Raw genomic sequence first — 69191 nt, forward strand, 5'->3', positions numbered from 1 at the left:
TATTTATTTGGTGTACAGGATGACAGAAATAATAAATCAATTTTATTGGTGAAAGATATGTGTAACAGCTGTTTCAGACATCTTTTCTGTTTGGTCGGTTTAATATTCGTATAAACATTCATATAAACCTGAAAAGTAGAAAAAAAAAAGTCTTTTATCTATGCATAATGTTGCCACAATTTCAATCATAATGAATTCCATTGATCACGAATGCTCTATCTTCAAAGACAATTACAAAACATGAGTCTTTGACATCAGGTGTGTGATTGAACTAATTAATTAGTTGTTGTGTTAATGTCAAATAGGACTTACCAATCTTTTGGTTTTTGTACAGTTGTGCATTTTCTTTGATTTGTTTACATAATTTACAACAGTGCTTTCTGTAATCGTCACAAAACAACTCGGGTTGGTTCGTGTAAAGACATTTCTGCCTCCAAGAGCAGTGCTCGTATTGTCCAAAGTCATCACACTCCTCACCTTGACCTGAAATATATCCACAATGATATGTATTGGTAAGAAATCGTAAACACCAAATACAAATATGTAATAGGATGAAGAAATAAATTCAAGTATTTGTCCAGCAAAATATGTAAAGGTTAGTAAAAGATAAGAGACCATACTCAGTTAAACCCTGCAGTTATGCCCTACATGATACACATGTATGAACATGTCCATTAGGATGTGTGACAGACTAACTATAAGTGAAAATAGATACCAGACAAGAACATATATGCTATATGAGCTGCTATGTAACCGTATGAAAAGAGACACAAATATATCCAGCATATATGCCAAGGTTAGGAAAGATAGACACAAAACACAAATATGTTAGGCATGATATGTAATAGCTAGAGAAGGACACTAGACACAATCATGTCAAAAACGTGACGGTATGTAAGAATACACCTCAGAAAGATAAATATTCAACATGGCATGTAGATTTTGAAAAAAAATATATATATATACATACGAAAATATAATGGATTGATAAGAGAAATACCAGGCTAAAAATATACATGTATCAAGCCTATAATGTTTCTGTAAGAAGAAAATATATACCTTTAGTTACAAATTTATAGCTACATTAATTGTAAGGGTTATCAAAAATATACACCATACATTAAGATATCTGGCATAAAATGGTACGGTTAGTATAAATGAAAGCTAAAAAAATATTCTGTATAGCATGTCACATATACAAAATATAACAGTTGGTGAGGAAACGGTAGATTATGCAGCATAATCATTTAGTCTCTCGTGTTAAATCGTTCATCATTTCCAGTGCTTACATATTTTTTTCATTTTTATGCAGTCACAACAAATTGCAATAAATTAAACTAATTCGTCTTTAAAACTCTTATTGTCGAAAGTATTCTCTGCTAACTATGATTTTAAAAAATATTATGATTTAGAGCTTAACGAAAAATGTTGATGGGTACAAATTGATGGGGATTCTTATAACCATGTATGCCTTTCTTATATGTAGAATGTCTTTAATGTATGGCTCTATTGACTGTGTTTTTTGTGTATAAGTTTATGTATAGCTGTTTTATATTATCAGTATTTGAATTGTAAATTAAATGAATAAATAATTCAAAAAATTGTCTATGATGACCAAAGAGAGAGATTGAGAGAGAGAGAGAGAGAGAAAGATGATTATGATGATGATGGTGATGTTTTACATTAGCCTCTCTTAGATATTAGGTGAGAGAGAAAGAAAGAGAGAGATGGAGTGAGAAGGGGAAATGATGTTTGCATTAGCTTCTTTTAAACATTAGGAATATGAGAGAGAGAGAGAGAGAGAGAGAGAGAGAGAGAGAGAGAATATGAAAACTTCTACTCACCAGATATGATCGTCATAAAAAGTACACACATGATGACAGGAAAATACAGACGAGGCATTTTCCACACTTGTTGATTAGAAAGGATCAGAACAACTGTGAAATACTGTACAAAGGGATGGGATTATTCTTTGCCCTTGGACTCTTTATTTTGTTCACAGCTGGACGTTTTATATTATCTAAAAAATAAATAAATAACGTTTATTATTGTCGTGTTATCCATCACATACTAGAGCATAGCCATGTACCATATTACATTTCATAACATTCGAAAGATTTATGAATTTGTTTTGTTTGAAACACATGTACAGTATCTCAGTAACTTTATAGATATCAAACAAATGTAATGAAAAACTTAATTACCTGATCTCAGGTATCAGGGATCTCTGAGGACTCTGTTTACAGTTCTATTTTGATACTAGCATTTTGAACGTCTTAATTAGCGGTCGACTGAACATCGGTTTTCCTGTTTTAATAAGGTTCAGCATGGAACATCAAAAAATAAAATAAATTATTACATACATATGAATGATATATTTAAAAAAGAGAGATATAATTTCTTAAAAGATTTTCAAAATGATTAAAGCTGCTTAAATGAATTTGGGACTAAGGAGTAATTGTAGGTTAAGATAGGCCGTGTACATAAAAAATCTAACGTAAGATTCAGAACTGGTTACTCATCTCAATACATGTAGCCCATCATAATATTCATAATAAATAAATAAATAAATACAAATACAAAAATGGACGATTCTAAAGATCAAAATGTATATATGCATAAATATTTAAAACCATTAACATTCAAAAAATTCAAAAATATTTTTCAAACATTATGTTTAAGGCTCTTTTAGAAAATATTATATGAGGAACTGTAAAATTATGTGAAAAGTAATTGTATTCACCGTCAGCTATTTGACCAATGATTCATCATTTATTACTAGTTACGATTTTATTGTTGAAGCTTGTTTTCTTAATTCTTGTGAATGTACATTAAACATTGTTTACAGGATTTTTCACAAACGAATTCAAACTCTAGTACTAATGAAAGATGTATTTTGTGTATGGTAGGCACAATCTTTACAATGTGCAACCATCTCATTAGTATCGACAATACACACATCCTATAGCAACTCTTCCAAATGAGTTGTCTTGCTACTATTCCACTGGATGTAAATGGGCATCTTCAGAGATAGGTAAAATATGATTTTTTTAATGTTAATTTTGTTTAACTTAAAGATTGGGGAAAGACCTTCTGCACATTTAAAGTACATAGTTTTATGACTAAATATTCGTATCTTTTGAACAATTGTTTGAAGTTCAGTTTTTGAAGGGTTACATCACAACCAACTCGCTATAGGTTGCATACCTAACTGGTGAAAACTTTTGTTTCAGTGTCAATACTGATAGAAAGTTTATTATTTGAGTTCCATCTCTGAAAACTCATAAAATAATATTTCCTTTTTCACTATAGAAAAAAATGTTGATAGGATTCCTAAACTTCATAAAAATCCTTATAAACTAAGATACATAGCGGGGTTTAGTTTATGGTCCACTAAACCTCTTTCCTAATTCCTCACGAAAATATTAACGGTAGTGATGGAGAAACTTCAGGAGTAATGTACAACAACACATTCGAGAAGCTGTGTTAATCAGATATGGATATTTGAAAACTCCAAGGAACTTTTAGAAAATATCTAAAATCAAAATTTTTTTATCAAAATGAAAGCATCAAAAAGCACGACTTTTCAACACTTTATACAACTATTCCCCAAGACAAATTAAAGACCAGGCTTTTTGACATCATAGACTACTGCTTTGTCAATGAAATAGAGCTTGTAAATTTGCATATCCTGTCACTAAGCATCATCAAACTTACTTTGTTAAAAGAGTTGTGATTCTAGACACAAGTACATGTACTCAGAGAATGATATTAAAAGGATGCATAAGTTTCTCAATAACAATATCGTTGTAGTTTTGGGAGATCAGGTCTTCCCACAAACTGTTGTAAATCCCATGGGTATTAATTGTGCCTCTTTATTTGTAGACCTGTTTTTGTACTCATATATGCTCAATCCTCCATGGCACCGGATCCCACCTGTAAATTTTGAGGTCCGTGTTTGCTCTGCTCCAAATTTGTATCGTTTCATTGAACTTTCGAGATTGAATACTGTTCGTTATCTTCATATTTCATATGCAACAGAATTTATTTAAAAACTTCTACTTGAAAATAAGAAGTCTCTTGCTTTCGACTTCAATTCAACATTTACCGTTCAATGTAGCCTAGTGGTGAGGCGTTCGTTTGCTGATCGGGAGGCTCTGGATCGATTCCTGTTTTCCGCGCCGGGTCAAATCTAAGACAAAAACATATGTAGTGACTATTCCTTTGCCAAGCGCCCAGCATTAGAAATGAAAGTCAAGGGTCTTTCGGATGAGACCTTAAATTACAACTGGTCAAAGCATTTTAAGATACAACTTTCACACTAAAGCAGAGCCTTTACTATAGACAAAAGATCGTGAAAGAATAAAATACTCAGTAACAAAAGGGATTTCTGATGAAAACAGAAATCATTGAATAGTATTTCATTCAACTCCCATATTTCTCAGCTTTTAAAAAACAAATCTAAACCAAATTCAATACTTCTTGGGGGTTTAATTGAAGAACCATTTCTAGCAATGTATGACATGAAAAAATGCCATATGCAAACAATTAAAGTTCTTCAAGCATACAAATTAATGATGCTTTTCATATGTATCCTATTTTAAATGAACGAGAAGTTAACAATAGAAATTAAATAAGAAATTAAAAGGTAATTTTGTTTATATTTTAACAATTTAAACCATGTTTAGAATAATTTGTTCTACTTTATGCTTCGGTCAAGGTACGTTCTCAACGGGCACCTGTTGTGGTGAACCAAAGCACTATTTGATATAAAATCATCTCAACAGATGACAGTGTGTGAAAAGTTCTGGGCATAATTTGTCTCTCAGTTAGACATATTTATGTAAAGTTAAAAATGATTACAGACGGAGAAGGTTACACTGACAATTAGTATACAATACATATAATTAGATATGTTATTATTTATCATGCTTCTAACTTGCGCGTAAAAGTATTACTTCTATGAATGTCATTACATCTTGATAAGTTGTATGCTTGTCAAAATGTTTTATAAGTTTAATTTAATGTTAAGACTAAAAATTATTAGCTTTCCAACAAACCTTACATAATTCTATGCTTAGAACTGAGAATGATAAATCAAGCATCATAAAACTAAATCTGAAAGCCGAACTCCTTTTTTTTTATAATCATGTATTACTTTTTAAGCAAAGATATAGGCGATGCTTAAGATAATAATAACAACAGATGATAATCTTGACAAAGATTTATAAAGTGCGGCTAATTATCAAAGCAAAAATAAAATCATATGAACTTTTTATGAATAAGCTAACAACATTGCACATACTAGTAAACAAAGGAATGTACATTTACATTTCACTTCTAAAATTTTTACTATAGAGTATCAATAAACACCAATAATTTACTTGATAGATGTGGAATATGATTCTCAACACTGAGAAACGATGCACATTCATTATTTATTTTGATAATAATGTTCAACAAGTGCAGACCTGACCAGCTTCATCAGCTTCATTCCTGCTGGATCACCAATGGACATAAAAATATTTCATCGTTTAGTAACTCAAATATCCCACTAATAGTGATGCAACCTGAAATGGATAATGTGATAGGTATGGTATTAAGATAATTTTGTTTTTAGATTGGAGTTTTAGCACATTTTTCTCCTTTTATTGATAGTTATTGATAGTATGATATCTACAGACTGGGTTATCACAAAAACTTACAGTATGAACTAAATTAGCATTCAACAACCCTAGACTTAAGTTTGACCGACACTAGAGCCGTGGGTCTTGATAGTCACCTGAGCCTCATACATTTCTCAAGATAATAATACTGCTTTAGTCCCACCTGAAGTAGAACCCTGTCCACAAAAAATGTACTTTGCTGGAGACTCTATCTTCGCTATCATATTCGTGATGAAATGCAAGAGTAAAGACGATAAGCTATACTGTATAATAAAAGACCAACTAATTTCCAAACTAGGAATTTGATCCGTGGGCATGAATTTATATTTTATTAGCTAATTATAATCATGCAAACAATTTGCCTGCTACATGTCCATTTGTAATGAATATTTTCAAAAATATAATGTACTTTCAATATGCAATTCACCTTTGCCTCTCCCTAGTGTCTGAACCATTAGACAGAGGGTCAGAAATTTGACACTTATGGTACTAAAGAGTTATTTACCTTTTGGTAATAAAGTATTATTTACAATCATTTGTCTACTAGAAGTCAATGAGAATAGAAAAAATCCAAAGGATTAATGAATTTTAAATTCATAGCCAACTTAGCCTTCACCCCAACCCCTTCGAGCTTAAACTAAGGGCACATAATATTACACTTTAGATAAAAATGTTAGATAATCCTTGTAATCATATGATCAGTTTGCCCACACTATATTGTTATTAAAAAAATTCAAAGATGTATCTTCAATATATGACTAAATTAATCCCATCCTGATCACAGGAGTCCTGATTCTTAACTTTTTAAAATTTATTTATCTATTCTTTTATTTTATTATTTCTTTTTTAAAAAACAGTTTTAGTAAGCGGTAAAGTATTCACTGTGGTCGTCCTAACAGATTTTACTGCTAGATGCCCTTGAGTATTTTTTTTTTATAGATTTAATTATTTTCAATATAAAATGAACATATGCTGTTGTATTCAATATCATACATCCTGTAAAAAATACGACACATAAACAGGGGAAAACCCGTGAACCCTCTGTATGAATCAGCTAAATGAATATTCCTTACTCAAAATTCTTAATAAATGTAAAATGTAACGATAACTAGCAGTGTTCATTTTTCTAAAAATAGTAAAGAATGCGAATCATAATCAGGACAAAACGTGGACACCTGGAAACACCAGAGGTGGAATCAGGTTCCAAGGAGGAGTAAGTATCCTCAAAAGTCGACCCGTCTAACCGCTCTAAGTTCTGTGTATTGATTAAGTAGACACAGTATTTATCGTCAAAATTAGCTAAACAAATTATATAACACTTGGTTTTAAACATGTCAGACAAAGTACTACCCAACGAAAGTTTATATTTATTAACAAGACCATTATTAGGAACATGGAATTTGCTAAATCCTGCCTATAAACGAGGTTCTTGAAATCCTTGTACCATCAACTTATTATCAATAGCTTGTCTAGGCTTAAAATTGATTATATTAAGAGCAAACGCTTTCCTATCAGTTGGGAGACATTCACACCATATGCATGTTAAAATGGAATATTACTACATAAATAAGGGAAGTTGAGGATGGAAGTGCTTAATTCATCTTGTTTGTCATAAAATTTAGTAGTTATTATGCTATTACCGACTTTATTATTACATTTTCAACAGTGAAATACTGTGATTTATTTATTGAATAAAAGTGATATTCTCTCACAGTATGAAAGGATACCAAAATGATATTCTCTCACAGTGTGAAAGGATATCAAAGTAAGTAAAAAATAATTTCTGGCCTGTCATAAGATAGAGATAGTAACTAAGCATCTTGATAGAGCTAAATTTCTTCCCAAATATGTTGCTAAAATCCATGCTATGTAATGTTTTTAATCACACAACTGCTAAGCTATGACGATTCAACCGCTCAACTATGACGTCAAGCCTATGACACTGTGTTAAGAAAAGACAGAGGCAAAGGGAAAATCAAAGAAAATGTAATAAACAGAAAATTCAATGTTTTGTAGATGAATATGGAATTTATTTCACTCGTGAGACAGGATTTTTTGATATTTTCACTCGTGCTTTGCACTCGTGAAAATATCAAAAAATCCTGTCCCACTCGTGAAATAAATTCCATATTCATCTACAAAATATTGAATATCCTCTATATAGTCTGCGAAAAAATCAAAATATGAAACAGATGTAGAGCACTCTTTTATTTCAAGTTTACTGGGAGATGTTGGCCCCACATATAAATGAAAGAAACTGTTATAAATTGATAAAACGTCGTCAGTACATCTTAATGTCTAGTTGAAGGAAACGGCTAGAGCTGTCTTCTTATACAGAAGCAAAAACTTCATATGGAGTGATATTGACTAACTAAAACTAGCTGCAGTACTGTACCTTTCCGAAAAAAAATTTCGTAAAAGCACAAAAGCTCGATTTCACAAAATTCATACTTATAGACGGATTTCATAATAGAAATAAAGTTCTGTCGCCATTTCAATATCTAGGCACTATAAAGATTGTTTATAATTGAATATTTTGGATGCAATTGTTGAGGAATATCTGCAGGGATTGATTTAACATGTCAGACAAAATATGACCAAAAATATGTTGTATTTGCAAACAAGGTCATTATAATGATCATAGAATTTTTCGAATTGCTAACTTTAAACGAGACTGTAGAAAGTCATGTTACGTCGACTAATTTCTCAGCATCCTTCTTCAGTTTAAAAATTGGTCTAACTGTTCAATTTGGGGACATTTGAAAGACATGAATGAAAGTAACAATTGTTGATTGATATAACATCATTGATGTATCTAAATTGAATCGAATTGAAGAACATAGCATTTTCTCATTTAGAGGTTTCTAACAAATTCTGCGTCATAAAAGAGCAAAAATTAGTGTCCACCGGAATTCCAATAAATTGTTTGAATAAGTGGTCTCCAAGAACTACATAATTTATATCCTGTCAATGAGAAAGTCCAGCATCGTGTTGATATCAATTTCAGATTATTTGTGCGTAGAATCAGAATTTTTATCTAGTTGATTTTGTATGAAATATGAAGATAATGAACAGTAATCAAGCTCAAAAGTCCATTGAAACAATACAGATTTGGAGCAGAGCAAACAGGGACCTCTAAAAAACATCAGAGGTGGGATCAGGTGCCATGGAGGAGTACGCATCTCCTGTCGACAGGTCACATCCGACGTACGCTCCTTGACCTTTGATGAGATTCGAAAATTTCAGAGTTCTAATTTTATTGAAGAAGCCATTTGCCTTGGTCAATCGTCAAAAACTCTGGTTTTTAATTTATCTCGAGAATGGTTGAATAAAGTGTTTGAAAAGTGATATTTTATGCTTTTGATTTCGAAAAAAAATGTGATTTCAAATTTCTTAGCAACATTCAGAGACCTATACAAAGGGGCATTGGAATAATTTTGTAGAGGACTTAGAGTTTATTATAGTTAAGGAAACTGTTTGCCAGCTAAATACCCAAAGCAGATAAGATTTTGAAAGATGTATTCTCAATACATGTATATGAACAATTAAGCTTCACCCTAATGCTTTAACCAGTGGATGCTTACTCCTCGTCGGTACTTGAGTCCACCTCTGGAATTCCCGGGGGATTCGTATTTTATGCCCTGTTCACAAATTTGTATTGTTTGTAAATTTTTTGAGATCGATACCTATTTGTTATTTTCACCTTTTTCATTCAAGACGACATTTGTTACCCTTTACCTATATATGGGATATACCAAAACCAGTTGACATCGATTCGGCTGTTTCTGAGAAGTAATTAAGGTAAGGTTTGCGATCACAGGGAAATAACTTTTGAATCACTTAAGCGTTTGAAACCGGCTAAATTTAAACCAGCGATACTAAGCGTTCAATCGCTAATGAATTTCGTCTGTCAAACACCATGATGATGGGAACTAACAAACGACATTTCCAGTAGAAAATCGTATAGCAATTTAGCGGACGTATGTAAAACGTTTAGCGTGATGCACGATTGATGACCCAATAAAAGAGGACTATAGTAAGTTTATTTTCAATACGGAACTGCGCAAGTTAAGCAGTTATTCAAGTCAGCAGGAGCAAAGGTTCAGATGTATAGATAGTTTTCAGTTGGCCCAAATTATCAAGAGTTATTTCCCGTTGGCCGCCATATTGGAGGTCAACATGCTCATATTCCTTCATTATTCAACCAACTTTAACTTTTTATACTGGCCATTGTGGGGTAGGAAGCATTGTTTTTCTAAAAACTATACATTTGTTAAAGCCTCCATTTTTCATAATTTTTATTCCATAAAGATTTTCCTCCAAATATTTCTGCTACACCTTCTTAAATTTGGTAAGACAAAGAGGAAAAATTACCAGGTTGACCACTAAGATGGCGGCCAAGGGAAATAACTCGTAGAGAAAATATGTCGTATGAAAACTATCTATTGTAAAACATGCACTTCATCACTTCAATTAAACATGTTAAATGACATCACAAAGGAAAGAAAGAATAGATGTGGGAGCATCCTGTTACACTCTGCATGGTCTGTGTAGTATGCACTCCGAACAGGGAAGAGAAGCCATGGAGCATTTGACAGTTTGATATATTTGCACCACGCAGTCAGGTAATTATTTAACTGTTAATTTTAAGTATCTGTAGTTCATAATCGCGTATTACAACTACGAATTACGGAAAGTTGTCAATAACCTAAACGGACATATACAGATCAGGGTCCATGTTAATCCGAGATTCCTCTGACTCTAATCCCTGCTTTTATCTGTTTATATTCTGATATTATGAGATGTATGCAGGCGAATCTCGGATAAGGTGCATGTGACTAAAACCCCGCAATGCAGAAAAAGTTGTCATCCAACTTTTTTTTAAATCTCTCTCTCTCACACTTTTTATTACAATCCGGAAAGCATTTTCTTCATTTTTTTTTTTAATGAAATAGTTTGAATTATTGATTGACACTTATTCAGATCTAGGCCTAGTGTTATTTATTACTGAAAATTAGTTCTCACTGAAAAAAAGGTCTGGAGCCCAAATCCATTTAAAAAAAGGTTAAAAAGAGGGGGATTTAAAGTCATAAAATCTTGAACTCAGTTTTAAGACATTTTCAAAACTTTTCCTATAAATTTACTTATATGCACTGGCTAAATGTATTTAGTTCCAGCATTGATAAATAAGTTTTACTGATTGCTTAGCTCAGCTGATTGTCCTACTCTGACAGAGTTAAATTTTGGTTCTCTCAAAATAAATACATGTTTAGTTGGTACTTGCAAATATTAGTATTTTATTTTATTTTTTGGAAGTAACCTTTGATGGGGGCTTATTGAGACAGCTGGCACAGGTTGGAATTATGACACAATACAGGTGAGCTTTTCTAAAGTACAGTTTGTAATTATTTTTTCCTCACCAAGTGATACATTGAATCAGGCCCATAGGAAGTAATTTCAGGGGTTTTTTGTGGGGTGGGGTGGGTGGGTGGGTGGGTGGCACAACCAAACCCAAACATTTTCAGTTTAGGTGGGCACTACCAATAATTAAAAAAAATCCTTGACAAGCAAAAAAAAAAAAAAAAAGGTCATCAGACATTACCGAGGGGGAACAAGCATATAGTAGCTATGTTTTCTATAGTATTCTATATGTCGGCAAAATTATTGGTGGGGGGGGGGCACCCCCCCCCCTCTTACGGCCATGTGGATAGATTTAATTTAGATTGAAGATTGAATGGTTATAATAAGGGCCAGGGAGTACTTTCTGTGAATGAAGTTCTATTTTTTCATCATCTTATTTTTTAAATAAAAAGAGATCCAGATTATGCATGACTATTTATGAATATTCAGTCATCAAGCTTATATAATTGCTTTCATCTAATTCAATCTGTAGAAATGTATACATTTATTTTATAATAGTGCCATTATTAGTTATAAAGTGAGTATGTAGGGAATTCATTCAATTCTTCTGGGTTTTTTTCCATTCCTTTCATTATGTGAAAATGAACACACAATTTCAGATTATGGATCATTAATTGGAAATACTTCAGTACTTGCCTAGAAGATATGTGCCATCTATCATAGCAAAGACCATTCTATTCCAGCTCATGAATGTTCAAGAAAGTTGGATGGATCAAGCAAAGGTATGGAACCTAATATGTCAATACCAGTGGCCCAGGATTTGGAGGAGAATGGTTACCCATCACCCAATAAATGTATTTCATGGAAACAATGATTCCACAACATTCTATCTACAAGCTATTTTCCTTATACAGTGAATTTAGAAAAAATAAGAGTCTGAAATGATTACAGTACATTGCCTCTCCATCTTTAAACTTGTATTCAGTAAAATAAATGTATGCATCAGAGGTATTAATTGAAGGTGGCATATGTCTGCATAACAAGTTTCTATGTAGCATTCAAAAAATGTTTGTAATATTTCATGTAAATAGTAGTAGCAAAATATCCATAGATAATGGATAGAATATATATATATATCTGTGTCATTATGGCATTGTTATTTTATTTTCCTGTTCTTGTCCGATATTAATGTTCACGACAGTGTAATAACTTTGCAGAATTTTACAATTTGACTGAAATCGGAAGTACTTGCACTGTAAACTCATTAAAATATGAATTTGTAACTTGGAATCCAATGTTATTGTCTTCTTACATACAGCTGCATTTATCCAGAATCTGGAACTGATCAAAGTTGCCCTCATGGTGCAGTGGTTAGATCGTTTGCTCTAGAATCACGGAGTGGGGAATTGATCCTTGTGTTGCGGGTTCGAATTCCACTGGGGGACTTGGCCCCTGTTTCCATGGAAACGATGTTGGGGGCATACATATTTTTTTAGTTCATTGTGATGAAAAGGATCCAGTTAACAATTTCTTGGTTTTTCGTGGAATCGGTAGATATAGAAAATGGTGATTTTTACTTGTTTGTTGCCATGGCAACGGTTTCACTCTATTAAGGAAAATTGAAAAATCCTCTTTATTACCCAATTTTTTTACATTTTAAATAACAGAAATAAACATTTAAGATAAATTAAGCATAAAATATAATAATTCATGCCATTTTAATTATTTTAATATGATAGTTTATAAAATAAATATTTTTTTTCATTGAAAATAATTAAAATGTAAAATGTCAAAAACCTCATATTTTGGCATCTTTCACTCAAAAAACGGGACGGGCAATATCTGTTGAAATCGTGTTAAATGATAAGCTATTCTTCCAAAATAAATTGATATACGACATATGTACAATTTAAAAAAAAATAAAATTTGGAGGGGGTCGCAAACCTTACCTTAAACTGAAAATGTTCAAAAGTTTACGAAAAGCGGTAACAGACAAAAATAGATATCAAATGAAAAGGTGAAGATAAACCGTGATCAATCTCATAAATCCTGTACATAAATCTAAAGGGAAACAACATAAGTTGGATCAGGTGCCTAGGAGGAATAATCATCTCTTTTGGTGGATAAGTCACACCCTCTGTGGGCACTCTCAAATGATCAAGTAAACGGAACAAAAGAACAGCGGCATATATATATATATATATAGAGAGAGAGAGAGAGAGGACCTACAGGAGACGTAGAGTTTTGTAAATTAAACTTTGGAAGACATCTTCAAGACTACGTCCTGAGTATTGTCCAACCGACCAGAATTCCTTTGTTCCAGCCGAAATCCCGCCATGGTGACACCCAGAAATACTCACTAAGTAAATATACATTTTTATTCTTAGAATTTTAATCGCCGGTGATATAGATCTTAATCCCGGACCTATAAAATTCCCATGTATCATATGTTCTAAACAAACAAGGAAAAACCAAAAACACTTAGTATGCAGTTTGTGTAACGTAAAATGTCATGTAAAATGCATTGAGAAGGCTCAAACTGAAGCTGTTCATCCATCATGGGTTTGTCCTCCATAATCAAAGAAATTTTCATCTTTATCTCGATACTGATGACATCACAAATAGAGATACGGAGCCGATTGGTGTATTTAGCTGTACCAACCATGCTGATAACAGTTATTGCCCTTGCGATTGATCAACATCCGGTGTAAATACCAAGGCAGAGAAAAACGATGACATTTTTGAAGAGTTGTTTCAAGTAAGGAAAACACACCCAAATAAATTTATATGTGCTTATTTAAACATCAATAGCTTACGTTATAAATTCTGTTCAATCAAAAGTTTACTTGATCAAAACATTGTTGACCTGTTACAGTGTAGTTATTGCTGAAACCAAACTGGATGATTCATTCCCGGATGCACAATTCAAGGTAGACAATTATCATTTCTGGAGAAAAGACAGAAATAAGTTTGGAGGGGATTGGCAATGTACACATGTACGTAAGGTCAGATATTGCTGGTGACAGAAGGAGTGATCTTGAATTTGAAAATATTGAATCTTTATGTACTGAGCTTCTGATTGGAAATAGAAAATGGTTAATAGCAGGACTGTATCGACCACCCTCTATGTCTGACAGTGAATTTACTCATGATTTTGTTAGAAGTTATGATTAAATATCAATTAAATTTGACAACTTATTGTTCATTGGAGATTTGAATTATGACTTGTTATCTGATGATAAAAGTATACCATTAATTAATGTTTGTGACATATGTGACTTAGAAAATATGGTGACAGAAGCTACATGCTTCACTCAAGGTTCAAACCCCTCTCTTATTGATGTGATTCTTACAAATAGAAAGAATTTATTACAAAACACAAAAAACTTTAATTGTGGTTTAAGTGATGTACACAATATGGTTGCTATTCAGATCAAAGGCCACACTGCATCCATGCACAACCCTTATGTAACATACAGAAGTTTCAAGAATTTTAATCATGAAAATTTTGTAAATGACCTTGAACAAATTAACTTTGAACTTCTAATTGATCAAGAACAAGATATTAATGTAGCATATGAAAAATCTGAAACAGTTTATATGGAGGTTATTGATAAACATATACCAGTTAAACAAAGAAGAAAAATGCACAAACCAGCACCATTTATGAATAAGGAACTCAGGAAAGTCATCTATTTGAAAAAAATGTTTTTTAATAAATATAGTAAAAATGGGTCAAATGAAAATTGGGAAACGTTTAGAAGGCAAAGAAATCTAGTGAATAAGATTAAAAGGAATTCAGTTAGAAACTATTTTTTAGAGAGATGTGTAGGGGGACCCAAAGATAAAGACTTTTGGCCAACTATTAAGCCATTCCTGACAAATAAAGGTAGTCATTTTGAAAAAAATGTTATACTTAGTAAGGAAGGAGAAATTATAAATAATCAAACAGAGGTGGCAGAAACTTTTAATGATTTCTTTGTGAATGTTGCTAAAGACATAGGGGTAGGGAGTTGTACAGTTGATCAAAATCATCCTAGCATTAAAGCAATTTCTGAAAAAGTACATACAGAAAATCTAATGGAATTTAAACCTATACAGACTGCTTTTGTTGAACAGCAAATAAATGAAATTGGGATTAAAAAAGCAACAGGAAAGGACGGTATCTCTTTAAAGACACTTAAACTCTCAAGTCCAACCATAGCAAAACCAATCACCATGCTAATTAATAAATCATTTGAAAAGAGGCACAGGTTGTACCACTTCATAAGAAAAATAGTCAATTAGAAGTTGGTAACTATAGACCGGTAAGCATTCTACCAGCAATTTCAAAGACTTTTGAGAGGGCAATATACACACAGTTGGTGAATTTCTTTGAAAATATATTCCATCCCTATTTATCAGCTTTTAGGCCAGGTTATGGATGTAATACTGTTTTAATGAAAATCATTGAAAACTGGAAAACAATCCATTGATGATAACAAGTACACTGCTGCAGTGTTTATGGATCTCTCAAAGGCCTTTGATTGTTTACCACACAACCTGTTGCTGATGAAAATGAAAATGTATGGCCTCTCAGATTCTGCATTATCACTTATACAAAGTTATTTGTCAGATAGGAGACAATGTGTAAGAGTAGGGAATATTTTTAGCACTTTTAAAGATATATATATAAGGGTGTACCCCAAGGTTCTATATTAGGCCCTGTCCTTTTTAACATATTTTTAAATGATATTTTTAGCTTTGTTGATGAAGGGATGTTATATAACTATGCTGATGACAATTCATTGTCTCATTCAGACTCTGATTTAAGCAAAGTTATTAAAGTTTTAGAAGAAGAAAGCCTAAATCTAATAAATTGGTTCTCAAACAATCACATAAAAGCAAATCCAGAAAAATTTCAGGCACTTTCAATAAGAAATAAAACCTGTAAGGAAAACATCACTATCAATTTGGATGGTACTAATATAAAATGTGAGGAAGAGGTTAAGCTCCTGGGTGTGACAATTGATAGCCAATTGAAATTTAATAGCCATATTTCAAACATTTGCAAAAAAGCAGCAAGACAACTTAATGTATTAAAACAGATAGGTAAACACCTAACCAAACTGGGCAAATTAACTATCTATTATTCTTTTATTATGAGTAATTTTAATTATTGTCCTGTTGTATGGCATTTCTGTGGAGAAAATAACACAAGAAAAATCGAAAAAAATTCAAGAAAGGGCTCTCAGATTTATTTACGATGATGGAAACAGTACTTACGAAGAATTATTACTTAAGTCAGGTTTACCAACTTTAAAAATTAGAAGAATAAGAACAATGGCTACAGAGGTTTTTAAAATTTTAAAAAATGAAAGCCCAGCTTATCTGTCTGATCTATTCACTTTTAAAGAAATATCATATCATTTTAGGAAAAGTAATACAGTGCAGGTACCTAGGGTAAGAACTACTAAACATGGCCTACACTCTTTTAGATATGCAGGAGCCAAACTCTGGAATGAACTCCCAGAAGACATTAGAAATGCAGCTACAATAAATCAGTTTAAAAGTCTTATTAATAACTGGAATGGAGATTCCTGTAAATGTGGCTCCTGCAGATCTTAAATCTTTAGTTTTAATTTCAGTTCTTTTTTAGATTTTAAGTTTTCAATTTTCTGTTTCTTATGTTTAGTATGTTTATTCCTTTTAATGAGTTAATTTACTATAAAACTATGATATTATAAAGTTTAACTTTTAATCCAGCGAAAGTGCTATCTCATATTTTATATAAATATTAAATTATAGACTACCCTTTTTAGAGTATAAGTGCTACTTTGACCTTTCAATCATATTTATTTCTATTTATGTATCTTTCTATGTATTGTCCTATATGTAAATGCATGCTATATGTGTTGTTTTGTTGTTGTGTATTTGTGTGTGTCTTTGTGTGTGTAAATTATGTCTGTTGTGCTGCATGCCATTGAAACTTTAACTATGTTTATATGTGTATATTGTCATTTATGTATTTTATGTATATGTCTTACTAATCTTGTCGGTCAAAAGCTCTACAGAGCGTATGTTATTTGTTAAAAAAAATCCGACTTTATATAAAATTTCTGATTCTGATATATATATATATATATCTATACTACTATATTAAAATAATAGACTCGAATTTTTGGCCTTTAATACCGATAAATCGGAAGAGTACTGTCGTTTGTTTTATATATTTTAAACATCATTGGTATTTGAAGATTACCAATTTGTTTTTATTTTTTCTCTATTAAGCTTCGCTAATTAATAATCAACGAAAATTCCTCAAAAAATTCCGGAAATCATCTGGATTTTTTGGATTTTACAATCTTGCGCGTGCGTATTACATTCACGCTAAATTACGGTGTTCAAATCAGAGAAGACAAAAGTAATTTGTACTAAGTAGATATATATTTGTTATTTTATAATTTTCTCTAATAAGAAATCATAAATATATATGAACAAAATATATAGCAAATTTCCAATTAAAATTTACACGTATTTGTATTAATGTTTCTGAGTTTATCCATGCAAGTGTGATATTCTGGCCACGTGGGTACATGTAATCATTCGCCATCTCGGAGACACATTTATTATATGTTATTTATGTCTCTGGTAATCTCAACGGAGGCAAAAAGCTCATGATCGTAGGAGCAATATTAATGTAACTATACCCGATTTTATTTTATCCTTCCTTTCTTTTATGCTTTTTTTTTAGGGTAAATGGGGGGGGGGGGGTACAACTCCAGCTAGAATCACATCTTAGTGAAGTAGGCATTCTTTTTCCGCCAAAAATTACAATAACATTATTTTCATTTCTTAACTTTGAAATAAATCGAAATAATTAGATAACGTCAATACAACCGATATTTTCAATTTGAAATGTGTCTAAATGATTGCAACTTGAATTTGTTCGCCATGTTTACTATTACCTTCACTGCTGAGATTTATAACTTCACTTCCAAAAATTTCTTTAACTTTAAAAAAAAGAGGGTGAAATATGTAAATTATTGTTATTGAACTTCGGTACGTTATATAGAAGGGACAGCCTTCTAAATATGTAAAGGTTGTCGTGGTAACTACGCTTGATAGGTAGTCTGAAGTCAGCCCTTGCGGCCCGTACAGTTCATTCTATCAATGCTGCTAAAATATCGATTGTCTGTAAAATTTAATCCATGCATAGTAAATCTCAAAACTATGAGGTGGGACAAAATTAAGATCGTAAAAATATTTATTCAATGATGAAATGAATTATATTTAATCGTAGCAAACAAACTTATGTTTTATTAAATCGCCACAAGAAAAAATACACCAGAGTGAAAACACGTTGTCTTCTTCAGCAGCCATGACAGTTCTCATGTGATGTAATGACTTTTGATTGAAAATGTTTAATACTGCAGTAGATTAATTTATTTATTGTTATCACTAAACAGATATATAAATGTTCATGAGGTATTTATTTTATTTTTGCTGCATTATTTACGTATGAAGTAAGAAAAATACCCATATTCAGTTCAAGATCCGCTCCCAAATTCTCATTGGATGTCCCAAAATAAAATCGGTAAAGGTCAGTAAACTTTAAAGTTTGTGGTAAAGTCAGACTTTACTAAATATTTTGGAAAAATTTATGCTCTGAATAATAACATTAGAAACATTTATTTTAAAATGTTCCTGATTACATTGTATGATTTCAATTAAAAAATGAAAATGATATTGTATGATCCAAAAAGAGTTGTACCCCACCCCCAGGAAAAGGCTTCATTATTGCAGCAAGATGTACTTCAAATTCCTACTTAGGATACCCTTGCTTGGCTTATCTAAGATAATGATAATTCTTTTATACTTAGTATAAACAAGAGGCCCATGGGCCACACCGCTCACCTGAGCAACTATGGTCAATTACTCCAACCCAAACAGCTTTAACAAATCAGAAATATCTGTACAAATTTAGTTTTTTATATTAATTTTTTGATACATATTCTAACTTTGAGATTTTTCATCAAAGACTTTCATATGTAAAATTTACAGTAAATATTCTGTTCCCCCCTCTCCCATTGTGGTTGTACCCTATCATGACACCCTGTGATCGTCATCATCAAATTTGAATGTACATTTATATGAATTTACATTTCAGAAAACCTCTCTGGTCAAGTAGTTTTGGAAAAGAAAATTCATAAAAAAATTTCCTATAAATACTCCCATGGATACCCCTCCCCCATTGTGGCCCCACCGTACCCCCAGGGGTCATGAAAGGTCATGATAAGATTTAAAGGAAATTGAGAATGCTTCCACATAAGTTTCAACATTCCTGGCCAAAAGGTTCTTGAGAAGAAGATTTTTAAAGATTTTCCCTATATATAACTATATAAAATTTCAACCCCCCATTGAGGCCCCACCCTTTCCCTGGGGGTCATGATTTTAACAATATAGAATCTACGCTACCTGAGGATTCTTCCACATAAGTTTCAACTTCCCTGGTCAAATGGTTCTTGAGAGTAATATTTTTAAAGATTTACCAAAAAATTTCAATATTTCTTAATTATCTCCCCTTGGTAAAGGGCGTGGTCACTCATTTTAACAATTTTGAATCCTCTTCACATAAGGAATTGCTTTGTGCCAAGTTTGGTTGAAATTGGCTTAGTGGTTTTGGAGAAGAAGTCGAAAATGTGAAAAGTTTACAGACAGCTAGACAGACTGACGACAGACAAAATGTGATCAGAAAAGCTCACTTGAGCTTTCAGCTCAGGTGAGCTAAAAAGTAAAACATATTACATTTGTTGAATCATAAAAGATGAAAAAAACTTTCAAATAGGTTAATATTTATTTCGAATTTTCAATAACTATAACAGGTTTAAACAGAACTGAAGTAAACATTTTGTTTCCAAAAATCGAATCAAAAGTATTCAAAAACCGAGGTTTTTGTTTTAATCGAATCGATTCAATTAACAAAATATCTATTTTGTAAATGTCCGATATGCACATGGATGCATTCATAACAATGTCAACCCGTGTCTAGTATATATATATATATATATATATATATATATATATATATATATATATATATATATATATATATATATATATATTAAAGCAGAAGAAATTGCCCTTTAAATTCACTAGTACTGTTATTAATTTATTTCTTTAAGTACAAGTTTGATATTTTTAAATATTTTTTGTTGATTGCTTTTATTTTATTGTTCAGTAACAAACGTTTTATGTTTGGTTTTTTTTTCCGATTCCCGCTTGGCTTCCCAATTACTGCTTGCAAACACAAACAAAACACAGCTTGAATGTCTCTAGAATTGGTGTGTTCCCGTTTTGCACACATTTGATAATTAGGTATAGAACAATAGGCGTGAAATATGTTTTGATAGCAGTTATAGTTTGATCTCTATCTGGGATTTACCTGGAATTACTGTATTTTACCAATGCATTATAATATATATTTCAAAAGAATAAATTTTTTTAACCATTGTTTTTTTGTTCCATAAACATGTTTGTTTGTTTTTTTTTTTTTTGTTTTTTTTTTCTCCATAAACATATTTTTTCTACTTCTGAGATTGCTACTGAAAAAAATCAAAATGACAAACATTTATATCAGAATAAATAAATATCCCTTTAAAAAATGATTGGTCTTACTCTGCAAACCTTTTAATATCCCAGATTTTGTCCTTAGTAATCTCATGCGTAAAAAAAAAAAAAAATATAGAATTCCGTATTTGAAGAGTCGGAACTACATATCAAACATCGATTCACGATTACATACTCTAAATTAATCGGTACAAAATGGCATCTTTATAATCGTAATCAACTGGTCTTTTTTATTAGACTAGAATAGACGTGTTACTTTTAAGAAACTTGAATATTCGAAAATAAGAGATACACATGTACATGTACTATCATTTTAAAAAATAAATCATGTTTTATGTTTTAATGAAAAAAGGTGAAGTTAACAGTGATTGATTTCAAATTCTTAAAAACAATACAGTTTTGTGAACAGGGAATAAAAATTCAAGAGGGGTGATCAGGTGAAAAGGAGTGAGCGTCCCTTGTCCACAGGTCACATGCCCCGTGTGCCCGTAAATGTAGAATTTCGTAGTCTATTCAGTATGAAAAAAATGGCCTAACAATAGGTATGAAACATTTCAGACAAAATATGACCAGATGCAAGGTTGTATTTGCAATCAAGGTTATTATATCGACAATAGTATTTTCAATATGCTGACTTTTTTTGTTGAAATCCATGTAACATCAACTTATTTGTCAGTAGCCTGGTTTGGTTTAAAAATTGATCGTATTCAGAACATGCTCTCTTGTATCGAATAAGTGAGGAGACAAACACCATATGCAGGTGATAGCGAAATATTACTACATGAATAAGGAAATTTGATGAAAAGTTGGTCTCTTGTTTGGCATACAGTTTAGTTGTTAGTTGGCCATTACCGTCTAAAATCAGGGGAAAAAAATCAGAGAAAACAAAAACTTTCAAAATTTTTCATTTTATTTAATTTAAAGTTTTTGAAATTCTCCTAAAAAATTAAAAATATCTTAATTCAAATCTTTCTGTACATAGGACAGATAAAACAGAAATAAAAAACAATGGAATTAGCATACAATTGATATGATTTACAAAAACAGTACCCACAGTTTGTACATAGATAAATGTCATGTGATGTTATTTCAAATTATAAGGAGTTTATTACCATGCTTTTGTACATTTTGTTAAACTTTTAAAATATTTTACATTAGTGCATAAAGTCTATTCAAATAAAATATCATTCATAAAACTAGAACACATTCTGCAGACAGCAGCTAAATGGGGTATGGCTATTGTTTCAATATCTCTACTTTTCTCTAGAACGTTATCTACCTCTACTATTTACTTAAATTTCTGTCGAAGAATATTATTTAGAAGTTCAAAGCTTAGCGTCTAGAACTGCAGACGACCTATATATATATGTGTGTATACATATAGTAAAAGGAAATATCTCTCTCTATTAAATCTCTCTCCCTCTCTCACTCTTTCTCTCTCTCTCAATCTCTCGGATTTCTAGCACAATGGAATGCATCATGTCTGACACCGGTGATAAATCAAATTTGTACATATCTATATTTTACAAAATAGTCAGCTGTGAAAATGAGATTACATGGGTTCATACACCGCACACACTATCGGGGTTCACATCTCATCACGGGTCAGTTTGCTGCCGTTTGTCACACGCTATGTAACGGTCCTTTTGATTCGTCAATGTAATATCCTTCTACAATTAGGTTTGTTACAGGACATACTACATTTTTCGCCACCCGTGTGCCTTAGGTCCGAATTTAAAACAAAGTTTCTTCGGAAGTCCTCGGTCTTTTGGAATATCTGCAAAATATCCTTCTTTTCTGGAATATCTACAAACAAAAAGACAAAGTATGAAATCTACTAGAAATGTTGTCTGGGGTTTAAAGAGCAGGTAGTCAAAAGCTTCAAAGAATTATCTAAAAAGTAGGCAAATATAGGAGGGTTCAAAAACGACGCACAGAGTTACTTAAACTATTTCAATGCTTTCCTAACTTCACACCTAGAGAATACAGTCGTATTGGAGTAGCATGCTTCCTTAAATGTATGATTCATGCAAGTTTATGCTTCAAAATACTTCAAAACATTAAACTGGCCACTCATCAGCGGAAAATTCAGATCTGACAGTCAGATATATAGCATTTGTAAGTATGACATAATATCCCTTGATGCATTATCCATCAATCATGCAAGTTTTGTCCTGGTAGATTTTTCAGTTATTTGGAAATGATTTACTACAAATATTCAAACTAATTACTCATTTACAAAATATAGCTTAGATGCAACACCCCAAGCAAGACCGAAGTATCATTACATGTATATGCGCCATCGCTGCAAGTTTGGTCTAGTAAGAGCTTGTACTTAATCAGTAAATAGACCTGTTCTGAAAACTTCAACAAGGGAAACTGAAGCCCTGGGTATAGACTAAGTTCTCGACTTCGTCAAGGTCAGCGCAGTAAAGAGCATATCGAGTCTACTCGACATTGTTGAGTTCTATATTGCATTTTACTACTAGATATAAAGATTTTCAAAACACCTCGTCAAAACATGGAAACTTTCAAAACCGATCAGTGTAGCATTTCATTGAGCAATAAAGAATTAAAGCAAATCTAAAACTATCTGACAACTGATATATTTGTCAGAATCATAGACTTAAAATCGTTGTCTTTGTTGTTTGTTTTTATTATTCGCTAAAGAGTATCAATCCTAACAGTTGTTTCTATTTTGCCAATATGCAAAAATATTTTTAGTTTTTAATTTTCAGTTAAACCTCAATGTTTGTGAAGAACGATTTGAAAGAGTTCCAGAAATGTTAATCAAATTATTATATCTTGCAGTAATGAATGAATTAACATCACAAAAAGACTACCTAAAAGCATTATAAAACACGGATAGAATATAAGGAATATAACTCGTGTCTAAAGACGATCTATCAAGGGTTATCTCTCTTTTCATACTGGGACAATTACCTCAAAGAACGACTTAGTTTCTCATACGTCATCTTAGATCTGTTATTTTTCTTGCTGCCCCATTGCTTTGCTACCTCGTCTGACTTCACTACCCGGAATATTCCCTCCGCCTCCGATTCCCATTTTATGATTCGTGGACAGTATTTGTCATCGTGTAGAAGGTCACGAATAAACTCCCACAGATGGTATACACTGGATGCTATCAATTAATGCAAATAGATTTAATTTTTCAGATAAGATTTTTGTGTTGATGATAAAGAGACGTTTGAATTTTATCTACGGCTTGGTATGTTGATAATAGGTCGCATTATGTTGAGGAAATTCTTATATGCTAAATGTTTGTCTAATTTATCAAGTAAAAGAAACACTAGTACCTCTTAAGCGTTCAATAATGTTAAATGTTCATCTTGAATTTCGAATAAATATTTGGCTGACATAATGTGCAAAGTTCAGAGATACTGTTGCTATACGCATAACATATTTAAGCTTTTCTGACTCTGTATCAGTTCGAAGTCAAAAATTCAAATACACTAGGTTCTTTAATTAAATTGAATTAAGATTCTCTAAAATACCTACTCTGCCCCTTCTTTCTGCCTGGACGTTTCTTTTTCTCGGAACTACTCGAATGTCCGTCACTGTCCGTCTCACTCATGACCTCATCCTCGTCGTCATAATATTTGGACGGTAATATTGACGGATCCGGAAGACCCATGTTGGGTTCCTTTTTTATTTCTACCTCTGATAGAGCAGGGTCCCTGTTTGGCAGGTTCACCCTTTGTAGGGCTATCATTCCGGAACCTCGAGGGTGATTCGCCTCGCCTGAAGAATCTAAAATTGGATGTACATAGGCATATCAAAACCCGATAGAAAACTTATACCATATCCACGCTATTTAAATTAAATCAGACAGATAATATAGATAGATGTCTATTAGATAGATAGACAAAACATAAAAGAAAATAATGTAATGCCCATACCATCGTTCTCCATGCAACCTTTGTATATTTATATTTTGACTTTTTTGTTCAAAAATATTTTCAAAGTTAAAAAAAATCTTCTTCAAATATACTTTATCTATTCATTATTTTATACTTGAAATTCTACATATAACCATCAATTTACCAGAACTGTAGTCTGAGTTATCTCCCGTTGATCCGGGGCTGTGTGGATATGACGTCAAAGATCCGTCAGCTGGAACCTCAACTTCGTACTGCACGCGTCCAAGTTCGCTGGAATCATCAATGTTCACCAGTGGTTGTGACACTGACCACATAGGGAAATGTACGAGGAGGTCTTGAGGCTGAGATAATTCGTAAATACTCGATTCTAAAAGAAAAAAAAACATAAAACAACAGTGTTGATAAACATATATAAGGAAAATGGCGAGATAACGAGCTAAACAGAAGACTTTTATGTAGTTCACGACCACTCAAAAAAAGAAGAGCTGACACATTGCTACAGGAGCTCTTACTTAAACACCAGTAAACAAAAGTACTTCTGATTCAAGGGCCAAAAAAGGGGGTCCTTGAGAGCTGATCTTTCGATTTTTAAAACTTCCCTTTCTTGGTCAAGCAGCAGAACCAGCAAACAGCTTATTGAACCTCTACATGGTACTTTTATTCTATTTTACACATGATTCAAGTCTGATTACTATATTTCAGAACGAAAATTAATATTACTATACATGTACCTGCAAATCCCAATAATTTCTAAAGTTCATGCATTCATATAATTCAGTAACATCTCATTTAACATAACAATATTTTTAATCATTTCCTCTATGACGTACATGTATAACATGCACTCCTTTTTGTCATCTCCCTCGGGAGATGACACATTAAGTTTGAATCACCGGAAGTAAAGTCCTAGTGTAAGCTGCCATTGATAAGCTGGTGGTCTGGCAAAGGACCTGATGATGACACGATTTCTAAATATAGAGATGTAAACAAAATTGACCAAAGTCTGTCTTATTATTATTAAACAAAATGGTCCATCTTAAAGTTAAAGTAAAACCACACCAGTATTCATTAAGAGTAATAGAGGTAGGATCACTTGGGTGGTGGTGAGTCTTCATTAACGGTTTATTTACATAAACATTGTATCTAGGCCATTGCGTAAAACGATGGTCAGCGCGCGGGGATCAAAATACAGAAAACATTGCATATTGAGTGTATAAACCAAGGCGTGGATCCAAGATTTACTGATGAAAGAAAACAGTAAAAACATTTAAATAACAACTCACATTAAATGCGTATATACAATGGCAAAGACTTCACTTTTATGTGCACTTTAGTTAATCGATAATTAATACCGTATATATAGGCACTGGAATAAAGATCATAAAGAATCATTATGAGTATTTTCTCGGATGTGTGCACTATATTCTTTTTTTTTTAAATTTACCCCTGTAGAAAAGTATTAGGAAAAGATACAGTTTTCTTTACCTGGCCCAGATTTTAAGAATTAATAAACAAAGCAACTGTTATCATTTTCTTTATGCAATTCTAATTTGCGTTTTTTTTTTTTGTCAATGAGGAAAGGTAAAAAAAAAAAAAATCTCCTCGTATTCTTAAAATAAAGCCAAAATTATAAATTTTAAATGTGTGTCTCATGGAACAGCCTATAAAATCAATGTTGGTAGATTAGGGTTCTTTTCGGTGTGTTAATACTTAATCTCAAATGGTAACTTTCAATTTTATTACCTTTATGCATGATTTTTTCACAGGAGCGTATACATGTACATGTACTTATATTATACATAATATAGCGTTAGAACATGAATCTGCATGGGCAGCAGAAGGGCATGATGCAGGAGTGTCTCAATTTTTCCCTTGATATTCCCAGTGGCTCGATAATCAATCAAATCCCAGTGGCTCGATGGCCAAGTCACTTCAGAGGATACGGTTAAGGAAAATAAGGAAAGTCTTGGGAATTAATTCAGGTTCAGATTAATTTAAGTTGGCGCTTTAAAACTTCCTTGCTGCCGTAGTAGGCGGCTAAGAACTAAAGTCAAAAGGAACGCTAAGTTTTTATCCATCTTCTTTCGGAATAATTGTTAAAGCTATATAAGGCGTATCTGAGCTAAAAAATAAAAATACGAGATTGGGTGTAGCTAAACATGATATATGTTATTTACGTTGAAATTAAATTTTTCACCGATTTTGAACTTGAATAACCCCATGTTTCCATAGTTCGACTGAATAAAAAAAATTAAACTGTGTCTGTTAATTAAAATCTGAATCGATAAAATAAATCGGTTTTTGTTTTAAATTTCTAATATCTTTGAAACGTGATTGATTTAAATTGTGTAATTTACAGGAAAGTCCTATTTTTATATAAAGTAATAAAACAAAAAGAGGGATCTTTTTAATTTAGGTAGTCTGAACGTATGGTACGTCAAATCATCCCATGAGAATGTATTATAATATAAAATATGTTTGTCGGAAAAGTTGTAATCCCTCCTTCCCTTCCAAGAAATGAAAATGTTGAGTTTGGATAGCCCCTTTTTCCCTTTGTCAAAGATTGTTCAGATAAATCGTCGATTTTTTTTTTGTCCTCCACCCCCCATTTTTTCAAAAGCGATACTACTGCCTGTAATAGCTGAGAAAATAATATTAACATTCCACTGTTTATTCTGTGACATTAATGAAGCCAAAGAGATGACATTTCAGGCTTTCTGGAAAGCCAAACTTGTCTCTGCATTAAGCCTGTTTAAATTCCCAATGTCATGTCAGCATGGTTTGTTTTCACGGAATGTGTTGTCTGTTCGCAGAATCTGTTCAGATCGAGTTAAAGTCGAGTGCAAACGTGCGGATACATCACGTGATTGTATTTAGTTACAAAGGCATGAAAGACATGTAATATTTATATACACAATTCACTAACTTTACTGAAAACGTTGAATCGTTCAAACTAAGTCGACCATCGAGAAAGGGCTCAAAATGTATTTAAAACTGGATGCCGTAAAATCAAAATTTCTTTTTAAAAGAAGGATAAATGTTGATATAAAAAAGATATTAATAAAGCATATATAATTGGCAACATTATGCACAACGCTACTGCTCTATAAGTAATAATGCATATACCTACAAAATTTGTATAGATGGGCTCTGTACTAATAACTAATATATCTGTTCAATAGATTTTACTGAGCATACCATGTTAATAAATTTTCATTTATAAACTAAGTTGTTTAACAGTGAAATAGTCTTAATTAAATTAATAACATCTTACTGTATGAAGCTCTGTTCCGGTCAAGGAAGTGAAACTGATAACGACATTAATTATACGCACCTCCTGAAATACCCAATTATTAACTTCCGGGTTCTATTAAATCAGTAGTATGAGATCGTTATCAGTTTCACGTAATAGACACCGTATTAAGATAGCTACAGCAAAGACACGTGCATACAATGCAAATCTGTATAGCGGGACGGGGCGTGATCTCGAGAGAGAAATATATGACTGTGAACAAGATACAATTGGAAATTTGTGTGAAAGATAATTGACAAGTAGCCTCAAGTAAAATTCACGGATTTGCATACTACAAGTTATCTCTGAAACTCCCATGTTAAATTCCCTTGATGTCCATTAACATAAAACTAAAAACTATTAAATTGACCATTAGCAAAAGATGATGGTTCATTTTATCATGTTCTTGATAATGACAAGTGTTTCTATAAAATGCAGATACTAAAGGTGTTTGCAGATGATTGAAGGAACTAAAGCCTGCGGAAGAATTACAACAAACAGGGAAATATTTACCAACGCAGTTTCTACTTTCGTTTTGTTTCTCACTATCTTACCTTCTGATAGCGCTGTTGGATTTAAGAAATCACTCTCGTCCAGTCCACGAGCGTCAGAGGCGGTTCCCGTCATACTGTTTAAGGAGAGGTCCAAAGGTCCGAAGTCGTCGGCACTTAGGGATTCCGTTAGAACATCGGCCAGCTGTTAATACAACAAGGAAGTAAAAAATACCTGCAAAGTGTTTTGTTGATTATCTGGGTCGCAGTGTCAATACACGTCAAAAGATTGCCGAGCTCTAACAATGTTTAAAAGTCCCGGCCGACGTACAAAGGTACCCAATTCAATACAGGATAAAAATAAACTTAAACAAGTGATCACCCAAACACGGTTATTTCCCGAGAAATATTTCTTTCTTGTGTTATGAATTGTAGCATTTGGTTTACCTGTATATTGATCTGTATGATTTTTAATACAGCCGTGCAATTTAAAACAAAGAATTTAAAAACATTCTTTTACTGACAAAAGGAAGAACATTGTTAACAAGACCCCCCCCCCCTTTTTTTTCCAGAGAAGGTTTTTTTTTTTTTATTGTCAACGATATATTTTTATTTCCTTTGGAAACAGTTGAAATGATTAAGCCTTTCTTTATTACATATTCCTTACATCAAGTCATTGGCCAGAAAATGCAAGAGTTTGATTTTTGTTTAAATTATCAGTATAAAGTATAATGACCCAAGCAAGGGTATAAAATTCATTACTTCAATAGAAAATTAATATTGCTTGACAAACATTCACTAAAAATGAAATCCACTTTCAGGTATTAATTGCATTCAAATATTGATATAAGGGTATCTATAAAATACAGTTTATATAATAACTAATATCAGTTTAAGTTTTAGTTTGCTTATCCTAAATTAAAATAAACATACTGAGGTAATCTGAAGATCATAAATTCAAACTGATAACCTTCAATACACGATTTAACAAAATTAGATTCAGGTTAATGAAGCTTAATAACGTCTTGTGTGAATCTGAAGCACGTGTGCTCTACGTACCGATGGGAAAATGTGGGCCGCCATGATCCCATTGAAGACGTCGGCCCTGCGAAAAAAAATGGAAAATAATTCAGTAATAAAATACACAACGTAGAGAGAGGGCTCTAAAGTAGACAGTACCTGTTGTCCAGTCCCATTTACTTCTGGGATAAAACATAAAATTAAAAAATAATTCTTAGCAGATACACAACAGAAGCCTCTATTGGACCAAAACTGAAGGCTGTCTCTGTGTGATCCTCAGTGTCATTGTTACGTATATAGCTGCAAACTGTCTTATAAAAACTTAAAAAGGACATTGAAATGTATAAATCTTTATTTCTGTTTATTTCACATGAAAAGAGGAAAAAGATATTTGAATTCAAAATGTCTAGTATTTAAAAAAAAAAGAATAACATTGACATATATTTTAGCTTTTAACTTCCTGCCTTTGCAAGAATCAGGAAAAAATACAAAAAAATGTATGCATTGTAATAATTTAATTGAAGATTTCTTATTATCTTACCCTTATATCAGACTATTAAACAAGTATCTTATACCACAGAAATATATCTAGGGCGCTATTGCTTTAAGAAGATACACATGATTGTATCTCGCACAAAAGTTGAAGTTACAGGGATTTCAACAACCTCGTCTAAAGTCAGCATTTCGTAAATTCTATGGTCGTTATAATGACCTTATCAGCAAATATAACCTGCCACTTGGTCGTATTTTCGCTGACTTGACTCATACCAATTCATACCAATTGCAAGGCCTTTGTTTTTTGTACTAAATTTGACTACGGAATGTTCCGTCTACTCGGTCAATACATAGGCTCACGGCGCGTGTGACCGGTCAACAGGGGACGCTTACTCCTCCTAGGCCCTGATCCCACCTCTAGAATTTCCGGGGGTCCCTGTCTATGTCCTGTTCACAGATATCGTTTGTTGTTTTTATGAGATCGATCAATGTTCGTTATCTTCACCTTCCTCATGCTGCATTTTTAGCCAGAGAATGACCAGATTTATGTTTTTGGAGCAGGTTACGGTATATAAAGTATCTAAAGTTTTTGGAGCAGGTCTCATTTTCAGTACATGTAAGTATAAGCCTTATACTGTCCAAACTCGCACGGGTAATAATCCTAAGGATGCACACTACCAGACTCGCTTCGGATGCTGGATCTGACCTTTATTTTGCAAATGAGTGAGGTTAATTTTTTGGAGCAAATTCATTCTGATGTAACTATAAGCCCTATGTTGACCAAACTTGCATGGCTAATACTTCTAATGATGCACACTATTGGATTTGCTTCGGATGCTTGATTTAATCTATATTTTCCGGATAAGTGATTAAGTTAATTTTTTTGAAGCAGACTAAGAAACTATAAGGCCTGCCAGAACCAAATTTGCAAGGATGATGCATCAATGGATGCACACTACCAGTCTTGCTTTGGATGCTGGATTTGACAATTATTTTCCATATGAGTGACCAGGTTGAAGTTTCTGAAGCAGGCTTGTTCCAGTGTAACTTCAATCCATACCTGGACCAACCTTGCATGGATTTAGTATCTAGGGATGCATACCAAACTGCATAAATGTTGTATGTAGGGATGCACACTATTAGGTTAGTAGTTAATTGTGAGACTTCGCCTTAAAGATAACATTCGCTGAGGTAAGGTTTGTAATCTTTAACTTTGTTTTAATTTGTTTCAGAAAGTGGTTTAACTTTTGCAACACTTTCGTCTGAAATTTTAAAAGCTGAGATGGATGATAAAACTAATGTCTACATAAGGACAAAATTATTTTTTTTTTAATATCGATTCTTATCCAGATAAAAATTGACATATACCTACTACACTCGTAAAAGCTTTATTAACATAGATGTCAGATTTAAAGCAAACAGGGATTTAAGATATGAGATTCCATCACGGATTTTCATCAAATCTCGTCCTTTGTAGGTAGATGACTAAATATTGGAAATCTGATGAGCAAAAATTACACAAGGAGACACGAAAGCCTATGTCATACGAAAACTAAAATCTGAAAAATCACATTAAAAACCTCTATCATTTTTCTTCAGCTCAAAATTTCATGACAACTATATGGTGAATGTGAATATTCTCTTTTACATTATTCTTTTCTTGTTCTAGACAAAAGTAACACAATCCTATTTCGTCAATGTCCGTTATAATGATTCATTGCATCCACAAATAAACTTTTTTATTGTCTAAATAAATTTCTCTTTTCAATAATTGTCAATAAGTATGCAATTGTTAACCCTTAACATTAACTTCTATAGTTTTTTAATGAGTTAAAAGCTACAAAAATCTCTCACCTCATTCAAATATTTCCCTGTTTATATACAATATTTACATGGGGGAATTTCCCTGAATATATCAGAAGACCACTCGACTTTCGTTTCAGCTTATACTTAGATTTGTAAAGTGAGAAGCGCTGGTTTTATTTTTCGAGACATCCTAAGGAACAGGTGAACCATAACTATCACAAAAGACTGACAGTCCGTATCTAGTTGCTTCATCGTTAGTTCCCACACAGAGAAAAAGATCTGAACTTTGACCGATTTTGTTTAGGAGGAGAGATGCCAATTGGGTACATATATATACCTGACAAGGCTCCTGTAAATAATGGCAAATACCTATGCAATTACCGTCATTGAGAATAATGGCAAATACCTATACAATACCATTGCAATTACCGTCAATGAGATCTAAGTTTGGCCGTTACCTCTGTACTTTTAATATATAATTAAAAAAAAAATTCTACATATGTCTTTTGGAGTCTTAGAATTCATTTTTTTAACAAGAGGGCAACAATTAATCCAGGTTACTTTGCTATCTAAAAAACCAAACAAGAACAACAACAACAAAAACTGAACTCAGATACTAGGACATTGTATTGCATAAGGTATGGACTAATGGCTAAAATAAACACAAAGAATATAATGAAAATTTAACCATTTAACAGCAAGCTTATGTAAAAGTTAATCTTTATACAATGGACCTTTAATAGAATGACACTGTCCTGCAAAACGAAATAAGTAAAGAAAGAGAAAGAACGAGGCCCATTTTGGACCCATATTTAGTGATCGTTTGAAAAAAGCAAAGTTTCATAATTATTAAACTTTGCTCAAGAATATGGCCGAAATGAATATTCACTATACAATATCTGGTGTCGCCTACACGTACATGTGGTACAGTGCCATTCGATAATTTTCTCGTTAATTTCTCTATATTTGATAAATATTCAATGTTTATAGCGCATTTATTTTGCTTTAGAAGACACAGAGCATATACACAGACAAGCTTTATACGAACCTATCTGCCAAATACATATTAATTGTATCACTATCTAAGCATCTAAAATGAAAACATTCAAAAGTTCGAATTATCGGTAAAAATGTCCTCTGGCATCACTTATGCATTGAATTTACTCAAATTTAAATCTGGCTCTCTAAAAGATTAGTAACTAACACGTTAATTTATAATTATCTTACGCATAAATATTGTGTATGTCGCCACACTTTTCTCACATGTTTACATAATTTATCTTGCATATAGGAGTAAAAATATGCCACCTAAGGTTTCAGATTCAATGATTGAGATACAAATGTACACTAGATGAAGTAAGCAGATGAAGATGCCCGTCGACAAGGAATGCTTGCTTCGTCATGGCACCTGATCCCACCTCTGATGGTTTAGAGGCCAATGTTTGCTTTGCTCCGAATTTGTATTGCTTCAATGGACTTTTGAGCTTGTTTACTGTTCGTTATCTTCATATTTCATAGTATAAATAAAATTTTCACATTTTCTTATTTTAGAACAGTAATTCTACAGAAGAAAATTTCTGAAGTGAACCTATTTTACTATCAATCGTTCTTATTAATTCTGCTTCAAAGGGGAGTTAATAACCCTTTGTTCTAAAACAAACTGAAAATTTTTCATTACTCAAAGGCTGTGTACGACCTGTGTCCTTGACACTGGTTCCATTATTTTTATATGTAGTCGAAAATGTAAAACGAGATGACAACATTCAGATAGAGTCTTAACTTAAAATATGGCTCAGGTAAGCTAAAAGTACCGCCAGATTATAAGGGTAAAATTCCTTGAATTAACGATTTTTTTCTTCTAAGTAATATTTGTTTTCTGAATATGTGCACTTTCTTTTATTGTCACAAATGCAGCCGATATCCGTAAGATAAGCATTCTTTTGTATTACGCAAGCCGAGTCCTATAGATAATTCTTATATCCTGTTATTGAATCACGGTAGGTTTTGACAAAATATAAGGCGATAAAAACTTGTTATATCCCTATATTTGTTATTTAGAAATATCATTTTCTTTTCATTTCGTTACTTATATGCGGCAATATCTTTCGAGCCAAAGTATAAGCCACGAATAAAAAAGAAGGGATATATATATATATATATATATATATATATATATATATATATATATATATATATATATATATATATAATTTTATGGAATACAATAAAAGTTTAGAATTCACCACCATACTAGTACATGTAAGCTTTTCTCTGTCAAAATAAAACTCCAATCTACATGTAAGTACAGTATAATAAAATACATGTACTTAACAAAAAAAAGAAAAAAAAGAAAAGAAACAGAAACAGAAAGAAAGAAAGAAAAACATTAACATTATTAAATCCAATTCACGTGTAAATTAAAATATCATTTTTAGAAAAATTATATAAAACCATTGTTTCTAAACACTTCTCTACACAAATTATACAGTTATTTTTTTCATTTCTTCCTTGTTTAAGCTCACAACTTGTTGATACGTCAGTCTATTTATAGGACCATTGACTCGTCGTTTATAGCAGATTCTTAAAACTCTTCAATTGAATTTAAAAACACTTTTCAAGCTCAGTAACCTTAAAAAAATACAAATGATTGCCTCCACTGAAAAAACAACATGTATTACGCAACACGCAGATCCAGAGTGATAAACTTGAAAGCCTTTTTCCCCTTTTATGCCGAGAGTTAAATGTTGCATTAAAGTCACTTAGATTTTACTGTGGTTGGTTCTCTTATTTAGACAACATGCAATATGTGCTGACACAAAAATGTTAGAGAGTGTCTTTTTCTGCTTGATTAAAATAATGAAAACCTATTTAAATATGTCCTATTTGTAAACATCGCATGCAATATTCGGTTGAGCTACATGTTCATGTAATTCCCTTTACTCAGAATTTTAAAAAAAGTATTCAGAATTGTTTTATTGGCTTTAAGTATCTGCTTTGTTAACGGCAGGGAGAGATTCAGGGTCGATATAACTAGAAGATGATATATCTACTCTACACAACAACTGCTTGGCCAGCATTCTAACAAAACTGGTATGTCAACCAGAAAAAAAGACAAAAGCGTCTTATTAAGATTTCTTACGTTGAGAAATTGGTACACAAATATAAACTAACCTGTACTGCATTGTTGCACAGTAAAACAAGACGCTAATAAAAATTAAAACATCCAAAATAGATCCAGAAACACTAGAGAGAAGCTTCCATGTTGAAGTAAATAAAACCTTCCTGGTTTAATTACACCACGTGAAAATATTTACAGCTGAGTACGTTCTGATAGCATACAACAAACCAACGACATTGGTCCATTCAGGACAATCTAGGAAGAAATGTTATATGTCAATCTGCCTTCTTTGCTGACACGATTTGTTTGGGGTGGCCAAATACCTGGGAGATTTAATACCTGTGTCTAGATAATGCAGCTTACATACTATATATTTATCATCCAGGTGTACTTTTCTTATCTGTCATTGAAAAGGAATTCAAACTAATCGATAAAATTATTATTTGATTTTTTTTTTATTTTTGTACAAACTTGCTTGCTAACCGTTACTAAAATTAATATACAAATAGATCAACGGATATGATGATTAAATAAACATACATGTGAATATTCTAAATGTACATGAATTCATACCAGTCAATTCGACTATTGAACTTGTGTCATAAGAAAAAGAGAGGAATAGAATGAAAAAGTAATTTGCAAATATTTCTTGGGAGAGAGAGTGGAGAGAGAGAGAGAGGGAGGATCACCTATGCCTATAGAAGGTGTTTTCCTACTGAGAATACAGTTGGGCTGTTTGAATTTTCACAAGTATCACTTGTTAACTTGAGGAGTTTCTTAAAATCTAGACGTGTTTTTTTTATTAGCAAGCAGAAATCATTCCAAGTATTCTAGCTACAGTTGCATGAGGACAGGGTTAAGAGAACCACACCGGCTGTTAGTAAATAAACCTTTATAATCAGCCTATCGGACTGTTGTTAAAAGTTTGCTCAAGATTTTTTTCCTAACTTTTTGATTAAAATACATATGGTAAATTAAATCTTTTTAAATACAATAATTCGAAAGAAAGGGAATAAGAGGACCCAGTGATATATTCTACGCATGTCCTCGGGCCTTTCCAGCAAGCACGGAAAGGCTCGTGAAGTTGCGATTGATATTCTACGAAGCACAAAGCATATGTGCATTTTCTAAACGTTTATACACTAAATAAGTCCACTTTCTTGAGTTTGATAATAATTTGTAAAACAAAAATAAAAATGTTTCTTTGGTATTACAATTCGTACCTGCTAAAATTTTAAAGGCCGTTTTGATTTTATCCTCAAGCAGATTTTATCTTCAATACTAAATGCCAATAGATATAATCAGGCACGTAGCATCTTTTTTTGAAGGGGTAGGAACCGCCCCCTCCCCCCCCCCCCAAACCCCTTAGTTTCATAATTGTGTACACAGAAAAAGGGGTGGATATATCCCGGCGTCGGGGGCTACTTAGGTCTCTGATTTATATGAGTATTGACTACCTTTGACCTAAAAAAGGTTTATAAAAAACGTTCATCTGTAATCAGGCTTGTGAGTAGTACAACGAGGGGCCGGTACGTTTTTGCTAAGTTTCTTTCCTTGTTTATTTTGTTAAGAAAGTTTCCTTCAAACGCAAGTTGCCCCGCCCTCCCCACACTTTTAATTGCAGTATGGTCGCGTCCGTCCACATTATTGTACTTTCTCAGGCAAGCTGCCCGCCCTGCCCACAATTAATTTTTATTCTTGTATAGTCGATTCGTCCACATTAGTGTATCTAAAAAAAAATTTGTCGAATGTGAGAGTATGGATCTGCGCCCAAATCATTACAAAATTTAAGAATTTTGACTTTTGCAAAATTTCACACATCCCCCCCCCCCTCCAAATTTTCCAGGCTGGTGCACACTCAATATTCATAAAAATATCGCCAATCATTCTGGTTGATGTTAAGAACACTTACATAAAAACAAAGGTGAGACCACAATAACATACCAAATTGAGGCAGAAACGATAAAGCATTATAACAAAAGGTAAGAAATTAGCACACGAGAGAGAGAGAGAGAGAGAGCGAAAGGAAGACAGAGTGATTTATTCAATGAAACATGAAGATAAAAAACAGTATTCAAGCTCAAAGTCCATTAAAACAATACAAATCGGGAGAAGAGCAAAAACGGACCTCCAAAAACACAGGTGGGATCAGGTGCCATGGAGGAGTGAGCATCTTCTGCCGACCGGTCACACCCGTCGTGTGCTCCTTGTTATGATCGGTAAATAACGGAAAAATCCGTCGACAATTCAGTGTGTAATAATGGCCTAACAATTAGTATGAAAAACGTCAGTCAGCATATGACCTAATGACAGATTGTATTTGCTGACAATTTAAGATCATTGTATCGACCATAGAACTTACGAAATGATGACTTTAAACGAGACTGTTGATATTCTTAATGCTTGTTTCACCAACTTGTTTGTCAATAACGTGCCTCGTTTTATAAATTGTTCTTGCGTAGAGTATGCTCTTGCGTATCGAATCAACTGAGAGATATACACCCCATATGCAGGTGATAAGGGTATATTGCTGCATAAGTAAGGGAAGTTGACGATTGAAAAGTTAGTCATCACGTTTTTCATAAAGCTTTGTTGTTAGATTATCATTAACGTCTTTTTCTAGTAAAATATCCAAATATGAAACAGATGTGTCAGACTCTGTGGTATTTTTTTATTTCAAGCTCACTGGGATATATTTTGTCGACATATGAATGGAAATAACTATTTTAATTGATAATACGTCGTCGATATATCTAAACGTCGAGTTGAAGGCTACAGCAAGAGATTTCTTTTTCTTATGTAAGATTCTGAATAAATTCTGATTCATATAAATACAAAAAAAGGTCTGCTAACAACGGGGCAAAATTGGTACCCATGGGAATTTCAACAGATTGTTGGAAGACCTGGTCTCCAAAAACCACATAAATATTGTCAATCAGAAACTCAAGCATCTTTTTAATATCAACTTCAGAGTACTTAATTCAAGTGAAGAACAGCTACACTATATAGCTGTTTGGAATTGATCTGCATTTGATTTGAACGGGAAAGTTTTAAGTATTTTTTAAAAATATTATGAAACTCTAAACTCTAAGAGTAAGATCGATTTTTCCCCAATATATCCATAAAAAAGAAAAGAAACTTCTTCTAAAAGAAATGTCTTCAAAAATCAAAATGACTGCAGACTTTCAAATCTACATCCTGTCCTCTGTGGGATATTCCCAAAGTTTCCTATGATAGATTTGTGTCATCTGTAGATATTCCCAAAGTTTCTTATAATATATTTGTGTCCTCTGTGGGATATTCCCAAAGTTTCTTATAAAAGATTTGTGTCCTCTGTGGGATATTCCCAAAGTTTCTTATAAAAGATTTGTGTCCTTTGTGGATATATCCAAATTTTCCTATCTTAGAGTGTGTGTGATATTGTCAAAGTTTCCTATGATATATTTGTGTCCTCAGTGGATATATCCAAAGTTTTCTATGTTAGATTTGTGTCCTCTGCGGGAAATTCTCAAAGTTTCCTATGGAAGATTTGAACACATTTCCAGATTTCCTGTTTCTTTGGACAAATGTTCGCTGGTGACATTTTAAAGATTGATATATTGATAAATCAAGAAAGATGACAATGTTTGCTTAATGAGTTTGTGTCATCTGATCATTAAATCAAACAGTAAAACAATTATTGTTGTTTTTCAATCACAACACTGATTAAGTGACCCTCGAAGTAAAATTTTTACTTGCTGTACTCCTTGGGTAGCAAATCATCGTAAATCGACATAAAAACAGCAATGAATAGCCACTTTATTGCAAGAAGTTGGTTCTTTTTAATTCAAGTAGAAACGAGCTCCGCAAACATGACAGCGCACAGAAACCCAGAGTCCTCTCAAAGTTATAAATGTCATGTCACTTTATTCCTGAGTACCAGTTCCAAGTCACAGGCCTTTACTTACTAGATACTTTAATCCGACTGCCAGTTGGAATATAAAAAGTACTTTTTCATACCACCCGTTTGTCAGATCTGAAGGTCTATGTTCCAAGTGAGGCTTAGTAAGTCATATATAAGGGGAAAAACATAATACTCTCAAGGCCCCTGGGCCTCTTGTTCTTCAATATGATTCAATCATTACAATTAAGCTCACCTAGGCTTACAACTAATCGAACTTTTCTGATCAAAGTTTGTCCCTCCATCGACAGACGTTAATCTGTTCTACCTGTCAAATTTTCACTTCTCAATTCTGCTTAAGAACAACCAGCCCTCGGTAAGAGGAATTCAATTTTCTTTAAATCAAATTTCATGTTCTATTCAAAGAAAACATGAGTGATAAATCAGAAAAAAGAGGGGGTGCATGGCTTAAATAATCTTCTCTACACCCAATGGGTCAGAAATGAAAAGCTTGGGTTTATAGAGTTGAAATCCTGACCCCAGGGCTACAACTGGGGACAAAGTTGAAACAATAAGACGAGCCCACAATATAGGACCAAGTTTTTTTTTCATTAAAACTGTTCTGAAGAACAAAGTGTCTCATCTACTAATTTTTTGGTCTGAATAGATAAAAAAAAAAAGATTTGAAAAGAGGCTTTTTCTAAAAAAAAAATCTTCAAAAATAGAAACGTCTGCAGATTCTCAGAACTATGTCCTGTCCTCTGTAAGATATTTCCAAAGTGTCCTATAATAGATTTGAACACATTTCCTGATTTCCTGTTCTTTTGGACAAATGTTCGCTGGTGACATTGTAAAGACTGTTACATCGAAAAATCAAGAAAGATGACCCTGTTTGCTTAACGAGTTTGTGTCATCTAATCATTAAATCAAACAGTAAAACAATTATTGTTGTTTTTTAATCACAACACGGATTTGGTAACCCTCTAAGTACAATTTTCAGGTACTGTACTCCTCGGGTAGCTTATTACCGTATTTAAAAAAGGTAACTGCAGAGTATAGTATATATTCCATTGCTAATAAGAACTTAACTGTCTAATTCAAATGGAAAATTTGTACTATGTCGAAGGTTTGTCATAAAAAAAAAACCCAGAACATTCTTACATATACAAAAATTAAATTTTTTTTTCTCCAAATTTTTACATTTAGGATTGCGCACACTTCCTTTCAACTTAAAAGACCATAATCAACGTTAACAATTGTTGTTTATGTCTCTGCTGATTTAAACCGTTTCATGAAGTATATAAATGCCTATGTTCGTAAAGTTACCTGTCAATTTAACATTGGAACTTCCTACAAGAAAAAAAATTATTTATCACATATATATATACATGTAATAGTAGTTGAGTGAATAGGGGTGACTTTTCGCCTGTCCGTCCTCCTCGACCCGTTTACCCCCCCCCCCCCCCTCACTGCCCCCTTTCCACTCTTGAGATTTTTCATCTATATTTTCCCCCAAATTCTTTATGAATTAGAAAACTTCATTTTTTCATGAACTAGCAAGGATGAGCATGAACATCTTGTACAAACTGTTTTGTCCATAAATCCAAATTCTTTCATGTCAAAAACTTTTCGTAGCGAAGAGGGTACATGTACAAATATGAGAGGAGAAATGACGATAGAACATCTCACCACAAGCTAATTCTACAAACATCTCACCACAAGCTAATTCTACAAACAAGGAAACAAGGCCGTCGAAATGGGGTTGGGGGTTGGGTGCGATCGCACCCCTTTAAAAACAAACATTCGAAAATAAAATTTTTGTCAAAATAAATTCATTACTGATCTATTTAAAGAAATGCTGCTAGATTATGTTTATTAAATAGTTAAGAGAATGACTTAAACAATGCACCAGAACCACCAAAATGGTGCTCGATTATTAAAAAAAATCTGGTTCAGAGAAGGAAGAACTCCTCCCAGACCCTCTCTTTCCAGAAACCTGGCGACGGCTCTGGGAAGAAACCCCCCAACAGCTTTCTCTGCGTTATAAACTTAAGGTTTTGTTAATTCGGAATTTGACCCACCCCCCTCCAAAAAAAAAATCTCTGAAAGTGAAGGACTGTTTCTTGTTTATTCTGTTTTGTTGTATTATATGTAATATTATTATGTAGTCGGAAAATAGCTCTTCAGAGCTAATGTTTTCTGTTTGATTTACCCGACTTTAATTAAATATTATCTTAAGGACAGAATCAAAGCAATTGTGGAAATGTTCCAAGAAAGACAACTCTTGACAAACCTCGTGCTCGATTGATTGACATTTGACTGTTAAGTCAATGTCTGTTATTCTATTCCTATAAGATTTTGGAGATGGTGCCAGATATTATGTCGCTGTTCTAGCTGCTTTATTCACTTATCAATTTATCTTGTATAAAATCCAATCTTAATTGTCCAATGCAAAAATAAATTCATATTTTTATCCTGAAAAAGTTATTAATAAATTTACAACATCTAAACGGCGTTTAATCTTCCTTTTTTTCTCTGTTTAAAAGTAAGCCATAGAAAATGTCCAGGAAATTATTATCAAAGCAAGACTGTGTACTTAACAAGAACAAGGAAATGAATACTTAATGGACTCCGGCCACTGAATAAACTTTACGGTAAAGAACACAAACCCAAGGGCAGAGTAGCTGTTCTGAAATTAGCTAAAACGAGGCTCCCCTGGCATGCATGTAAATCCTAATCCGGGATGTTAGAAAGAGAGAGTATAAAAGATATAAACAAAGATATATAATACTGCTTAGATATTCGGGCACCACTACACAATCACAGCGTACAACACTTCCTCAATAAAACAAAGACAATGGCGACTAAAATGAGATAAATAAGATCTCGCCCCTGGCATGTAAACAATACATGTATATATAGTAATACAAACCAGATGTGTAAAATGTAAATAGATCGTCAGAGATATTTAATATGTACATACGCACGAGTTAAAAGTATACGAGTGAAATATATATAAGCTCTTAAGAAAAAAAATCAGCTGTTGTCAAGAAAAGGTTTAAATGACCAGTAAACCTGCGCTACAGATCTGAAGTCGTTAGTACGAGTAATCCATCATAGGCAAAAATCAATAAGAAGTATTTCAACATGACTAGAGCCACGCCGTAATGTAAACACCAACAGGAACTAAATAAAACCGTGAATATGATAGATAGGAAATTGACATGCATCTTGATTGTGAAATTGACAAGTGTATATTTCTTTGAATGGCGGGAATGATGAAACTCTGTGTTACCTGCCGTCTACGATGGCCACCCATAGCATACTCTCTCCTCCGCCTATTTTACTTCCTCCTCCGTTGATCAACTCATTTGAAAAACACACAGTGCTGACTGGCCTCCCGCGTTTTTATCGCCTGAATTTACTTCCTTGTCTCGTTAGTACATGTAAAGTCAGATTGTAAATGTTGTAGTAATAATATACTCCACGCCTCAATCCAATCGTCAGGAGGAATCCATGTTTGTTAAGCTATCATCTCACTGTCAATGGCGACTACGTAATTTATATACAGCGAAGCTAATACAGATGGTATGACCTTGTCGACTCAGTCAATCTCAGCTAGGACATGTTCATACCATATCTTTTTTCCTGTTGTTTCCTTATCCCCTACTATTCGGCATTTAATTTATGTACATTTTTACGTTCGATACTCTTGCTATGGAAAGGTCAGGACCGAGGTCATTCACTGATACAACTACCTTTGCTTATGCAAGAATGACCTATATTAAAACACGAAATGAACTTGTTAATTCTGAGTAAGAGATAATGATTTATATTATTTTACTTCCTCTTAGCTGTGTTTATACTGTTGAAGTATCTTAGTTGTGAATATCTGACGCATGTAAACAAAACTTAGCGTATCAGGAGATCTACTTATGGGCGGATCTAAAAATTAGTATCAGTAGACGTTTTTACAACCATTAATATGTGTCCGGGTTATGATTATGTAGGTCATTTTTCCATTCTTTAATTAAACCGAGTTTTACTGGTGTTACACTTACTGAAATTTTTACTTCGCATAAAATTTTGATTATAATATTTGAAAAAAGAATTTTTAAAAAAATGAAATCAAATCTGACTTGCTAGAAGACAAGTGTTTTTCATGCTATTAAGTTCACCTGTCTTGCTCCTTTTCTTTCTTTTTGTTAATAAACTAAAACTGATTCTGAACGTATATTAAAAATATATATGTACCTAACAAACGTGTGTAGGTGTGATTTGTGTTTTTTCGAGACATCCGTCATAAAGATTTTAATCCTCTTTTTAAAAACGTTTGATTTATTTAAGGACTTCAATTGTAATGGAAAAAAATTATTCACAGTCATGCCATCCAGTGACAGAATTCTACTTTAAATCACATACTGAACCTTCCAAGACCTGTTACAAAACTTTAAATTCTTTAACACTGCGAGTATATGATTTTTAATAAATTCTTTTTTTCCGCGTTACCTATTTTTATTTTCCATATTGGTTACATCGCAAATACTTGCTAGCAACGTTTTTGAAAATAAGACGAATGAAAAATCTTTTGGGCTGGGTGGTGGTGGTGGTGGTTTTGGGGAGGCATAATTGAGGAGGGATCTTTTTTTTTTTTTTACATGTGCTATTTTGGTTTAACCCTGACCCCAGGGGCCAAAACAAATACGAAACATAAATTAAAATTCTTTGGTGATTTTTATATATTAATTTGATTATTTTTTAATGGGTCTTCCAACCACTTGTAGAAGATTGTTAAAGATTAACCGTTTTAAACTCATGCTCAGTTGTGATCATTCCTTTAAAACAGTAAATTGGATTTTTTTTATTCAAAAGCTTTAAGTTATATAACTTTAATAAGTTCTGTTTTGGTTTGTGCAATTGAATAGTAATTTCATGCACATTAATGAATAATTCCACCCAACTCCTCAATATCAAAACTTTAATTTGAAAATTAATTTGATTGTAATCGAGAGGCAAAAAGGGAGGATAACAATGTTCAAATTAGCTATAGGTTCTCTAAAAATTATTTTACAGAAACAAATTGTAAGAATATAAACGTTTGTTCCTATATAGATGAGTTTCGGACAAAAAATAAGTAACTGAGAAGATGAGACACTTCAGGTCTTCAACACAGTTTTAATAATAAAAAAAAACAAACCTTAGTCCTATATTGTGGTCTCGTCTTATTGTTTTAACTTTGTCCCCAATTGTAGCCCTGGGGTCAGGATTTCTACTCTATCAACCCAAGCTTTTCATTTCTGACCCATTGGGTGTAGAGAAGATTATTTAAACCCCCCTCCTCTTTTTTCAGATTTATCACTCATGTTTTCGAATAGAACATGAACTTTGATTTGAAGGGAATTGAATTCCTCTTACTCAGGGCTGCTTTCTAGATATTTGGGTTGAAATTGACACTTGTTCTTAAGCAGGACTGAAAAGTGAAAATTTGACAGGGAGAACAGACAGACGTCGGTTGATAGAGCCCTGGACAAAATTTGACCAGAAAAGTTCGATTAGCCGTAAGCCTACATTTGTAGATGAACTTGAATTGTCATGTTGAATTATTAATTGAAGAACAAGAGACCCAGAAGCGTTGATAGTATCAAGTGTTTCCCTTGATATATGACTTGCTAAGCCTCACTTGGGATATAAACCTCCTGACAAATTGGTTTTATAAGAAAAGGACTTTTTTATACTCCCATTGTCAGTCGGATTAAAGTATTTGAAGGTCTGTGACTTGGAACTGGTACTCTGGATTCATGCGACATGAAATTTACAACTTTGAGAGGACTCTGTGTGCGCTGTCATATTTGTGAATAGCTGCAGAACTGTAGCTCTCTGCTTGAGAAAATTCGGACAGACAAAGCAGAGAGGTCTTTACAACGCTTGGATCTGTAGCTCTCTGCTTTGTCTGTCCGAATTTTCTCAAGCAGACAGCTACAATTCTGCAGCTAATTTGTGAAGCTCGTTTCTACTTGATTTTGAGAAGAAACGATTTTTGGAAATAAAGTGGTCATTTAAACCCCACCTTGTGGCTTCAGCTCTTGGGACAAGGTTTATGCAAATTTGGTAAATGGCATAGTTTACCGTCACCATAGAACTTGCTTGCTGAATGTTCATAAATAAATAAAATTAACAAAGGTACACTGTAAAATAAATTTTAATACATGACCAACGTAGTCCGACTCTGAGTTCTCAATTCTGGACCCATGGGACATGGATATTAAATTTTTGGTAGAAGACTGTTCATTATATCCACAATTCAAACTAGAGGTACTGTGAGCTCGCAGAACGATACCCCCCGCTCCCATAAGAGTATTAAAGGAAAAGTCCATTTCTTGCTATAAGAAACCCCAGATATCTGTCCGATCAAATAATACATGTAGAAGATGTACAATGGCATAATGTAATGAAGATTATGTGAAAGGCTCAGTAAATTTTCAACAGTGGTAAAGGGAGGTTTGCGGATAAGAAATGGGTACCCCTAATGTTATAGAAAGAATAGTGGTGTCCATGTTTTGCTATGGGAAACCCAAATATCTGTCGAATCGAAAGGAAAAATAGCAGGTGCATAATGGCAATATGTAATAAAGATTCTGTGAATGTCTCATTAAATTTTATGTAGTGGTATAGGAGGAGTTGTGGATAAAAGATGGGTACCGTACCCCAAATGTTATAGAAAGAATGACAGCATCCAAATTTTGCAATGGGAAACCCAAATATCTGTCCGATCGAAATGTGTTGTTCAATAGGAGATGCACAATTAATAGCACTATGTAATGAAGATTCTGTGAAAGTCTCATTAAATTTTATTCAGTTGCGAATAAGAGATGGGTACCATGAAATGGTACGGACGTTCTGACGCACAGACGTAAGGACATACGGACGGACGGACACTACAATCACTATATACCCCCACTTTTTTCAAGCGGGGGTATAAAAAATCAAAGATGTGATGTATTTTCAATATACAATGTAATAACGACTTTGATCAAACCAATTGGGTTTGAATCCTGGACCAAGTTAACTAAACGAACAGCATAGAATATACAGTTGTATTTGTTTCTGTTTGTTTGTTTGCTTTATGCCCCTTCGAGAATTGTTTCACTCATATTCATACGCCCCCTATTGCCCGTTGGAAAGCTGCAAATTTAGACTTATAAATAGCTATTGAGCGATATAAAGGATCGGTTTTGTGCCAACATCTACTGCTAAATCTAAATCTAGGTTTATATGGTCTTATCCGAAATCTGCTGTGGGAAGTATAGTTCTCTCTTTAGAGGCGTGGACAGATATATCCTACACCCACTTCTATACCACACCCTCATGTTTGTAGTCTGGAAACCATATTTATTTTAAGACGCCGGTCTAACCTTGGAATTAAATTTCGTCTCAAATATCTTTGATTTTTTAAATAATTTTCCTCAACTTAACATTAATGCCCGCATCTGTCACAAGAAAACCAAAGTTGCTGTAAATTTCCTACTTCTATTTGCAAAGCATTTCAGATCTGAAGCTCATGGGATCTTTGACAAATATCGTGGTTTTACTCCTATTATTACATGCTGCATGTGTTCAAATAGCATAAAATACATGTAAAAGTATGTAATGTATGTGTAAACACAATGTTCTAGTAATTAAAACATTCAAATATATATATAGATGTAGATCGTGTAATATGAATCTGGACATACACTCTTCAGTGCCCATAAACACGAACAAAGTGGCACTGTAAAACTATGCTGCAGTTAGTTAGCAGTGGATTATACTATACTCTTCGGGTTATTTTTAAAGTTTCCAAGTATCATCTTAAAATGTCCACTCAACAGTATCGCTTTGAGGAGGGAACGGAGGGGGTATCCGATGATTAAACAAATAGCTGATTCTCTGTCTACAGACTGCTGGTGATTACGATGACTATAGTCTGGACTTAAGTTGTAACTGCACAAGTACGTACATATCCCCATACTTTAACTATCCTCATACTTTAACTTTTATTCGTCACAGTAAGACTTGAAATAGGTAAAAAGCCCAAATTTCATTTCTCTTTATTCACACATTCACTTTTGTGCACGTCGTAAGGTGTGTTTGAAACATGGTTCATACGCAGAAACATTTTTCTTTTCGATACATTTTTTATTGTGCTTTAAGTTGCACTAATTACAATCAAGTTAAAAATAACTAGTACATGAATGCACAGAATGATGTTAACATGTTTGATTTTACAGCCACCCGAAGCTAATTTTTTTCAGAGTTATCATTAGAGAAAAGTTTATCATTGCTTTGTCATGTGATATGACCCCCTATATCTTTGCACCTGAATTCATAAAGGTAGCAAAGCAATTATAGGACTGGAAATGGTCATTGTATTGTAGTACTTTATTATATTTTAAAGGTTGACAAAATATCAATGCATGCTGTGTCGAATGCATCACACACTAAAGTCATAAACTGAACCAGGAAGATTCCTATAAATAACTCACCGATTGCTGGCGTATCTCGGTCCGTACGGATGGAACATTTTTTTAATTTCAGGATTCCTCGACAAAAACAACTCCACAAACGCTTGTCAAAGTCTGAATAGATTATTTAGGAAAACTCGCACAAATTGAAAGTCACATAGTGAACAGAGAAAGGCTTTTTCCTTCTTAAACCGGCAAATCGGCTCGGTTTGGCAAAATATTATTTTCCGCCAAGCGTCGCACGAACAGATAGGGAAAAATAAGAGCATCCGGATTAGCGGGAAATTCACACTTAGGTTTTCTCGTCGTGACCCTTGACTGTTTTCAAAGGAGGTTTTACGTACATGAGTCATTGTTTTCGTTACTTATTTGCATACAATATTATGTCACACAAAAAATCCACAGAATTGTCATTTATATATAAATTTTATAATGTTTGAAATTGTGCAGCTACAAATAAGGAGATCAATGGCAAATGGGATCTTATTTGTGAAATAAATAATGAAGACGTGTTAAAAAAGTGCATACTCACTCATGTTTGAAGACAGGACAAGAAAATTGCATATTTTGTACAGGTATTAAAGCATGTGATGCCAATTACGTCATATTGATAAACAAACAATTACAACCACGTTAATTATCATTATTCACGGTCGCCATCAATCAGTGGGTTAGTTCATTTGCATATTATACGCTTAGTTTTCAGAAAATGAAACTGCTGAATAGTATTTTTGAAAGTTATTCAAAGTAGCGACCCAGATAATATTGGGAATTAATCATCACGGGATTTTCCATAACATGCTGAGTTCGGCGTAAGTTGTGAGTGTGATGCGCGACTGTTCCCTGCGATATGGACAATCGGGCGTACACTTTTAAGTAAATTTTTTTTATAAAAAAAGGAAACAGTATCTTTTTTCAATATTTTTACTTTTGAAACTGAAGGCATTTTTAAAAATCAAAGCATTACATTATCCGAACGATTAAGTTCAACTCTTGCAATGATGGAATGGTATGAAACCTATGTCACACAGGGGCAGTTTTTTTTTCATGAAATGTCTTTGAAATTTGTATTACAGGTTTGGACAACAATGTTTTTATAAAATATCTGAAGCGTGAATTATGAATTAAGAGCAATCAATCATTTCATAATTACAAAGAATTTTTCATCAATTCATACACTACAAAGCACCTGAAAAATCGTGTTGGCTTAAATTTATGTGGTAAAAATTATGTTTTAACCTTCAAAAAGTTTTTCTGACAGGGCCTATTTCCTACAATATTATGTAATGTACAACATTCTTTGATGGTTGATTTCGAACCATCCAGGAAATGTTAAGTTGAAATATTGTTTTCATTATTAATTATTATTATCATTTTCGTTCTTATTTTTGTTTTTCTCAGCAATAACAAACAGGCCCGTAGAACGCGGTCCCCACTCTTTTGCTGTAGTTTTTAATATGTAAATTTTCAATTAGACCTGGACACATCCCCCCTTTTTTGTTGCTGTAATGTCGAACACTTGCGAATTTCAATTTGAAAATAAAATACGAAAAGGTTAGAGACCCCCCCCCCCCCACCTCCACGAAGTAGGAATTATTTTGTGCTTGGGCATTTTTTTTTTTTTTACTTTAGTCATATTTTCTTGGAAATTGGCTCTTCCACTATTAAAAACGTTGCTACAGGCCTGACAAGTTCCAATATCGAAAAATATCAAAAGGTAGCTATAGAAAAATTAGTACTTTACTTTAATTTTTTTTAAAAAAATAAAACTGCTGTATAACCCTTCTCAAGGCCCTGACATACTTTATGTCATCAGCAACAACATACTCACATGTAAGTCTGAATTAATTTTATTCCAGAGTTCAAAGGTTATGAGCAGACTCACAGGTGCTTATAACCCAATATCATTCTTTCTGCTGCTATTACTTAAGGAATAACTGTCTAATCTTTTGGTTTCATGATGTGTTCAATCGATTGGCTTGCGTGAAAATTTGCATAAACGCCGAAGGCTATCCCCACTACTTTCAAAAACAACTTCTATTCAGGGGAAACTATGCTACAACAAATTTAAAAAGTGATGTAAATCGAGTTTGGATTCTCAAATACTATAAAGAAGTTTAGGAGAATATAAAATCGGAGTTTTTCCAAACTTTAATAAATTCATGTCTTTCAACACCTTTTACCACCTTTCCCAATGTTGATTAACAGTGTTATTGATATCCTAGGCATGCATAATCAATAAGAATGAAACTCAGAAAATATTATAATATTTTATGATTGGTACATGTAATCTTCAGAATTACTTTTTTATATTCATTCTTTTTCTACACATAATTACTCTGAAGATGATCTTAAAAAGATGATGGAGTTCGGCATTGGCAATGTCTATATACAATATCTACAGTATTATACAATATCTACAGTATGCATACAATATCTACAGTATGTATACAATATCTACAGTATGTATAGCTTTAGGAGACCAGATTTTTCAACAATCTGCTGAAATTCCAGAGGACCCTTTATCGTCGACCTTTTTTTATATTTTTAAAAAGTAGAAGAAAATGCTTGTCGTAGCATCCAGTCGACATTGGGCTATATCGACGACTTTTTATTAATTAACAATACCGGTAGTTACTTTTATACATATGTCGACTTGATATATCCCAGTGAACCAAAAATTAAAAACACCAGAATCTGCTGCATTTGTTTTAAATTTAGATGTTTAAATTAATTGACTATAGACGTTAATGGCTAACTTACAAGTAAACTATATGACAAACGGAATGACTTCAGCTTTTTCCATCGTCAACCTCCCCTGTTTATGTAATGCACATAATGCTTATGTCTCCCATCCGATTGGAGTACGCAAGAGTATGTTCGAAGAACGATCATTTTTTTTTATCCGAGGCAGGCTACTGGTAATTTAGTTGATGTTACAGGTCTTCCAACAATTTAGCTTTTTGCAAAATATTAGTATATAGTCGTTATTAATGTGATAATGACATTGTTTGCAAATACAGCCAGCCTATTGTTTTTTTTTCTGACGTGTTTCATACAAATTGTATGGCCATTGTTTAAGTACAAATTTTGACAAAAGAATACTCTGTTTACCTGATCAATACAATGAGCTCACGTCGGATGTGACTGTTCATCAGGGGATACTTACTCCTCGTACCTAATCCCGAATTTGGTGCTTCCAGAGGTCCTTATTTTATGGGGTGGGGGGGAGAGGATGTTTTTGTTTGTTTCTTTGTTTTGTTTTGTTTGTTTTTTGTTGTTGTTTTTTTTGTTTTTTTTGTTTTGTGTTTGCAATTTTCATGATTTTTTATATAAGAATTCTGAATCTATCAGATTAATCACTGTTCTTTGTCATGTTCAGGGGTGTTTCAATCAAATATTTAATTTTCTATAAAATATCTGAAGTTCACTGTCACCGCAAATTATACATATCGTTCAAAAATATTTTCTTTAGAAAATTAACATTGATTTGATGCCTACATCAAGAAAAATGAGTTGCACGAGAATAGCGATCTACACAAGAATATTGTGAAAAAAAGCACTTTCAATAAAAATGGAACTCGTAAATTTACTTACCTTGCCATCATTCATTTGCAAAATTATTTTTTTAAAAACATTCTGATTGTACACTCAAGTACTCTGAAGTTGATATTAAAAAGGATGCTTGAGTTTCTGATTGACAATGTCTATGTGGTTTTTGGAGACCAGGTCTTCTAACAATCTGTTGCAATTCCCATGGGTACCAATTGCGCCCCGTTGTTAGCAGACCTACTTTTGTATTCATATGAAGCAGAATTTATTCAAAATCTTACACACGAGAAAAAGAAATCTCTTACTGTGGCCTTCAACTCGACATTTAGATAATCGACGATCTATTATCAGTTAACAATAGTTACTTCCATTCATATGTCGACTCGATATATCCCAGTGAGCTTGAAGTAAAAGATACCAAAGAATCTGACCATCTCTTTCATACTTGGATATTTTACTAGAAAAAGACGTTAATGGTAATCTAACAACAAAGCTTTATGATAAATGTGATGACTTTAACTTTTCAATCGTCAACTTCCCTTACCTATGTAGCAATATACCCTTATCACTTGCATATGGGGTGTATATCTCTTAGTTGATTGGATACGCAATAGCATTCTCTATGTATGAACTATTTCTAAAGCGAGATAAGTTACTGACAAACAAGTTGATAAAACAAGGATATCAACAGTCTCGTTTAAAGGCATCATTTCGTAAGTTCTATGGTTGATACAATGACCTTGTCAGCAAATACAATCTATCATTATGTCATATGCTGACTGACGTTTTTCATACTAATTGTTAGGTCATTATTTACACACTGATTTGTCGACGGATTTTGCCGTTATTTACCAATCATAACAAGGAGCACACGGCAGGTGTGACCGGTCGGCAGGGGATGCTCAATCCACCATGGCACCTGATCCCACCTCTGATGTTTTTGGAGGTCTGTGTTTGCTCTGCTTCCGATTTGTATTGTTTTAATGGACTTTGAGCTTGAATATTGTTCGTTATCTCCATATTTCATCATAACGAACCCTGTTTCTGTTTCGACGAAAAGTTGAAACCTTCATGACCATGAAATGACCATGCTTTTGTTTTGCCTGATATTATTAAGAGATCTATTTATAACCGAATGGATTGAATACAAATATAGTGATGTCCTTTATTGTTTTTTGCATTGATTATATGAAGACATTGCCATTTGCATTTAGTTTCACTTTTCACACAAGAACAGATGTTAAAAAGCTTTCCATTTTTCAAAATCCGCACAGATTTGCGAAGAAAGAAAATACATTTAGATGCCGATATTTCTTTCTCTAACGAAATAAACGCAAATCCGAGAGCAATACCAATTTCATGATGTATTCAAATATGCAATGGTAAGTTCACTGAATAATATTTTGGAGATGAAATATAAGGCTATAGTTACACGAATATGCATAATTTATTTGATTTGAAAAGTATGTACAACAAAATTTTGTCTTGTTCTCTAAATACCTGAAAACAGCCTCTGTGTTGGCATAAAAATATAGCATTTGAGTTATTAAGCGAGGTATTTAGACAATATTAAATCTATTAATTAATTACAAGGTTTTATAATGAAGATATCCTAACAAAAAATATTTTAGTAAACTATTGTTAAGTATAGTTTACTACAGTTATCAATAGTAAATCAACGTTTTAAAGTGATCACTATGATAAATTAAAGTTTTCAAAGTGATCACTATAGTAAAATCAAAATTATCAGAGTGATCACTGTAATAGTATTTCAAAGTTTTCGTAGTTATCACTACAGTAAATCAAAGTGTCAAAGTTATCACTACAGTAAATCAAAGTGTCAAAGTTATCACTATAGTTAACTATAGTTTCTATAGTGACAACGTTATTACTATAGTTAATTTTAGTAAACTATAGTTAACTATAGTATTTTTTTGTAAGGATATTTTGCAAATTTTTGAATTTTCTCTTCATGGAATTGACATAGTTTGATTTAAAAAATTTTCAAAGTTATAGCCCATAGATGTATGCTGAAAGAGTTAAAAACAATAGCATTACGCTAATCTTCTCAAAAAGCATTGAGAGGTACAAAATTGTTTTCTTTCAATTTTTTACGGTGTTAAAAGGCGTGATGAATATTTAAATTAATTTTGAAAAAGACAACTATGATTGAATTTGATCATTCAGATGTTTTGAGAACTAGTATGATATAAGGATTTGAATGTCCATTACAGAATACACAATGCATGACACTTCGTAGATTTTAACCCCTTATAAGTCGAAAACATTGTAGCAATCATATGAATCTATTAGAAACTCTTTGTATAAAGAAATCAAACCATAGGACTATTCTGTATTTCAATTTTGCTGTAAAGTTTTTACGTAAACAAGCTGAAATTTAAATCAAATGGAGTCACAGTCTTTTAATTAAACCAATCGCACTTTTCTTTCCTTCTATAATATTAAATGTAAGAAATCGTTCAAAACTCCCGAACAAAGTGAAAGAAATTGTCATGATTAAGTTTAAAACTCTGCTTGACTTTACTCTTTGAAATGATCTACGTATTTCAAATATCCATGCAATTTAAATCAGAGTACATTTAGATAATTGCTTGCTTGATTACGTCTTGTATCATAAACGTTTTGTTTGCACAACTTGCAAAAAAGAAGAAATAAACTAATACTGTATATGTACTTACTCTAGCCAGTCTGGTAGTTCATCTAGATCTAACAGCATTGTCAAATAGCACGTGGAACAATTAAATGAAAACAAAGTAAACAGCGACCATAGGTATGAATTTATATATAGTAACAGAGTCGCATCGCTAAGCAAATGGGAATAAAGATAATTAGGTATGTATGCATGTGATCGTTTTATGTAATTTCACGTGCAGTTTGACAGGTTTTCCCAAGACTATTGAAAATAACTGCGAACTTTTTTGTAAAGTGAAAAATTAAAATGCAGTTAAATTTGAATATTTTGATAATAAATTGTCATCTTAATACATGTAAGCATTATCAGGTATGTCTAAATATCTTTTTTACTCGTTTTTCAAAGGCCCTAACACGCAAGTTTAACCTTTTAAAAGACTGAAACAAGATTTAAATATATATATATATATATATATATATATTCATCGTAGCACGAATAAATAAATATACGAGTAAATAAAGAAAAAAATAAAACTGATTCTTTACCTACCATTGCACATTGTTTCATTTATTTTTGATATTATATATTGTGTATTATTTTAAGCACTATGAAATCGAAAAACATAAATTGAATATATTAGACCGACAATCTACGACAAGGTCAAATATTTATTTATTTATTCCTTCTATTATTACTGCATGTAATTCATTTTTATTTAAACGTCCATTTTAATAAATAATGCAAATTTACTTTTTGTGATACACTCTATATCAAATTCCTAAATTTCATTTCTCCATAAAATGTCATATTTTTATGATCAATTTAAGCTTAGCTATCCTAATTGATGCATTGAGAAACTATTATGATATAATGTGTTTTAACTTATAATCTTTTTAATGATCCAAAGAATAATGCTAAAGCATGAGTGGAACAAGATTTAAAAAAAAAATATATTTACGAGTACGAAGCACTAGTGAAAATTAAAAGTCTTGATTCACGAGTGAAATGAATTCCACATACAGTATAAACTTTTCTTGTAATTTTATTTTCTATGCTTTTTCTTTTTGCCTCTCTTTCATAAGGCAGTATTTTTACAATTTTCCATCTCGCAATCGCTTACGTATGACGTCTCACTACTGCAGTATTTGTGCCTTACTTTTGATATTTCCCAAAGTGAAAAATATCACATTTATTGAATGGTTAAATTACAGATTTTTACTGTTGAAAATATCATACAGATGATTAATACACATTAGCCAGATGACTGGCTTATCTTTTGTATGCCTTAGTCTTAGATGCTTTTTTTATTTGAAAATCTCATGAAGGCTAATGTGTCTTATGTTCTTAAGGGTAAAATACGATGTCAACTTTTAATGAAAATTAACCAAAAAAGAGACAATTTGAAAGCTTTTAATTGCCTTTGAACAAGGACTCATTTCAAGTTCTTAATCGTACTTTAATTGAATGACCAAATTAGACCTTTAACACACCTTGCTTTTTGTCATTATTGGGCATAATAAAAAAAAATTAAAGTTAGTTTTTTTGTAGAAAACATTTCCTTTTTTTCTTTATCAGCAGATATATTTTTTAATCATATTTTTAAGAAAATATTACAAAAATCGAAGAAGATTGTGGTTTCGAGATTAGCGCTTAAGTGAAATATGGAAATAACAAACAGTATTCAAGTCCAAAAGTCAGTTAAAACAATACAAATCAGGAGCAGAGCAAACACAGAGCTCTAAAAACATCAGAGGTGGAATCAAGTGCCATAGAAGAGTTAGCATACCCTAATGGCCTAATAATTAGTATGAAAACGTCTGACAGCATTCGACATAATGATAGATTGTATTTGCTGACAAAGTCATCGTATCGATCATAGAACTTGCGAAATGTTGACTTCAAAAGAGACTAGATATTCTTGTTTCATCAAATTCTTTGTCAATAGCTTGCCTCGTTTTAGAAATAGTTCGTACGTAGAGTATGCTCTTGCGTATCGAATCAACTGGGAGACATAAACCCTATATTCAGGTGAAAAGGCTATATTACTACAATATATTGAAATATTGCTACATAAAAAAGGAATGTTGACGATAGAAAAGTTGAAGTCATCACGTTTATCATTAAGTTTTGTATTTAGTTTACCGTTCACGTCTTTTTCTAGTAAAATATCGAAAGATGAAACAAATTTGTCAGATTCTGTGGTATCTTTTATTTCAAGTTCACTGGGATATATCGAGTTGGCATATGAATGGAAGTAACTATTGATAATTGATAATACGTCGTCTGTATATCTAAATGTCGAGTTTAAGGTCAAAGCAAATGTTTTTTTTATTCTTTCCATGTAGAAGTTTTTGAATAAATTCAACTTTATATATCTAAAAATAGGTCTGCTAATAATGGGGTGCAATTGGTCCCATTTGAATTGTTGGCAGACCTGATCTCCAGATACTACATAGATGTTGTCAATCAGAAACACAAGCATCTTTCTAATATAATTTTCGGAGTACTTTTTTAACAAAATAATTTTGAAAATAACCAGTGACAGGGTAAGTAAATTTACGATTTCCATTTCTATTGGAACAGCAGAGCTCTTTGATGTCAAAAAGCCTGTACTTTAATTTATCATGGAAAAAGTGTTTTTAAGTCGGACGTTTTGATGTTATTGTTTTTTGGTAAATTTTTGTGATTTCAAGTTTTCTAAAAATTTTTAAACTATGCACATCTGATTTACACCACTTGTCGAATATATTGTTGCACAGTACTTCTGACGTTTCTCCTTCACTGCTGTTAATATTTTTTTTAGGAGTAAAGATAGAGGCTTGGTAAGAACATTTACTACTGGAACCCGCTATGTATCTTTGTTTGTAAAGATTTTTATGTAGTTTTGAAAGTATAAGTATGGTAATTCAAATTCAATTTGATTGTTGGGAATATTAAAATATTTAAAACTGACATATGATTTTGAAGAATTTCCTCCTCAGAAAGGGAGCTATAGATATTAGTTGGATTACCACTTGCAGAATTAAATCCAAGGTCTTCTAATATACAAGTAAAACAATGAGCCTTACGAACAAAGACAATGTTTTTACCTGCTTTGTCAGCTGGGAACAGTACATATTAATCTACTTCTTTTTTCATTTCTGAATTATTGAAGACAGAAGGGTAGATGGTTTTCATTTTGCACCTCAATCGCTTAATGCGAGATTTCAACATCCCTCTGATAATTTTAATTCATTCTGACAAAGTGTCAAAATATAACGTGACAACGGCATCGAAACCTCAATAATTTTTGTTTTGAAAAAGTATTTTACCTCACATATAAAATAATTGATGAAAGGCCTCTTATATTTGTTGAGTTTACAGGAGTCTTTGGCGAGTACTTCCTTTAGCACAGTATCACATGTTGCTCTAAATGTAGACAAGCTAGGTTGAATATATAGCGAATGTTAATTCGTATCGCAACTTCGCATCATAAATCAAAATATGAAAAAACTTTCATAATCATTTTGTATGGGTATTATTATTTTCTTTATTAATTTATATTCAATCTGTATTGTTATTAATATCCACAAAATACATGGAACCTGATTGCAAGATAAACAATTATTTAATTTCAGAATTGAAAGTCAAAGTGCTGAAGCAATGCAGCCTCACAAGAGACAATGGTATAATTACTTCATATATATATATATATATATATATATATATATATATATATATATATATATATATATATATATATATATATATATATATATATATATATATATATATATATATATATATATATATATATATATATATATATATATATATATATATATATATATATATATATATATATATATATATATATATATATAAAAGACATCACATTATACCGGAGAAGGGCTGCAAATTTTGACCTTTACTCTGCACTCAGTGCCATTGAGCAGTGAGGGTTCTTTATCGTGCCAACACGTACCGTTTCACGGGACCTCGGATTTTAAGGTCTCATCCGAAAGACCCCCCACTTTTTCTTTAAAGTGCCGAGCGCTTGTCAAAGGAACAGCTGCTACCTATATTTTATCGACTAAGGTCAGTCGTGACTCTGATTCGAACACACGACCTTCCGATCATGGAGCGAGCGCTCTACCGACTGAGCTACCGTGAACACAAATTGAAAATATAAGAAAATCAAACTATTGCAATGTTTAAAATTGGGATGATAGATTTTAAGGATGTCATTGTTTCCAAGAGGAATAAATGGGATGTAAGTTATTGGAAGATTCCAACGTTTTCAGGAGAGGTGGAGTCCATGAAAAGGATTTGGAATTAATTATTAGAGGGTTTAAGTTATTTTGGACGTATTTTTCGAGAATGGTTGGGATAAGTTATTCAGAAATGCTGCAGTTATAAAGGTACTTTTTGTTCAAAGAAAGTTTGATTTTCATTGAGTACATGTACTATGAATGTTTGAATAAAATTCCCAGCTAGGATATAAAATGGCCAAGGATATATGTACCTTTGATTTTTTTTATGGGCTTCATTATTAATTTATAAAGGGGAGTATCATAGTGTCGTGTAACAAGAGTTCGTATTGTTTAAATTGACTTTGAGCTTGAATACTTTTCGTTATCTCCATATATTTCATTCGTGAAAAAAGGTAAACGGCCAAGCTCATCGAATTTCAGTGTTATTAAAAAATATAGATAATCGAAAATTTTGAAAAGAACTAGTTTATCTTTATTATTTTCTAAAATTATTCAGGAGTAAAAATTACGTAACGTATAAAGGTATTTTCAGTGACTCAATTCTGAATGATTGTTTCTACAAATCTGTCATAATTTGCTAAAATAAAATAAAAATTAGAGATATGCCAGGAACCCCTCGATCACAAGGCCTTAGCCTTAATACAGCAATTGTGACAGAAAAATTAAAACATTCTTGAAGAGTATGTCAACTGAGTTTTTTTTTATATATGAACAAACCCTTTAAATTAGGATTTTATCATACTTGAAGGTGCACAGGGTATCGTCCTATGGCGCACGACCAAAAATCAGGGTTTTACCAGGGAATATGCGAGTATAATTTCGAAATAAAAGTATTTAATTTGGATCACAAAGTTTTAAAAAAACAATCAGGGCATCAGGGAGTACGACTTTGCAACGCTTTGAGCAGCCATTACCTACGATAAATTAAAATCCAGGCTTTTTGACATCATGGACAGCTGCTTTTTCAGTGGAACCAACTGGTGAATTTACATACCTTGTCATTGGTCATTTGCAAAATTGTTTTGTTGAGGGCGTTCTGCTTGTGCTCGCTGGTGCTCTGGGGTTGATATTGAAGGGATGCTTGAAATTCCTGATTGACATTACCTATGTAAATTTTGGAGGTCAGATCTTCGGAGTTCCTGTGGGTGCCAGGTGCGCCACATTGTTAGCGGACCTGTTTTTTTCTTCATATTAAGCAGAATGTATTCGAAAACTTTAGAAGAGGGGGGCGCTTTCCGTGGCCATCAGATCGAAATTTGGATATATCAATGACGTATTGTCAATTGATAATAGTTACTTCCATTCATATGTCAACTCGATGTGTCCCGGTCAACTTGGAATGAAAGATGCCACAAAGTCTGACGCGTCTGTTTCATATTTAGATATTTTGATGGAGGGGGGCGTTGATGATAGCTTGGCGGTGGGACTTTATGATAAACGTGATGGCTTCAACTTTTCTATCGTCAACATCCATGGCTTGTTTAGCAGTGTGCCCTTGTCGCCTGCATAAAGGGTTGGTGTCTCACCGGTTGATTCTATGTGCGGTGGGTGTGCGAACAATTTTTAGAGCGAGGCTCTAGAATATCAACAGTCTCTTTTGAGGTCATCATTTCGCAAGTTCTATGCTCGATAGAGTGACCTTGTTGGTAGATGCAGTCTATCATTGGGTCGAATGCTGACTGACTACGTTTTCTAAGCTGATTGTTGGGCAATTGATTGCACAATGAGTTGTCTTCGGATTTTTCCGTTTTCCCGATCATGGCGGGGGTGCACGGCGGGTGTGGCCGGTCGGCAGGGGATACTTGCTTGAATGCTGTTCATTATCTCCAGTTTAGATAGATAAGGTTGGGGTAAGAATTACCATATTTTTAATTCATTATCCATTTGTCGTCATTTGAATTGATCAGGAAATTTTGATTGTTATATATATTGATGACCGATATTTATGTTTATAATTATCATTCTATAGTTACATGTATCATTTTTAGGCTATTTTCAAACTGAATTTGTATTGTTCCAATGTCATTTTCATTATCATTTGGGTGGCCCGCGTGGCGCAGTGGTTAGGGCGTCTGCTCTAGAGTCGCGAAGTAAGGAGTTGATCCTTACGTCGCGGGTTCGAATCCCACTGTGGGACGTGGAGACCGGTCCTTCGGATGAGACCGTATAAACCGAGGTCCCGTGTCGCAGTAGGTGTTGGCACGAAAAAGATCCCTCACTGTTCAATGGCCGTAAGTGCCGAGTATTGCTCTTCACCAGCAAGTTGTGGCGTCTCCATATCAGTGAAAAATTCTCGAGAGGGACGTTAAACAACATACGAACAAACAAACATTATCATTTGGAATGTTTAATCTAGCACTTGTATACTAGTTGTGCCTTTTGATATTCAATTTTCTACTCCAATTCAAAATCAACAAAGAAATTTTATTGTAAAAATTTAATGTTTTGGGTTTTTTCAGGTCCCTTCGAGAATTTTTCCCTCACATTGAGACGCCACCACTTGCCGGTGGAGGACTGCAAATATAGACCTGTACTCTTGACCTGCACCCATGGCCTTTGAGCAATGATTGATCTTTTTCGTGCCAACACCTACAGCGACCACTATTTCCAAGGTCAGAATGACCGGCCTCCACATCCCCCAGTGGGATTCGAACCCGCGACGTAAGGATCAACTCTAACTCCGCTACTCTAGATCAAACGCTCAAACCTCTGCGCCAAGCGGGCGACTTAATAATAAGTGAAAGACGACAATTAGTGAAAGACGATAATTAGTTAAAGACGATTATAATTGTTTATATACTTTTTCTATGAAATTGCAAAAAATGGAAGGAATAAAATAACTTGAATGAGAATGTCCGGTAAACCAGTAAAAAGGAAAAAAATGCATTGGATTGTGTTAATATACTTCAGAAGTCACGTAACTCAGGCACATTTGTATTATGAGATCGTCATGATAAAATAAAATAAAATTGGAGACTATTTAATAATAAAATTCTGTAATGAAATACTGAAAATGCTGTTAATTGATTGTTTGAAAAAGGAGATTAACTGGTATCAAAAGAATCACATCAAACATGGCAACTATTTAAGCTGCGATAATCTATTTCTTATGAAAACCAAACTGCTATCTAACTAGGGAGATATGGTTTTTAAACCACAGTAAAACCTGTTTAGTACGAACATGGATATAGTGAATTTACGGGTATAGCGAAATTTTTTGGAATCCCCAGCAAAATTCTTAACAATTCCTTTTGGATTTTTACGGATAAAGCGAATTCGGTTTTAGCAAATTTGCAGATATAGCGAATTGTTTTTGTGTCCCCTAGAAGTTAAAATAACGAAATTTACATCATTCGTAGCAAATTTTCAAGGATATCAAATTTTTAAAATATTGAACTGACACTATATTTGTAAATATTTGAAATATGAAATTCAATTCATCCAAATAAAAATTAACTACAAGGTAATTTTTGTATGTAATACTTCCCAAAATACATTTTAGTTGATAAACAAGTTGATGAAACAGGGATATCAACAGTCTCGTTTGAAGTCATCATTTCTGACTTACGTTTTTCATACTAATTGTTAGGCCACTGTTTATACACTGAACTGACTACGGATTTTTCCTGGGTTTTTTTTCCGATCATGACAAGGAGTGTGAACGGTCGGCAGGGGATGATCACTCCTCCATGACACGTGATCCCACCCCTAAATTTTGAGGTCTGTGTTTGCTCTGCTCCAAATTGTATCGTTTCATTGGACTTTCGAGATTGAATACTGTACGTTACCTTCATATTTCATTGGTAGTCTTACTTGAAGGAAAAAATCTAAACTGCGAATTCGCTATATATACTTTAACAAATTCATACACGGATATAACGAATTATGGATATAGCGAAGTAATTTCGCAGGTCCACAAGACCTCGCTATAACCGAGTTTTACTGCATCGGTTTGATATGATATTTTACAGGCTTAATCTCTTCCATCAAACTAACTTACTGATCAATAATACAGTATTTTACATGATACTTTCATCCGATTTATATGAATAATCTATTAAGATATAAAGCCCGCATGGCGCTGTGGTTAGAGCGTTTGCTCTAGAGTCGCGGAGTAAGGAATTGATCCTTACGTTGCGGGTTCGTATCCCACTGTAGGACGTGGAGACCAGTCCTTCGGATGAGACCGTATAAACTGAGGTCCCGTGTCGCAATATGTGCTGGCACGAAACAGATCCCTCACTGCTCAATGGCCCTAGGTGCCGAGTATAGGTCAAAATTGACAGCTCTTCACGGGCAATTGGTGGCGTCTCCATATGAGTGAAAAATTCTCGAGAGGGACGTTAAACAGCAATAAACAAACAAAACAAACAATATTAAGATATAGAAATGAACAATGAAAAATTCTGTCTTCATTTGTAAGGATTATATAAATGTTTTTCAGTCATTGCAACCGTTCATCAAACAACGAGAAAGCTATATTTTATTGTTTAGATATATAATATAATATAATAATTTCACTGTAATGCTATCTATAAGATGTATAATATAGCATATATACAAAGTAGTGTTTCTTAATATTTTATCAGCTCAGTACAAATACTTTCTCTGCAAGTATTCTTTGAATATTCAAATGGGTCAGAAACTTGACAAGAATCCATGAGTGGCAACTTGGGCAAGTTATTTAAGGTTTCTTTTTCTTAAAAAATTCCACGATCCGCGCATGGAATATGCCCCATTATATCACAAAATTTCTGAAAGGCATGGAGGTCAGAGATTCTACGTATTAAAGAATAATGCTTTAAAATTGTGTATTTCGCATACTTACTGAAATGCTGGTGCATTACATGTATAACTTATTCATTTCTGTTTCAGAATTTTTTAAAAGACCAAATTATAATTCTGATAAATATTGTTGAGTTCTTTGTCATCAGTTTTTATTATATGAAATAATTGCTGTGAGAATGAATTCTCATGTGATACGAAGATGCGAAGATGGGTTTTCCTTCTTGCTGCATACTTTGTTCGAGTAAGAGAAATTCATGTGATGATTATATGAAAGTCATTTGACTGGAATTTCCAATTCTTAGAGAAACGAACAAATTAATGCATGCATTTTCCCATGTCATCGTGTAGGCATTTAAACTATTTTTATTATGTCTAATATGTCGACCACTATGGAATTTATATATGTGCTTCTAGCTGCTTCCTATGTACACTTAGTACTTGCAATGGACTTTCATCTACTTATTTGTTTAAATGTATTTGTATAGTGTTTACTAAATGAAAGAGGGGCAACTCAGAATTGAGAAAGATACTCATAACAATACTTAATACTATTATTCTGTTAAAGCATGAATTCTGATTTTCCTTATTACTGTTAAAGCATGACTTTCAATTTTCCAAATTGCCGGATTTGCTAATATACTAGCTGGCTCAAATCTAATTAAGCTGAGTAAATGCGTTATTATTTGGCAAGAAAATGATTTCATTAGAGTCTTGTAGAATCTGATCTTATAACATGTGTTTTGGAAATATTTAGTACACTATATATATAACATGTATAACTTCACATTTTCCTTATAACTGAAATTTATTCGTTCGACAGTCATTAAAATCATTGCTTATATTGAGGGAAAGGATATTCTAAGTTGTAAGAACTTGTATACAAACCCTTTTCAACATTTGGCAAATGCAAATTCTATGGTCGATACAATGACCATGTTAGCAAATACAACATATCGTTAAATTTGAATGTTGACTGACGTTTTTCAGATAAATTATTCTCACACAGATTGTCCACGGATTTTTCCTTTTGGCTATCATGACAAGGAGCACACGGCGGGTGTGACCGGTTGACAGGGGATGCTTACTCCTTTATGGTACCTGATCCCACCCCTGATGCTTTTCAAGGTCCGTGTTTGCATTGTCCCCAACTTGTTTTTTGTTCCAATGAACATTTGAGCTTGTTACTGTTCATTATCTTCATATTTCATCTATCATACAATAAAATATCATGTTATAACCGTTGATAGTGAAAATTAGGCATTTACTATCTTCTTGTCTGCGACTGGTTTTGTGCTATGTAGCCTTTCAGATAGACTTTCTTGGTTTATGTAAAAGAAATTATAAAATGACTGATACGAGGGCCTCTAAGACATAGGTCAACATTGATGAAGTTGTTATATAGATCTAATGCTTTGTTTACTGTTAACAGTGATGATTTGGTAGTACAATCACACTCTTTGTTATGCTTGTTATGCTGTTCTTATGCTGGCATTGTTGATTGTTTGATCAGATTAAATATTTGAATAGTGTTCTTGATTTTTTTTATTGTTCAAGAACAATGGTTTATATACTCTACATTCACAGAGTACGAAAAAGAGCTCTAAAGGCTCGTTCAATGAAAGTTCTCATAATTTAATAGTTTACTTCTCTGGAGAAAAAGGTTAATAAAATCGGTGTTCTTAAGAAAAAGTTGAGATGAAATGTTATTTGTAACTACATGTGAGGTACATATTTACAACAAAGAGACAAAAGAGATCTGAAGAGCTGGGATAAATAAGACAAAATACAAAAACAAAAATTACAAATAAAATGTATACGTATTAAAGGTCTTTCTGTTTTTATCCCTTAAGTTTTTCAATATAATTTCTTGTCTTTTTTCCAATGATTTGATGCATATTTTTTCATTCACAATATTTTTATAACATAATTCGAAAAAGGCAAATACAATTGTAAAAAATTAGATTAAAGCTTTGGTGTTGTTCGCTGAAATTTAATCTATAGACGTGTAGAGATTTAGAAGCAGAGTTTGCAAGTGTTTAAACGTGTCAGTAGCACAGGGAAAATTGTTAATCATATGATCAAATTAATCATATTTTTCATTTATTTTTTTCTAATTAGTTCTAATTAGAATTAATTCTAATTCTCTATAGAAAAATGGTTTTATTATGCAAAATAATCTTCATTTTAAAATTAATTTGAAACTTTAAATATGGTTCAAATCATTTGAACAAATCCTCGAAACATTTTTGCGAATTATCTATTAAGCTTACCAGCTATAGTTTAAAAGCAATGAAGCTTTCTGAACTATTGTGCTTTCCACTTTTGAAGACATATTACCAATATGCGGATTCGATTCCATGTTGCTTGAAAATAATTGATTTCAGAATTAAAAGATGTCCACTTGGTAGACATGATTATTGCAATTTACTACGACTGAAATAAAGACTCTCACAGGTTTTTAACTATTACACCCTCATTTTATTATACAACATAAACAAGCTATCAGACAATTTTTGACGATAAATAGACGATGAATAATGAGATACATGTAGGAAATTTTCCATTATTTCTGGAAAGGTGGAATAGAGGAAGCCTTTTGACAAATTCTATTGTGAAATGAACAAAAAGATTATTGGGTGTATGTTACTATGATTTTCGTGAAATTCCCTCCAAGGAAGCAGTATAAGACTGATCATGGGGAAATATCACAAAAACGAAAATATATTTTAATGTGAACTTTTAACATAATATTCACATTTGCTAAAATACTAGGGGGATTCCCTTAAAATAAAGGAAGCGATATCTAGGCTTGTATTACACAAGAAAAACAAAATGAGCATTTTTTTTTAAAATATGAATATTCATTAGTTAAATCAAACTGAATATCACTTATGATTGTTGATTAACAATGTTAATTGGATGCGATTTCTTAACTTTCAAATTAAGTTGTCAACGCCTTTTTCTTAAACTGATCGTCAGAACACTTCAGCGAAATCTTACAGAAGTGCAGAGAACCAATGCCTTTATTTATTTATACTTATCGAATGTCGTTTGTAAGACCAATAGTTTATATAACCTGGATTAGCCAGAATGATATTAATCAACATTTCAACAAATGTACTATTTCCTTGTTTTGGGTCAACTGTATCATTTATTTTAAATGAGTTATAGGTATATCTGTTCTTTATTGGAGGATATTTACTGTTACGATTACACACAAAAAGGACGTTAAATTCTTGTGAATTTCAAATAATTTCTTGTATCTTAAATAGGCTCTTTAATATGCTTTTAGAATTGCACAGGAGCCAACAGTTTGCTTTATAATCTTTTTTGTCAAGACTTGGCCCTCTGTTTTTATGTCAAGAATAAAACAGAGAGTTATGGGAAAAAAATGAAATAGTGCATGAAAGTGCAGTGAAGATAACGAGCAGTAAACATGCTTAAAAGTCCAGTTAATATAATTTGTGAGCAGAGCAAAACCTCTGAAAAAGAGGTGGGATCAGGTGCCATGTAGGAGTGAGTATCCACTGTCGACTGTGTACCCCTTGACATAATCGGGTAAAGGGAGAACTCCGTAGGTGATTTCAGTATAAAAACAATGTTATATATTTTCAACATTTACATTAACAGGAAATTTTACATATCCTAGCATAAATTTAAAATTCAGTACAAGTTTTGAAAGGAAGTTTTGTTGATTAATTTCTTTTCTTTTGGTAAAGAGTCATCTTATTAAAAATCTGATCGATCAAAAACTCTTATTCAAGTATAAAATTAATGTTTAAATTCTGCACACCTCCAGAGGAAACAAAGTTATTTTTGCAAATAATAGACAAAAAAATCAGTAACAAACTCACACAATTTTATTAATTTCTTTACTCTGAATAAGCTAGACAATGACTTTGTACTGACAGTTCACGTTCAGCTTTTTGCCTTCATGTTATCTCATTTTTTTTAATCATAATAACAGTCAGAATCTGAACCAGATTGACATATCAACAAAGGTCTGTTCAGTCCTCTAAAACATAGGTTTCTGCATGACATTTGTAATATTTTCATCTGAGGTCATTCATTTTAAGCACTATCAAATTATTGAATATTTATTTCAGATTTATTTGTCAACCCAAGGAAATTTATTAACAAATACAAAAGATCATCCTCAAAGCTGGTAGACCATCTTAAGCATTTTTCATACGACAGAGTCAACCGTTCACGGTAGCTCAGTCGGTAGAGCGCTCGCTCAGTGATCGGGAGGTCGTGAGTTCGAATCTCGGCCGCGACTGACCTAAGTCGAAAAAAATGGGTAGCAACTGTTCTTTCTCCATGCGCTCGGCACTTTGAAGTGAAAGTTGCGGGTCCTTCGGATGAGACCTTAAAAACCGAGGCCCCGTGTCACGGCAGGCGTTAGCATGATAAAGATCCCTCACTGCTCAATGGCCCTGAGTGCCAAGTAAAGGTCAAAATTTGAAGCCCTTCACCGGTATATGGTGACGTCTCTATATGAGTGAAAAATTCTTGAATGGGACGTAAAACAACATACAATAAATCAATCATACGACAGAGTCTGACACATACGTTTCATATATGGATAATTTACTAGAAAAAGGCATTAATGGTTACTTAGCAATAAAACTTTATGATAAACACGATGGCTTCAACTTTTCTATTGTCAATTTCCCTTCCATGTGTAGCAATATACCATTATCCTGCGTAGGAATTTATATCTCCCTGTTGGTTTGAAATGCAATTTTAAAAGCATGCTCTACCTACGAACAATTTTCTAAAATGAGGCAAGCTATTGACAACTAAGTTGATGAAACAAGAATATCAACAGTCTCGCTTAAAGTAAACTTTTTGTAAAATCTATGGTCGATACAATGACCTTGTCAGCAAACACAATCTATCATTAAGTAAAATGTTGACGGACTTTTTTCATACAAATTATTAGACCATTATTTTACACACTGAATTATCTACGGATATTTTCCTTGTGCCCGATCATGACATGGAACACACGGCGGGTGTGACCAGTCGACAGGGGATGCTTGCTTGTTCATGGCACCTGATCGCACCTCTGATAGATAGGTAAAATTCCATAGGTTATGCTAACGAACAGTGATCAATCTCCTAAATTCAGTAAACAATACGAAAGATGGACTAATTGTTAGGCCATTATTTACACATTGAATTGTCGACAGATTTTTCCGTTATTTCCCGATCATGACAAGGAGCACACGGCGGGTGTGACCGGCAGGGGATGCTAACTCCTCCATGGCACCTGATCCCACCTCTGATGTCTTAGAGGTTTGCGTTCGCTCTGCTCCTATTTTGTAATGTTTAATGGACTTTTGAGCTCGAGTACTGTTCGTTATCTCCACATATTTCATGGATATAAGTTTGGCTTTCCAGGAAGCCTGAAATATAATCTCTTTGGTTTCATAAATGTCACAGAATAAAAAGTGAAATGTATTATTTTTTTCTCAGCTATTATTTGAAATGCGTGAAAATATTACTTCATTCATTTTGAATAAGATTGTATGTAGAAAAAAAAATGTGTAGAAAAAAATCAATGAGCAAATCTTGATGGTGTAACTCTGCCAGAAGTAAGGTGGCTAAAATCTTAGCGTTCCTTTTGTCTCTATGTCACAGTCGCTTATCATGATTGCAGCAAAGAAGTTTTAATTAAAGTAATAATTTAGTCTTTCAGTGCCTTTCCAAATGTTTTTTCCATATTCTTATCCTCCTAAGTGACTTGGCCATTGACCCTTTGTCTGATGTATTCAGTGTAAGTGTATTTTGATACCCGTACGCTGCATGACTATTTTGAAGACACATCTCTACCCAAGCTATCTTACCATTCTTATCTTGATAAATCCTGTGCAGTTTTTCTTTAAGATGACCAGGTTTGTTTTAAATATATATTATATTTAGAAATGCGTCATCATCAGATCGCCATGCAGTCCTTATTGCCAGATAATAGAACTTCAGAAATGCCAATCATTATTTGCCAGACCACCAGATAATCATTAGAACTTCTCTTTTGGCTTTCAAATTTAATATGTCATCCCCCAAGGGAGATCACCATGACTCTGAGAAACACCAGAGGTCGCTTCATGTACCTAGGAGGAGTAAGCACCCCTCTACACTATTAATATCTGCTGTGAGCTTTCTGTACTGAACAGTTAAACGGAGGTATCCGTAGTAAATATTATTATTATAAAAGCAATTGTAACAATCAAACTAGAGCCGAGCTCGTTGCAATGCAACGAATAGGTCTTCCGTCGGAGCTCCGGACAGGACAGAGCGACCTTGAGTCAAGGTCATGCAACATTTTAAGGTTATAAACAATCCTGTAAGGGGCATCAACTTTCAATGTTTCAACAGTAGAAAGACAGTAAAGGAATGTAAAATTCCACTGTCAGTGAACTTGAACTTGTCCAAATAACTTTGCGTCAAGCCATGACACATTCTGCAGCTGCCAACACCATCTTTATGTCACCGACATAAAAAAAATCACAGTCACGTATTCTTTCAGACTATTCATCCAAAACATCATATTCTAAGTGACCTCGAATTTAAGTCTAGGCCATTACACACTCTTGATGATATATTTATCATCTTTTCAGTGAAATGCAAATGCATGCAATTTTTTCTATTACAAAAGTATATACCGTTTTGTTTATTTGTTTGTATGTTGTTTAACGTCCCTTTCGAGAATTTTTCAATCATATGGAGACGCCACCATTTGCCGATGGAGATCTGCAAATTTTGACCTATACTCGGCACACATGGCCATTTAGCAGTGAG

General features: G+C 33.0%; 2 protein-coding genes across 6 annotated transcripts in view; one reads left to right on the forward strand and one right to left on the reverse strand.

The window, feature by feature from the left end:
* Window positions 1-1604, forward strand: part of LOC133191104 (uncharacterized GMC-type oxidoreductase Mb1310-like) — a 10914-nt gene extending 9310 nt beyond the window's left edge. Inside the window, exon 11 of the mRNA XM_061326796.1 lies at window positions 1-1604. This exon is cut by the window's left edge and continues 1314 nt beyond it. The gene's annotated coding sequence lies outside the window, so the exon portion shown is untranslated.
* A 20077-nt stretch (window positions 1605-21681) lies between these two features.
* Window positions 21682-53465, reverse strand: LOC133191106 (protein C-ets-2-like). 5 transcript variants are annotated; one of them, XM_061326799.1, is made up of 7 exons: window positions 53393-53465; window positions 29381-29426; window positions 28385-28526; window positions 24702-24905; window positions 24156-24407; window positions 23580-23778; window positions 21682-22442 (listed from the first exon to the last, which is right to left on the reverse strand). In XM_061326799.1, the coding sequence occupies exons 1-7, from the start codon at window positions 53428-53430 to the stop codon at window positions 22334-22336; spliced, it is 990 nt and encodes a 329-aa protein (XP_061182783.1). In that variant the 5' UTR covers window positions 53431-53465; the 3' UTR covers window positions 21682-22333. The 5 variants fall into 5 exon arrangements, with proteins under 5 accessions (XP_061182783.1, XP_061182784.1, XP_061182782.1 ...); XM_061326800.1 differs by lacking the exon at window positions 53393-53465 and adding an exon at window positions 47674-47790; XM_061326798.1 differs by lacking the exon at window positions 53393-53465 and adding an exon at window positions 47163-47215.
* Window positions 53466-69191: the final 15726 nt, after the last annotated feature.

This window comes from Saccostrea echinata, unplaced genomic scaffold (assembly GCF_033153115.1).
Source record: "Saccostrea echinata isolate AGI-Se365-2 ecotype Australia unplaced genomic scaffold, CSIRO_AGI_Sech_v1 ptg000023l, whole genome shotgun sequence".
In the NCBI taxonomy this organism is placed as follows: domain Eukaryota; kingdom Metazoa; phylum Mollusca; class Bivalvia; order Ostreida; family Ostreidae; genus Saccostrea; species Saccostrea echinata.

Coding starts and splice junctions, on each gene's coding strand:
- LOC133191106 (XM_061326799.1), bottom strand. CDS start 53,430: ATGCTGTTAGATCTAGATGAACTACCAGACTGGCTAGA. Junction 29,427..53,392: donor GAACTACCAGACTGGCTAGA/GTAAGTACATAT, acceptor TTTTTTTCGCAG/GGCCGACGTCTTCAATGGGA. Junction 24,906..28,384: donor TCCAACAGCGCTATCAGAAG/GTAAGATAGTGA, acceptor TTTTTCTTTTAG/AATCGAGTATTTACGAATTA.